The 51,099-nt window shown below is 46.6% G+C and overlaps 3 protein-coding genes across 3 annotated transcripts; 2 read left to right on the top strand and 1 right to left on the bottom strand.

The window, feature by feature from the left end:
• Positions 1-2,509: 2,509 nt before the first annotated feature.
• LOC127228758 (solute carrier family 22 member 20) lies at positions 2,510-15,963 on the top strand. Its single transcript, XM_051193775.1, has 10 exons — positions 2,510-2,909; positions 2,989-3,092; positions 3,762-3,916; positions 5,859-6,027; positions 6,797-6,920; positions 8,217-8,332; positions 13,385-13,599; positions 14,639-14,747; positions 14,846-15,052; positions 15,569-15,963. Exons 1-10 carry the CDS (start codon positions 2,529-2,531, stop codon positions 15,663-15,665), a joined length of 1,677 nt encoding a protein of 558 aa, XP_051049732.1. The 5' UTR covers positions 2,510-2,528; the 3' UTR covers positions 15,666-15,963.
• Positions 15,964-20,611: 4,648 nt separating this feature from the next.
• Positions 20,612-21,250, bottom strand: LOC127228727 (60S ribosomal protein L17). The gene has a single exon (XM_051193712.1). It carries the CDS (start codon positions 21,214-21,216, stop codon positions 20,662-20,664), a length of 555 nt encoding a protein of 184 aa, XP_051049669.1. The 5' UTR covers positions 21,217-21,250; the 3' UTR covers positions 20,612-20,661.
• Positions 21,251-22,396: 1,146 nt separating this feature from the next.
• Positions 22,397-46,993, top strand: Pola2 (DNA polymerase alpha 2, accessory subunit). Its single transcript, XM_051193710.1, has 18 exons — positions 22,397-22,770; positions 24,560-24,684; positions 26,053-26,144; positions 26,421-26,478; positions 29,532-29,638; positions 32,307-32,500; positions 33,020-33,108; positions 34,562-34,717; positions 35,169-35,231; positions 36,222-36,264; positions 39,061-39,185; positions 39,895-39,933; positions 40,804-40,877; positions 43,896-44,004; positions 44,220-44,326; positions 45,310-45,369; positions 45,570-45,696; positions 46,542-46,993. Exons 1-18 carry the CDS (start codon positions 22,692-22,694, stop codon positions 46,695-46,697), a joined length of 1,803 nt encoding a protein of 600 aa, XP_051049667.1. The 5' UTR covers positions 22,397-22,691; the 3' UTR covers positions 46,698-46,993.
• The last annotated feature ends 4,106 nt before the right edge of the window (positions 46,994-51,099 follow it).

The raw sequence follows: 51,099 nt of genomic DNA, 5'->3' as shown, positions 1-51,099 counted from the left end.
TGCACTGGTTACAGAGGACCAGGTACCGGGTGTGGGTAGGGAGATCCCATGTTTCATTGTAGTAGGGGAAAACAAAAACAAAAAAACAAAAAACAGCACATCTATCTCTGGTTATTATTCTCCCAATCCTTGACTGTACCAGCAAGCATGACCTGGAGACAGTCATAACCTCATGCCCACCCTAACCGAAGACTAGGCATCTGGTTGTGGCTACCCCTGCCCCTGAGATGTTGAGCCGGTCTGGGCACAGATGTGGGCTGGATGGCCCTGTTGACAGTCCAGCCCTGGAGGGTTTCCTGGTTTAAATGTCCCCCTCTTCTGCCAGTGTCAGCAAGGAAACACAAAACCCCTAATTAGCACAAATCTGACCCACCAGGAAGCTGAGAAAAGTGTACACGCTCCTGGCTGAGCCACACCGGAACACCCACAGCTTACATAAGCTGTTCTGCCTCTGGCTCTTCTTGTCAGGAATGAGAGTAGGTAGGACCGTTGGAGGATAAAAAAAAAAAAAAAAAAACGAGTCACCCACCAGGACAAAGGCTGCAGGCAGCCATATTTGGTTGGTGGAAGCCTTATTTAGATAGAGGTAGGAGGATTAGGTGTTCAAAGGTAATCCTCAACTACATGTATATAGATAGGGAGGCTATATGAGACCCTGTTAAGAAGAGAAGAGGAAGAAAGGAGAGAATAGGAGAGGAGATCTGAGGACAGGAAGGGGAGGGGAGGAGAGGGGAGGGGAGGAGAGGACAGGAGGGGAGGGAAGGGGAGGAGAGGAGGGAAGAGGAGAGGAGAACATGGACTGAAGTAAATAAATAAATAAATTGAAGTACCAGGAATTGAGGGGTGCCCACAAGGCTACCAAGCATAAATGGAACACAGACTCTCACTTTTTATCTTTTTAAGATTTATTCATTTTCTTGTGTATAAAGTGCTCTGTCTACATGTTAGAAGAGGGCACCAGATCTCATTGTAGATGGTTGTGAGGCACATGTGGCTGCTGAGAATTGAACACAAGTCCTCTGGAAGAGCTGCCAGTTCTCTTAACCTCTGAGCCATCTCTTCAGCCACAGAGACATTTCTGATAATGAAAGAGACAGTGTCCTGAGTTTGCCAGTCACCTGCTCACTGGAGCCCCCAGGAGCAGACTCTAATGGCCTCTTCTCCAACAGGGGACTGCTTTGTGAGGAAGGTCCCGAAGGGAGGGGTGGATGGTGGATTCTTCCCAACCCTCTGGCGGTCTCTAGAGTGAGTGGGGATAATCTGAGTGCACACTAATCCCAAACTGAGGCTGTGCCTAAAAGCTGCTTCTTGGTTGCCCTATTTGGATTAGTTTGGTTTGGTTTTGTTGTGTTGTGTTTGATTTGTTTTTTATTTAAAACACATTTGTTGTGCCAAAATTCTGCAACCCAAAATCACCAAGAGATCCATTCTGATGCAAAAGCAAAGAGTCTTTTATTGTTTAACAAGTTATTTGTCTTAACTCAAATGCCCAACACAGTCCAACACAGAGGTTGGCATGAGAAGGAGGGGGAAATGGAGGTACTGGGAAGCAGGGAATTTATTGCATAAGCAAGGGAGCTATCTAGGGGTACACAACAGTCTCAGGACTGGAGTGCTTGCAGGCTTGGGCATCCTGAGCTATGCTGCTTGGTCACCCGGTTGCTATGGCCTATAGGCCCTGCCAGGGCGGTTGCTGTGCTCTGCACATCACTGTTTCATCACTTTTACCATAAAGCACCTTAAAGAATGTCCAGAGGCTGCCAGCTAACTTCTGATTGTCCCTTGCCACATGGGGGTTGGAGGGTGGAGGGGAGGTGAGAGGTGGAGGGGGGATCTGACCTGGGGATCTGACCTTCTAGTGACTTGGGAAGGTCCAGCAAGGGCAGACGTGTAATGAGGCAGAGGCCTACATCTTGGTAGGTCACTTCTGCAGCCTGTGATGGCTGCTAAAACAGGGCCTGGCTGAGGGTTTGATCCTTTCAATATTAAAATTCAAGAGCCAGATGCACACCCTTTAATCCTAGTACTTGGGATCAGAGGCAGGCAGATCTCTAAGTTCCAGGCCAGCCTGGTCAACAGATGGAATTCTAGGACAACCAGGGCTATATGGAGAAACCCCATCTCAAAAAAAAAAAAAAAAAAAAAAAAAAAAAAGTAACAAACATACAAACAAACAGAAAAACAAGTGCATGACCCCATGGCCATCTTTTAAAAGTGGATTCTGAGTTTAAAAGCAAGGCTTTATGCTTGTAAGATAAGCAAGCAGTCCACTGACTCAGCCATCTCCCCAGTGCCCAGCCCTTGGCTTTCCTAACACAAGATGGAGAGAATTGTAGAAAGGGCCTGGAGGAGGGTCACCCTGCAGATGTGTGGACACTTAGGCCTCCTGTGTGGGGTAACTGGATCCCTCTGAGCTGCAGTGTAGAGGGCCTGTGTGGTCCTAACCCCTGACCTGATCCTCTAGCTCCCAGTCTCCTCCCCTACTTTTTTACATAAGGTCTGGGCACACAGGACCGTGGGTAGGGCCTATGGCCATGGCCTTCACAGACCTGCTAGATGCCCTGGGGGGTGTGGGTCGCTTCCAGTTTGTCTATACAGCTTTGCTGCTGCTGCCCTGTGGATTGCTGGCATGCCACACCTTCCTGCAGAACTTCACAGCTGCTGCACCCCCTCACCACTGCCGGCACCCTACCAACTACACAGGGGCTAGCACCAATGACTCAGGGGCCTGGCTGAGGGCCACCATTCCCCTGAACCAGCATGGGGTCCCCGAGGCATGCCAGCGTTACACAGAGCCTCAGTGGGCGCTTCTGAAATCCAACACCTCCCCCCATGGAGTGGCCACAGAGGACTGCAAGGATGGCTGGGTCTACGACAGAAGCATTTTCCCTTCTACCATCGTGATGGAGGTCAGAGGTGGGTGGGGGCTGGGGGCTAGGGGAGGCTGCTGCCTAAGGACAAGGCTTTTCATTCCTCTCTCCCTAATAGTGGGACCTGGTGTGTGAGGCCCGTACCCTCCGGGACCTGGCTCAGTCCATCTACATGTCTGGGGTGCTGGTAGGCGCTGCATTGTTTGGTAGCCTTGCGGACAGGTAAGTGTTTGGGGGAAAGCCTGAATCTACATTCCTTCTTTTCTTTTCCTCATTCCTGTCTTCCCTTTTCTTTTCCTGTGTATGTGTCTGTATGTGTATAAATGTAATGGGTTTGTGTATGTATCTCTGAGCATTTTTCTTTCCTTTTTTTTTTTTTTTTTTTTTTTTTTTTTTTTTTTTCAAGACAGGGTTTGTCTGTGTAGCCCTAGAACGCAATCTGTAGGCCAGGCTGGCCTTAAAATCACAGACATCGTCCTGTCTCTGCCTGCCAAGCGCTGGGATTAAAGGTGCACACTACCACAGCCCAGTGCATGTTTTTCTTTAATTTTTGGAATTTCTGATCTTTCTGCCTCCACTTCCCGATGATGGGATACAGGCATGAACCTCAGAGTGTTTTCAAAATCTCTACCTTTCCCCAGCCTGGACTAAATCTCAGTCTCTGATATTCTTCCCCTCATGCCCCTCTCTTCCTGACCAGCCTTGGCTGCCGGTAGTGGAGGCCCAGCAGTTGCATGTGCTATTTAGCGGGGTGGCTTTTACTGGACATCTCATCGTCCCCTTGATTGCGTTGGTGTCTTCACCAAGGCTGAAGTGTCAGACACAGGTTTTGTTTCCTTGGGGCTATCTAGCCACCTTGGGATTCCATAACTGCTCACTCTTTGGGTTCAGGTTGGGCCGCAAAGCCCCACTGGTCTGGTCTTACCTACAGCTGGCAGTTTCGGGGGCTGCCACAGCATACGTCAGCTCCTTCAGCGCCTACTGTGTGTTCCGGTTCTTGATGGGCATGACCTTCTCTGGCATCATCCTCAACTCCCTCTCCCTGGGTGAGTGCAGTTCAGGTGGGACCCACAGGGGCTAGGGTCATGAGAAGGGGAATCACAGACATTGTAGGACATCTTTTTAAATTTTGTGTGTGTGTGTGTGTGTGTGTGTGTGTGTGTGTGGTAATTCTCATCTAGAAACCTCCACTCAGAACCTCTTACCCTGTCATCTGCATTTGGAAGACCTGGGTTCACAGATTGGGACCCTGATAGCAGTGATAGAGAACCCTTGTGGCCTTTCTTGGGTCTGAGTTTCAGTTTACTAATCTGCAAGGGTCAGGTCGATTTCCTTTGAGAGTTACTCAACAATAGCCACCATTTGTCTACAATGTGCCAGGCTTAGGTGGGGTCACATAGGTGACTGGGACAAATGAGCATGAGATAGAATGATCTCCAAGGGAGTCAGGTGTGTGTGATGGCTCACAACTGTAATCCCAACACTTGGGAAGTGCAAGCAGGAAGATCAGGAGTTCAAGGTCATCCTCAGTTACATGGCAAGTTTGAGTCTTGCCTAAACCACATGAGTGTGTAAATAAGCAGAAGGGTGATGGTGGTGAAGTTCATACAATCAAGTGGTTCCAATCTAAACATCCAAACTCCAACACTTTAGTGCAGGGCACCATGGTGCATGAATATAGCCCCAGCTCTCAGGAGGTAGAGGCAGGAGACTCACATTTGAGGCCAGCCTGGTTCCAAAGGGAGTTTTGGGCTAGCCATAAACTACAGAGGGGTGAGACCTTGTCTATAATGAAGAAATAGCAGGGCAATGGTGACACACGCCTTTATTCCCAGCACTCAAGAGGCAGAGACAAGCATGTATCTTTGAGTTCCATGCCAGCCAGGTCTAAGGAGCAAGTTCCAGGATTGCCAGGGATACACAAGGAAACCCTGTCTCAAAGAAATAAGGTGGTTCCAAGGACTCCAGAGAGTCATGAGACTGTATGGCTTTAGGGAAAATTAAATCACTAAGATGCTAAAGCTGGTCATTTCTTAGTTTATGGTAGAGATCTGAATTCTTCGGTGTGAAGTGAATAGGAGTGTCATCCTTCAGTAATAAGTGATAAAGGAAAGCCTGTATGTGGCCCTGGTAGAAGGCATTATGAAGCAATAGACAGTCCAGTCTGGACATGGGGCTGCCACCTGTATGCTTCTATCTCTCTCTATTTATTTAAATAATTTTTCAAGACAGGGTTTTCCTGTGTAGCCTTGGCTGTCCTGGAACTCACTCTGTAGACCAGGCTGGCCTCAAACTCATAAAGATCTGCCTGTCTCAGCCCCTGAGTGCTGAGATTAACACCACTCACCTATGTATTTGCTTTAAGTCATGTAGTTTGCCTCTAAAGACAGCATCAGGCTCAGAAAGTGCCACCACCTTCTGCTCTCCTTAGATCGTTGTGCTTTCAAATTCAGGGTGGGAGACAGCTCCTGTGCCTACAGAACCAGAGTCCCTTTTCTGCATCTTTCTGTCCCAACATTTGGATATTAGTAGTTGCTAACCAAATATCAGGACCTCAGTAATCCAGTTCCACCCACCGCTTCTAGAAGGGCAGGTGTCCAGCCATGGCTCAAAGCATATGTCTGAAGTTCATCAGCCTTTCTCATTCTAGAATGACCTCTATATCACACAAATGTTTGCACACTCCAGTTCACATGCACACACACACACACACACACACACAGAGAGAGAGAGAGAGAGAGAGAGAGAGAGAGAGAGAGAGAGAGAGAGAGAGAGAAGCCCCATATTCTGTCTCAGGACTTTCAACCTTACAATGAAACCATTGTAGAGTCTGATGTCCTATAATGACCTGCCATAGGACCACATAAGATTATTGTCTAGGTAAATCTTGGTGGAGGTTTAAGTTGCCAAGGTCATGAGGAAGGGACAGGTGAACTCAACAGCTGTGTGGTGGATGAGTCACTCAAGCTGGCTTCCTTCCCTCCACAGTTGTAGAGTGGATGCCAACCAGGGGCCGGACAGTGGCGGGCATCTTGCTGGGCTTCTCCTTCACGCTGGGCCAGCTCATCCTGGCTGGTGTGGCACACCTGATCCGCCCCTGGAGGTGGCTGCAGTTTGCTGTCTCTGCTCCTTTCCTGGTCTTTTTCCTCTATTCTTGGTATGTCCAGCAGAGGGGGTTTGGGTGGGGCAAGCATCTGTGTGGCTGAGCTCTGACATGGATTCTTGATAGGCCAGAGTGTGTAGTGTATTCCCTGTGCTGAACACAGAGAACAGAAGGTATTATGAGGGTTACAGGGGCCCCGGTACTCATGAATAGCTTTAGGGAACCTTTGGCAAAACTCCCTCCCTGGCACAGAGCTCTGGAACACAATGATTTTGCCTGTGTCAATTCCACTGTACTTCACAACAACCCCATGCTGTTTGGTGAGAGGGAGCTGAAGTACAGCCCAGAGAAGGACCATGATATTTTCAATGTCACACAGCTAGAGCAGGAACCAGACTCAACACCAAGTGTGTCTTAGTTTTGAAGGACTCTTCAGTGATTCTATGTATGATAGGCTTAAAAAAAAAAAGGAAAATACATGAGCAAAATAGCTGAACAGGTAAAGGCACTTGCCTTCACATTCTGGGACCCACCCACATAGTGGAATTAAAAAACAATGAATGAGGTGATTGTGTTGGGTGTTGTGGTGCATACCTGTCTTTCCCATACTATGGAGGCAGAGTCTGAAAGACCAGGAGTTTGAGGCTAGCCTGGGCTATCTAGTGAGAATTTGTCTCAACAACAATACAAACAACAACAAAGGGATATTGGTGGCATGTCCCAGCTGTGAAGCAGGAGACCATGTCACCTGCTCTTAGGGTCTGGTAGAAGGCAATGAAAATGTGTTGGGGTTGCTGGTGGGGATGACCCTTCTGTGTCCCAGGTGGCTTCCAGAGTCATCCCGATGGCTCCTTCTTCATGGCAAGTCCCAGCAAGCTGTGCGGAACCTCCGGAAGGTGGCTATGATGAATGGCAAGAAGGAGGAAGGGGAAAGGCTGACTAGAGAGGTAAGCAGATGTGTGAGTGGAAAGCTGGGGTAGGTTTTTGTGGTATTAACAGATTCTGGTTATGCTGGAACTTGTCAGCTGGTCAGGACTTAGCTGCCTGCCATCCCAGTGCGGAGACTGGCGATGACACTCAGGGCAGGTACAGTATGGGAGTATGGGAGCTGGGGTGTGCCTTAGTGGATAAAGTATTTATTATACGAGCATGAGAACCCCAGTTGAATCCCTAGCATGCTGTGTGTGGAGGGGGAAAAGGTGTTCCCCCTGCAGGGTACAGAGTGGTGGACACCAGGGACTCATTTGCCACCCAGCCTAGCTGTAATGCTAAGTTCCAGGTTCAGTGACAAAACCTTGAACTTCAAAAACAATTTTTGGAGAAATACACACATAGCCAGGCCTGGTGGCACTTACCTTTAGTCCCAGCAATTGGGAGGCAGAGGCAGGCAGATCCCTGAGTTTGAGGCCAGCCTGGTGTACAGAGAGAGTTCCAGGACAGCCAGGGATACACAGAGAAACCCTGTCATTGGGGACAGAATAAGGAAAAGGAAAGAAGCATGCACACAAAACACACATGTGATTGATTATCAACATTTGCCTCCCACATGTGAGGGCACACATATGAACACACTCATACACCATACACATGAGGAGGAGAAGGAAAGAGGGAGAAGAAAAAGAAAACCAGATGGGCCAGTGAGAGGGCTCAGTGAGTTGAGCCCTAGCTGCCATGCCTGATGAGCCGAGTTCAGTCCTCAGGACCCACACGAAGGAAGAGGAGAACTGACTCTAAAAGTTGTGCTCTGACCTCTGCACACATGCAGTAGCACCTATGTGCTCACACACAAAATAAATAAGTGTAACAAAAAACTGTAGAACCCAGAAGGAAACAGAAGTTGAGGTTTGGCCAGGCCTGGTAGTTTGCCTGTGAGCACATGGCAGGGTTGTACTGGAGTCGGAAGCTAGGCCTTGCACATGCTAACCTAGTGCTCTAACAGCTAACTCCAGCCAGCTGCTTTTAACCACTATTTGACACTAGTGTGAAGTTACCAGGAGTTAGGTGAGTGTATCTCTGATGCCACAGAACCTCAGGATTTCTGGGGTACCTGTTGCAACCCTCCTATCTCAAAATCATGCAAGCAGTCTCTAAGGGCCACCGGTTCCTTTCTGAAGAAGAGGATAAGACAAGATACCATCCCAAGAAACACCACTGAAGCTCTGTTTTCTACTGAGAAGACAGTCCTCAGGCAGGAAATGGGTGCCTTAACTCTCAACCACCCTGATGAGACTTTCCTCATGCAGGTGGTGAGCTCCTACATCCAGTGTGAGTTTGCAAGTGTCCGCACCTCCAACTCCATCTTGGACCTCTTCCGAACCCCGGCCATCAGAAAGGTCACATGCTGCCTCATGTTTGTCTGGTAGGTGATGGGCTCATGCCCAACACATTGTCCTGAGATGGGGACATGCTTTCTACTCTCATTGGCAAACTTTGTCTTGACACAGTCCAAATATTGAGCAGGTGAGTGTGTGAATTCAATCTCATGACACACCCTTTCACCACCTGGTCCTTAGGGCTGGGGAGATGGCCCAGTGACTAAGAGCACTTGCTCTGTAAGTATGAGAATCATAGTTCAAATCTCCAGTACCTGAGTAAAAAGTTGAACATGTCCTGGTGTGCCCGTAACATTGAGTACAAGTAGATCCTGAGGACTTGCTGAGCGGTCAGCCTGGCCAAACTGATCTTCAGGTTCAGGTTTGCGGGAATAAGCATCAGATGATAGAGGAGTGTGCCCCATGTCCTCTGATCGTTTTAGTGTAAACATGGGGAGCACACTGGAACAGACAGGTGAATATATAAGCATAAGACACACACACAACAAAAAAGGTCACCCCCAGTGGCTGGAGAAATGGCCCAGTAGTTTAGAGTACTTGCTGCTCTTGCAGAGGACTGTGGTTCAATTGCCAGCACCTACATGGTGGCTCAAAACCACCTGTAAATCCAATCCCAGGGAATCTCCTGCCAAGGAGCCTCTGTGTCGGTTATTTGGGAACTGGGAGGCAGGAAAGAAAAATCCGCCAACACCTGCCAGTAGACACATGCATGTGGTATACATGCATACAAGCCAACAAAACAATCATACATAAAATTATCTTTTTAATTAAGGCTACAGCTGGGTGGTGGTGACATACACCTTTAATCCCAGCACTCAGGAAGCAAAGGCAGGTGGATTTCTGTGAGTGCAAGGCCAGCCTTATCTACAAAGAGAGTTGCAGGACAGCTACACAGAGAAACCCTATCTCAAAAAACAAAAGAAAAAAATGAAGATTACATCCAGCACCTGGTACTCTGTGGATGCATTGACATAGATGAGACATTATGTAATCTAGAGTGTCCCCATGTGAGCAGAATTTTACTTGCACATGTGCACATAAACTCACACAGATGTACACATACATACACAAATTTAATAAAAGTAAGCAAAACTTTTAAAACTTGATAAAATAGCAAATAAAAATAAATAATTTAACAAATAAATTTATAATTAATTAATAGTGCAGAGGCAGGTGGATCTTTGTGAGTATGAGACCAGCCTCGTCTACAAGAGCTAGTTCCAGGACAGGCTCCAGAGCTACACAAGGAAACCCTGTCTTGAAAAGAAAATTAATAGTTTATAATTTAACAAATAAATAAAAAAGGGGGGCTCAAATGTAGCCCAGTCCTAGAGCACTTGGCCAGCATATACAAGGTGCTAGGGTCAATCCCTGAACAAAACAAGAAAAAAAAAAAAGAAAAATCAGCTGTCTCATTTACTACAAACTGCGGGTGGGGGGAGCAAGCAGAAAAAAGATGAACATCTTTGCCCTCTATCCTCTACATTTCCTGGACATTAAATATTTGAGGCTGACATTTTTGAGGCAGAGAGGCAGGCAGTGATTTAGTTCCTATTGCAGTATGGTCCTTGTGAGTTTCAAAGCCAAGATACACAAAGGACTTTCAGTATTTGTGACCCCTGACCCCTGACATTCTGTTACCTGATTTGGGGATGTGTCCCCTAGGCTCTGGGAATGCAGAGGCGTCTCCCATTCTAGGTATGGAGAGAACTTGATGATCTGGCTCTGGACAGCAAGAGAGCATTGGTGGCCCCAAGACCTCACTGAGATAACAGCCCCCATACACACCCCTCCAGCTGAGTTTGCCCTCTGGTGTTCATCCATTTCCTCACCTTCCTCTTCCTGCTGGAAAGACACAAACCACCAACTGCAAACTCAGAGGTTGAAAGACCTCTTTTGGATCTTTCTAGAAAGAATTAGCAATGACCCATTTTTAAGAGCAGCAATCCACGGCTCAGGCACAGATGGTGCCTTGTGTCTTGCTGCAGGATTCTCTAATCATCCCGACACACTTGAAGCCTCCTGACTGTGTAATTTTGGTTTATATAGAAAATCGTGGCTATTTCAGGCGTCCCCTGAGGCCCTGGAGCCTCACCAGGCCACATCTGGGTCCAATTGTACCATTGCTGGAGTGTGGAGAGAGGTCCTCTAGGCTGTTCGGGTGGGGGCAGGGACTCCTAGAATCCCTAGAGGACTACAACGATGAAAAGGAAGTTGAGAACTCATCATCTTGCACAAATGTCTACAAATCCTGTTGTTTTCTGCCATGGCCAATTTACAAATTACAAAAGCAATGCATAGTTAATGTGTAAAAAAAAAAAAAGGCAAGACTTTGAGGAACTGAAGGCTGGAGTTTGAATCTCAGCACCACCATTTACTGTTTGATCCTGAACATGTTGACCTCTGGGTTCCTCAGTTTCCCCATCACTCATGTGGCTTTTACAATAACACCCATCACATAGTGCCATTGTGAAGATTAGAAGAGTGAATTACATAAAAGGGTTACCTGAGACGGAAGTGAATGTTCTCAGCTGGCTGTGGTGGTGCATGCCTTTGATCCCAGTGCTGCAATCACAGGCAAGCGGATCCCTGAGGTTTCAAGGTTAGTCTGGTCTACACAGCGAGTGCCTGCCAGGCAAGTCAGGGCTACATTGTAAGGCCCTATCTTTAAAACAAAAGCAACAAACAAACACACAGGGATTGCGCTCTCACTCTTGCCCTTGCCTGGAGATTGACCCCAGGGCCAACATGCACACACATATGCACATACACATGTGTCTAAAAAATAAGTCAGTCCTCTGTTCTGCTACATGCACACACATATGCACATACACATGTGTCTATAAAAATAAGTCAGTCCTCTGTTCTGCTACATGCACACACATATGCACATACACATGTGTCTATAAAAATAAGTCAGTCCTCTGTTCTGCTACATGCACACACATATGCACATACACATGTGTCTATAAAAATAAGTCAGTCCTCTGTTCTGCTACATGCACACACATATGCACATACACATGTGTCTATAAAAATAAGTCAGTCCTCTGTTCTGCTACTTGTTTTCTAATGAGTGAATAAAGGAAGGAATTTGAGAGCGTTGTCAGGTACAGGGATGTCAGACAGAAAGGAATCATGGGAAACATCTATCCAGTCTCCTCTCCCTGTGCTGGAATCTGGTTTGGCAAAACTGAAGCCATCTTAAATGTGACCCCCATTTGCAGCCACCCCTACGGTCCCCCAGCATGCACCCAAACTTAGTAGGGCAAACAAACTTGATTGGGTAGTCAGCCACACATTTAGGGCCAAGCACTAAACCAAGGACTGCTTCTTAACTGACATTTGATATGTATATGTTTTTCTAGAGACCGAGAAAGTACATCCCAATTGACCCTAATCCATCTTGGCATAGCTTAGCATAAAAAATCCTTCCTCCTGCCCCTGGGTACCAAGATATGCTTCCATCTGCAGGTCCAAAATAACCTGAAGCCTGCCAATCCTGACTAGTCTGCCTCTTGGCACCTTCTATTCTTGGTATCCAATTCTCATACACCAGGTCTTTCCAGAGCACTGCCTATACCAGCCCCACCTGGACGGTGCTACAGGTTGGCTATGGTCCAGTCTCTGGGAAGACCATTTCAAGAACAAAGCCATCCCTTATCTTCCCTGCTAACTGTGCCATCAACATGCCCTCAGGGCTATGGATATGAACCCAGTGGCCCTCTCCTGTTTGTTCCTTGTTTCTCAAAGGTCACAATGAAGCTGGGCATTAGTGGCACATGCCTTTAGTCCCAGCACTAGGGAGACAGAGGCAGGCGGATCTCTGTGAGTTCCAGGCCAACCTGGTCTACAGAGCTAGTTGCAGGACAAGCTCCAAAGCTACACAGAGAAACCCTGTCTTGAAATAACCAAAAAAAAAAAAAAAAAAAAAAAAAAAAAAGGCTAAGTCTCTGAATTTCTAGCTCCCTGCCTTTGACCTCTAGACCCAGGTTTAAGGGACTTGAGTGACTGGATCAGCTTCCCTCACCCCCTGCCCCACCCTACACCTATCTTCAAGTCACCTGGCAGAAGACCTTCATTACACAAGCAAAATCCTTTTAAAACATACAGAAATGTACATCACTCAGCTTGACAGATTTCCGTGTCTGATCCAGGAACAGGACACAACTAGATACTCAACTCTTGCCTATAATCCCAGAACTTGTGAGGTCAAGGCAGGAAGATTGCTGTGATATTTAAGCCAGCTTGGGCTATAAAGTGAGTTCCAGGCCATCTTGAGCTATGATGCAAGAAGACCCTGTCAGAGAGGGAATGGGGAGAGTTGAGGGTTCCATCAGTTTGGAGATCCTGTCTCAGAAAATAAGGAAGCAGTACTGAATGATGGTTCAACAGGTAAAAGCATCCCTGGAACCCAAAGTAGAAGGAAAGAACTGACTCCCCAGAGCTATCCCTTGACCTCCACATGTGTACAAATGCACAGACTAAAACAAAATTAATGAATAAAATGAATATAACATGGAGAGTTATTGAGTTATTGAGTAAGATACCTGGTGTCAACATCTGGCCTCTACATGCATGTGTACACACACATAAGTGCATTCATACTCAGGAATACACATGTACACATAGACCATACAGTTGCACAAGAAAATAAATAAATGTACGCTTTTGAGACAGGGTCTCACTATGTGGCCCATGCTAGCCTCAGTTTTCTGACCGTCCTCCTTAGTCTTCTGAGTGTTAGGACTGCAGGCACAGACTGGTATGAAATATGGTTCCTGTGTTCTTTAACTTCTGTCTTCTTGTGCTTTTACTCTTTAGCACTGTTTTAATTCCTTCACTGAAGTTGTACCGACAAAGAAAATCAAACATATCCCAGAGCTCAGAGCCTGAGCTCAGGAGTGTGGGTGGTGAGTTGTAGTGGGAAAGTGCTCCAAAGTCAGAGGCTTAGGGGACCAGAAGATGTGCTGGAGGTCAGGGGATTTGAACTCCCCAAGGGGAGAACCTCCAGACACATATCCTGTATCCCTTGCCTTGAGCATCAGAATGATGGGCCGTTCTGCTGTCTTTCCCAGGTTCTCCAACTCCGTGGCTTACTATGGCCTGGCCATGGATCTGCAGAAGTTTGGACTCAGTATCTACCTGGTACAGGCTCTGTTTGGAATCATCGACATCCCAGCCATGCTGGTCGCCACTACCACCATGATTTATGTTGGACGACGGGCCACAGTGGCCTCCTTCCTCATCCTAGCTGGGCTCATGGTCATTGCCAACATGTTTGTGCCTGAGGGTGAGTCATCATTGCTGCCCTGTGGTAGCCACACAGACACTAGCTCCAGAAGCAATGGGAGCCCCTCTGGAGCTTGACCAGCATCACACCTATTTTTCTTGCCCTTGGGAGGCTAAGGCAGAAGGATCATCAGTTCTAGACAGCCAGCCTGAACTACAAAATGAGACCCTGTCTCAAAATGAATAAAAAGGAAACCTAAGCCACCATACCAAAGAAGAATTTGTATAATTGATGCAGATCTGGTTTGGGTGTGGATAATTCAGGGACTTTGCCCACACGATCTCAGGGTGCACTCTAGCTAACACCAATCTAAAGCTGGTACCACAATTTCTTTGAGCACTCAGTGTGGGACATTTGAGTCAGGGTTTGTAATTTATACAAGCAGCAGGACAAACTTGTTAATGACATAATAGGAACTGCTTAGTGAGCACCAAACACTTTGCACTAGTGACTTAAGTCCATCTTATAACACCTTTGAATAACTATGCAAAGTTATTCTTTAATAACTTTAATAACTGGCAAATCAGAAAGGCTCTGAGATGGGAGGTCACTGTGGCTAAGTTACCTACCTGGGTCAGAGCTAGGGTTTAAACCGAAACCTGACTCCAATTTTGTCTTGTCTCCACTGCAGGGCCATGCTGACAGATGCAAATAAGTGAGGAAGTAGAAGTCAGATAGGGCAAATTTGGACTTCTGAATCCCACACAGGAATGGAGAGTGGATACCCTTTCACCCGTCTCTGGTTCTGTGACTCTCTCTCTCTCTTTCTGAGTCAGGGTCTTTCTATGTAGTACTGGCTGGCCTGAGACCTCTTTGCAGACCAGGCTGACCTCAGACAGAGATCTACCCATCTTTGCCTCCCAAGGACTGGGATTAAACACGTTTGCCATCAGCTCATGGGCTTTCTCTTGTACCTCCTCCTCTGCCCCAAGTTTTATCCTCTGGTCCTCTTCCCAATCCCCAGGTCTCCCAGCCTTCCATCATACCCTTATTCCAGCCTCTGTGCCCCACAGCTCCACCTCCCTCTTTGCCTCTTTAGACCTGCAGACCCTGCGGACAGTGCAGGCAGCACTGGGCAAAGGCTGCCTAGCCAGCTCCTTCATCTGTGTGTACCTGTTCACAGGAGAACTCTATCCCACAGAGATCAGGTGGGTGTGAGGAGTGGCACCCAGGCAGGCAGGGGTCCACAGAGTCTGACACTTTGGGGGCCCCGACCCAGATGCTGACAGCTCTGTACTTCCCACAGGCAGATGGGAATGGGTTTTGCCTCTGTCAACGCCCGCCTCGGAGGCTTGGCAGCACCCTTGGTCACCACACTCGGTGAAATCAGCCCTGTCCTTCCACCTGTGTCCTTTGGTGCCACTTCAGTCTTGGCTGGAATGGTTGTTGCCTGCTTTCTGACTGAGACCAGAAATGTGCCACTGGTGGAAACCATTGCTGCAATGGAGAGAAGGTGAGTGTCCTTTGGCACTGTGGAGCGTGGGGCCAAATGACTAGAGATGCCTGGAAGTCAGAGGGATCTTCCATGGCTGTGCACTTCTGCCTCTCTCTATGATGGATTCCTCTCAACCAGACAGGTCCAACAATGAAGAAAAAGAGAAATGATAGAGACAGACCAGCAGACACAGGAAGGGAGGTTGTAGGGGCTCAGGAGGCAACACAATGGTAAAGTGCTTTCCAGAATGACGTAAACCAGGTATAGTCACACACACCATTAATTACAGAGTTCAGAACCGCAGAAACAGGCAGATCTCTCTGGGTTCAAGGCCAGCCTGGTCTACATAGTGAATTACAAGTCAACCACAGATACCTAATTAGACCCTGTTTCAAACAAACAAAACAAAAATTGAAAAAATGGTTTGAACATTGGGATTTTTCTAAAAATGAAACCTGTTAAGAGTGGACAAGTAGGCAAATTGGAAATGACTAAATGGGAAAATGACAGAAGTTTATATTTGCCTTTGAGCAGAGTCAAAGAAGGCCTGTCCAAAAGAGACACAGAATTTAAGAGTGAAGAAATTTCTCTTCAGCAGCTTGGGGCTTCTCCCCTCAAAGAAACCATTTAAACTGCCAAGAGCCTGTGCAGGGAATGAGAATGACTGTCCAAGTTCTCCCTAGAGGACCCTGGTGCAGAACTCCACACAAAGCCAAAGGACATCATGGACTTTCCTGCAGAACCACACCCAAGCCCAAACAAAAAGAGGAAGCAACCTGCAGGGACCAAAGGAAAACCTGCTGTCTGCTGCAATAAAAGTGCCAACCTTCAGGTCCACCAGAAATGCTGGGTCTTTTCAGGGTCACAGTAACATCGGCATGCTATGGTTTCCCTGGTCAATTTTCTGAAGCCCCTCCTCCCCCCCAAAATTCCAGAACTCTCTGTGCTTCACTTTTTAGAAAGCATGACTGTTCCTTCAGACCCTATAGAAGAAAGCTCATTTTTCCTGGGAGTGGGGTGGAGGGATGGTCTCCACAGCGTGGGTTTTCATGCCTACAGTGGGCCTTTCAGTTGGTGAAATAGCTGATGAGAAGTGCGGCAAGAGTTACAAATGCATGGACATCTGCCTGTTGTTTGCATTCCCAGCAATAGCACTTTGCAGAAGGGGGACCTGACACAGGTTCCCAGAAGTCTTAAACGAGGCTTGGAATGTCCCTGCCATTCACAGCTTCTCTCTGACCTCAGGTCTGCACACAGTCCAGACTTTGGACATATTCCCATATCCTTAATGTGAAATTTGCTATGTAGATCAGGCTGGCCTTGTACTCGCAGAGCTCTGCATGCCTCTGCCTCCCAAATGCTGAGGTTAAAGGTATGTGCCATCTCACCTGGCCATATTTAAATTTTTATTGTATTTTTAAAGATTCTGTAGCTCTGAAAATATAGCAGCCATCCAGACATGGAGAACATGAATTCAGGAGACCGTCCTGCCTAAAGCAGTCTCAAGAAATCTAACCCATGATTGCATAGCAAATCTTCCCAGGGTTTGGTAGATTAGACCAGCAAAGATGATTCGCTTCAATGACACTCAAAATTAGGATGTCCATGTAAGATTTGTCTTTCAAACGCTTAGTTGTTTTTTTTTGCAAGACATTTTTTATAATATCATGTGAATATAAAAGTTAAGCAGACGTCCCACCACGCAGAGAACAGTTGTTTGGGCAGAAAGGCTGCTGCAGGGTTACACTGATGGAGCAGTAAAGTGCTTCCTTAGGGAGTAAGGATGCTTCGCTTCGGAAGCTTGCAGGCTTGACCCACGTCCACCTTAAAGTCCTTCCGCTGTGGTAGTCTGACAGGATGGCATTGATGGAGGTCCAGGAGATCTTTGGGAGTGTAGGCCAATGCTCGCAATGGGCCAGTGCCAGTGCCAGAAGTTCAACATCATTAAGACCATGGCCACACATACAGTCTCAAGTTCTCCTGCCAATGGGTATCAGCACAGAGGCTAGAGAAGTCATGTTTCGGCAGTTTAGACAATCTCAATGTCATTTAATTGGGGGGGGGGTAGCTTTGCCCTATCAGGGCTCACAGCTTGGGGCTGACTCACTAGCATATCAACACCACCTTGGGGTTAGTTCATTAGCTTATCAAGGCCTGTCCTGGGTTAGGCTCCTAACTGAGCCTGTCAGGGGCTTGCTTCTGAGGCCTAGCTCTTATCAGAGCTGCCTGATGGCAAACTCAGTCATCTTATTCCAAATCACATAAAATGGCTTTTTTGTTTGTTTTTCGAGATAGGGTTTCACAGGGAAACCCTGGCTGTCATGGAACTCACTCTGTAGATCAGACTAGCCTAGAACTCAGAGATCCACCTGCCTCTGCCTCCTGAGCACTGGCTGGAATTAAAGGCATAAACTACTACTGCCTGGCATCAAATGGCTTTTGAGTTGCACCAAATGATTTTTAAGTTATAGTCCTTATAAATGTGAACCAGCTTGCCTGGTTCAGTACAAACATTATTCTGAATTGTTTGACATGCTCTTATTATTGTTCTTTTGTTACACTCACAGTGGAACTTAGACATTATTTTGTTTTGATGGAGGAGGCTCAGGTGTTCGTGTAGCTTTATCTTTGACTCATTGGTTCATTTAGTTTTTGTGGGTATTCTGAGGTCTGCCAACGGCCCTTACCCTCAATTTCATACTTGCCTGGTGAGCTAGGATACTGATATACCTGGGCCAGTGACCTGTTCTGTGAGTTCAGGGAGTGCAATCATATTGTGCCTAGGCTGGAGAGACTCTCCATTGGCTAGAGGACCCTAAGTCAACGCCCCTAACAATCGGCTTCCTCGGTCAATGTGCATCTTCTGAGAGTATGGCAGGAGCCAGGCAGGCATCAGGACAGAACAGGGAGTGTTCTGATGGAAAGTACCAGTCCAAACGTGAGCTGTGTTCAGTCCCAGCAGGGATGAGGGTAAGAAAGAAGAGGCCCCAGAGGCCAGGTGAGATGATGACCAGGTGGGAAGTGTTGCCGAGATGACACAAGGAAAGAGGTGGTGGAGTTAGCTCTAGGAGCCATGAACATTCCAGCAGGGTGTGGGGAAGAACATCCATGTGGCAGATGCTCTCCTGGATCAAGTTGAGAGGAAGAATTGGAGAGAAGGGGTTGTGAGACGTCACAGTGACCTCAATAGGGAGTGAGGGTGTAGGGCTGGGGAAGTGGCTCAGCAGTAGAGTGAAGACTACTGGGAGAGGCACCTAGCTGAGTAGGTGCTTGACCTCAACTGCTGCTCCACTCCCCTGCGTTCCTACTCCTCCCTACTCAGGACTCAGATCCACCTCAGGGCCTCAGACGTGGCTTCCCTCCCTCCCTCCCTCCCTCCCTCCCTCCCTCCCTCCCTCCCTCCCTTTCCTTTCCTCTTTCCCTCATTTCCCTTCCTTTCCTTCCTTCCTTGTTTTGGTTTTGACCTTTTGGGGGTTGCCTTAAGAAACACTACTTTTTGTGGGGAGTTGGTGATGAACACATTCAGTCCCAGCACTCAGGAGGTAGAGGCAGGCAGATCTCTATGAGTTCAAGACTAGCCTGGTCTATAAGAGCTAGTTCCAGGACAGGCTCCAAAGCAATACAGAGAACCCCTGGCTCAGAAAAAAAAAGCAAAGGAAAAGGAAAGAAAGACTACTTTTGCCAGGCAGTGGTTTGTAGGCCGTTAATTCCAGCACCCAAGAGGCAGAGACAGGCAAGTTCTATGAGTTTGAGTCCAGCTTAATCTATAGACCTAGTTCTAGAACAGCCAAAGCTACCAAGGAACCCTATCTCCAAAAACAAAACAAAACAAAAACAACAACACTACTTTCACCAGGCATGGTGGTGCACAACTTTAATCCCAGCACTCAGGAGGCAGAGGCAGGATCTCTGAGTTCAAGACCAGCCTAGTCTATAGAGTGAGTTCCAGGACAGTCAGGGCTATACAGAGAAACCCTGTCTCAAAACAAAACATTACTTTGGGAGCTACAAAGATGGTTCAATATTTATTTGTTTATTTATTTATTATTTGTTGTTTTGTTTTTGAAACAGGGTTTCTCTGTAGCTTTGGAGGCTGTTCTGGAACTCCCTCAGTAGACCAGACTGGCCTCGAACTCACAGAGATCCACCTGCCTCTGCCTCCTGAGTGCTTGGATTAAAGGTGTATGCCACCACCACCTGCTGGTTCAACATTTTAAGAGACTTGCTGCTCTTGTAAGGACCCAGGTTCAATTCCCAGCATCCATATGATGGCTGACAAGTGTCTGTAACTCCAGTTCTAGTGGTATAAATATCCTCTTCTGGCCTCCTCAGCATCATGAATGAAAGCAGTACACAGACATACATGAAGGCAAAACACTAATATGCATAAAATAATTAAAAAATGAGTCAAAAGAAACATGACTTTGCTTTATTCATTTATCCATTAATTTTTGAGACAGGGTCTCCTGTAGCCCCGGCTGATTTTGAACTCCTTATGTAGCTAAGGATAACTTCTGGTCCTCCTTCCTGCCTTTATATCCAAGTGCTAGGGTAACGAATGTGCCAACAGCCCCACTCATCAGATGCTAGGGGTCAAACACAAGGCTTGCCAAGCGAGCACTCTATCAATTGAGCTACACCCCTAATCTCTATAAACAACTGTTAATTGGTTCAGAGTTCCTGGCCTCTCATTGTCAATAAAGTTGTAAGCCTCAGTTATCAGGTGTTTAACAGCCCTGAGACAGAACTCGGGCATTGTGAAGCTCTGCTGCCACCTGGTGGCCAATTTCTTGTGGCCCTGCCCAGTGCTTTGGCTACTATTGTGAAAAATCGATAAGACTTTGTTTTGTTTTTCTTAGAATGTGGCCCAGGTTGGCTGAAAACTCAATCCTCCTGCCTCAGCCTCTCAAATGTTGGGATTGCAAATATGAGCCACCATGGCCAGTTCAATAAGACTCTTAAAAAAGTTTATTTGCTTTTTTTGTTTTGGGACAGGGTTTCACTCCCTCTGTAGACCAAGCTGGCCTCAAACTCAGAGATCCACCTGCCTTTGCCACCCAAGTGCTGGGGATAAAGGTGTGCTCTTTATGGGTTTGTGAGTACTTGAGTGTATCTATGTGTATCACCTTTGTGCAGGAGCCTGTGGAGGTCAGGTGTCAGATCCCCTGAAACTGGAGTTAGAGGTAGTTGTGAGCCACCACATGAGTGCTGGAATCAAACCCAGGTCCTTTTCAAAAGCAGTAAGCACAACTGCTAAGCTATCTCTGCAGCTCCTGATTGGTGTTTTTGTTGTTGTTTTGAGACAGAGTCTCTCTGTATAGTCTGGGCTGGAACTTGCAGAGATCTCCCATCTGGGTCTCCAAGTGCTGGGATTATAGATGTGTCCTTCCTTTTTGTTTTGTTTTTCAAGACAAGGTTTCTCTGTGTAGTCCTTGCTTTCCTGGACTTGCTCTATAGACCATGCTGGCTTCAAACTCAGAGATCTTCTTGCCTCTGCTTCCTGAATGCTGGAACTAAAGGTGTGGCCACCACGCTGGGCTCACAGTTTTCTTAAAAGGTTGTCAGTGCTCCATTCCATTCTTTTTTTTTTTTTTTTTTCTTTCATCTGCATTTATTTTACGCTGAGTTTATTCCCGTGCCATAAGCTTTTGTTTCTTCAGTTTCTTCTGGGATATCTTCTTCTTCTGTGCAACCTCCTCTTCTAGCTTTGGAACAATCTGCTCCTTTTCCATGAGGATCATCTCGATGTGGCAGGGGGAGCTCATGTATGGGTTAATCCGGCCGTGTGCTCTGTAGGTTCGTAGGCGCATCTTAGGTGCTTTGTTCACCTGGATGTGTTCAATGACCAGAGAATCGACGTCTAGACCCTTAAGCTCAGCGTTACTCTCTGCATTTTTAAGCATGTGCAGCAAAAATTCAGCACTCTTTTTTGGCCACCGACCCTGTGTCCAGCCCCACTGTTTGGCCTGGGCACACCTGCCTACTCCACCATTGTACCACAGGAATGGCACACATTGCTTCTTCAAAGTGACATCTTTCAGGTATTTGGTGGCTTTTCGGATATGCATGCCCTTGATGGCCTGGACAGTTTCACGGGTGTTCTTAAAGTGAACCCGAAGATTCGATCCTCTTGACTTGCATGATTTCGTGGGGTTTTCTGGGTCGAGGGAGTAGCGAACCATCTGCACAGGTCACCTAAGGCCGCCTACAGGAAGAGGAAGTCACTCCATTCCATTCTTAATACATGGTGTCACAGGTCACTTGACTGAGCCAAACCAATATAGATTTTGGTTCCAAAAACTAGGAAATAAAATGGGCGATGGTGGCACATGCCTTTAATTCCAGCACTCGGAAGGCAGAGGCAGGCAGATCTTTGTGAGTTCAAGGCCAGTCTGGTCTACAGCGTGAGTTACTGCCAGAGCTGTTACACAGAGAAACCCTATCTCAAAAAAAAAAAAAAGTTAGGAAATATATCAGGGGGAGAATTCACTCATTTTAATTTTATTGCCCAAGCCCAGTGGTTCTCAAACCATGGGTCAGGACCCCTTTGGGGAGTCCAACGACCTTTTCACAAGTGTCATGCCATGTATCACACAGTTTACAAGCCAGGCATGTGTTTAATCCCAGCATTCGGGAGGCAGAGGCAGGAGGATCTCTGTGAGTTTGAGGCCAAACTGGTCTACAAGAGCCAGTTCCAGGACAGCTTCCAAAGCCACAAAGAAACCCTGTCTCAAAAAGTAAAAAAAAAAAAAAAAAAACAAAAAACAAAAAACAAATCACACACACACCAAAAACCAAAATAAAAACAAACAAAAAAAAAACCCAGACAGCTTACAACTTATAACAGTGGAAAAATTACAGTTATGACGTAGTAACGAAATAACTTTATGGTTGTGGGTCACTACAACATGAGGAACTGCATTAGATAGAGGGTTGCAGCATTAAAAAGGTTGAGAATGGGCCAGGAGGTGGTGGTATATGCCTTTAGCCCCAGCACTCTCCGATCTCTGTGAGTTCGAGACTAGCCTGGTCTACAAAGCGAGTTCCAGAACAGGCTCCAAGGCTACACTGGGTGTGTGGTGGTGGTGGGGAGTTGAGAATCACTGCCACTGCCCTAAGCGCTCCCCTTCAGTGATCTGTCCTGTTGCAAGTTTCAGCCACGGACGAACAGCGCCTCCTGCCAGTAAAAAAGGGACAAACAGGCATTGCAAAGCTTCTCAGAGCAGGCGAGCCCTGGAACACGGCCGCAGTGAGAGGCCGGAACTCAATTTCCGCGCCGACTGAAGCGCAGCGGGCGCGTTCTGCGCAGTCGCAATGGACGGACCGGCGCGTGCGCGGGGAGGGCCGTATTGACGGGTCCTCCCCGCGCACGCGCGCGCCCGGCAAAGCGTTTGGCGGGTTTTTCCTGGCTGTGCTCCTCACTGAGAAACTAAGCCGAGCTTCGGGAGCAAGTTTTCTCTCCGAAACGAGACCTTTCGAGTTTTTGTTGTTGTTGACATATCTTTCTGTGACCTGGTGGTTAGGGTCTTCTGAGGGCTTAGGTCTTTCGTGGTTCGTCCCTGTCACTTTCCCCCAAAGCGAAAGGATAAGCCTCTGCTGAGCAGACTTGAGCTGAGGTAGGAGCTCGGCGGCAGGCGCCCGGCCCCTCCGGGTCATCATGGCTGTGTCCACCCAGCAGCTAGCGGAGGAGCTACAGATATTCGGCCTGGACTGCGAGCACGCCCTGATGGAAAAACGTGAGTCCCGAACCGAGGGGGTCCCTTCCAACTTCCATATGCTCGTGGGCTATCTCTTGGGTCCTGATCAAACAACGGGTGACATTGCCAAAAGGAGACATTGGAACAACAAATGATTAGGTATGAGCTACAAATGGTTCCAATGTCTCCTTTTGGATACCTAATCATTTGTTGTTCTATGACTTTTCTCATCAGAGTTGTTCTTTTAAAGATAGGGTCTTGCTAGGTATCCCTGGCTGTCATACAACTCACTGTGGTCTCAAATTCACAGAGATCGCCTGCTGCGATATTAAAGGTATGCACCACCATGCCTGGATCATTATACTTTTAATGGTCTGTGCAAATAGGAATTCCTCGAGGTGATTCCTAATAATTTGTTTTTGCTTTGGAAGAAACTTCAGGGAGCTTATTGGCTCCTCTCTTTATAGATGGAGAATTAATTGTCTAAGCTGTGTGCCAACCCCAGTCTCTTGCTCTGGAGTCCAGTGCCTCATCATATGGTCCATAGAGTCCAATGATGAAGACTTAAATCACACATCTCTTGGAAAGTGTATGTCAGGTTCAGAATAGCACTGCGTGTACGCTTGCCTTAAACACTTATCAACACTTTAAACTTCTATTTTAGGAGCTAAAACCATAGTGTAAGTGGGTTTACCTTTTATCCCAGCACGTGGGAGACTCAGGCTGGGACGATCACAGAGACTTCAAAGCCAGCTAAGGCTAAACAGTGAGATCTGCCGCTTTGCTTTTAAAAGTTTAAAAAAAAAAAAAAAAAGAAGCAGAGTGTAAACACGTTTATAATTTGTAATGCAGTTCTTCATGGAGACTGAAATACTCCAAGTCCTTGTGAAGACTTCAAATAATCTATTCTTTCTTTTTAAAACTTTAAAACTTTTTTGTAGCCCAGGCTGGGCTCAAACTAGCAGAGATCACCTACTTCTGCTTCCTGAGTGCTGGGATTATTTACTTTTATGTGAATGAGTGTTGTGTGCATACAACTGCACCACATGCGTGCAGAGCTCACGCAGGCCAGAAGAGGGAGCCAGCCTCTGGAACTGGAGTTCTTGCCGCTTTGTGCCCTCAGGAGCACATTCTCCCTGTAGCTTCACTGGCACCGATCCTGGTTTCGTTTGGATTTTCTCACCACCACTTCTCAGCCTTTGAAGATTCATTTTCATCTTCATGTGCATGGCCAGGACTCAGAATCAGAATCACTTCCTGCTAGATACATTCACTTCTGTAGTGGCTCACTGAGTCCTCCTTGATCACTTTCAGCCTGGCTGGTTAGCTTGCTCCAGGCATTCCGTCTCTGCCTTCCCCACACTGGGTGTACAGACATTCCACCATGCCCCTCTGCTTGTGTAGCAAGCACTTTACCTGCTGAGGTCTCTCCCCAGCCCCTTATATTTAAATTGCCAGGCTATGATCCCTTTCCCCCAACTTCATTTTTCTACATCTCATCTTTGAGCTTCTACAGTACCATATACTTTCCTGTCCTGTCTTCCCCTCAGTAGTGAACTTACTGGTTTTGTTCACTGCTGTGTTCCCAGGGCCACTGAATAAGCTTTGCCTCAACATGAAAGCAAAAAGAAGTGAACTCAAGGGGCTGGAGAGATGGCTTGGAGGATACAAACACTGGCTGCTCTTTCAAAAGTCCAATTCCCAGCAACCACATGATGGTTCACAACCACCTGTAATGAGAGCATGCAGGCAGAACACTGTACATAATTAAATCTTAAAAAGAAAGGAAGGAACTAAGTTCTTCCTTGCCTGGTTTCTCTCCCTACAGTGGCAGAACTGTGTGTTCTGTACAGACAGACTGAAGAGGGAATGGTAAGTGAGCTTATTGCCTTTTGCACCAGCACTGGGAAAGTGTGCGTTACTGCAGAGATCCTGAACTCTTTTGAACATGAGGTAAGAGCAAACGTGAGTTAACTAGTGTCACTCTGCTGCATGGACGTGTGCAATATATGGAAAGATGCAGGCTCTGGAGTCTGACCTCGATTCTGGTCCCAGTGTGAGCTTGATCTTCTACTTCCTTTCTTCCCTTCTTCATTTCTTTCTATCATAGTGTCTTTCCATTTCTGTACATTCATTTATGGTGTGTGTGTGTGTGTACATGTGTATGCACACCTGTGCTATAGTGCTTAGAGGACAGCCATGAAAAATGGTTGTTGGTTGTGAGATGGTGGGCACATACCTTTAAGAGAGGCAAAGGCAGTTGGATCTCTGAGCTTGAGGCCAGCCTAGTCTATATAGCGAGTTCCAGGACAGCCAGAGCTACATAGTGAGACCCTGTCTTGAAAAGTAAAGAAAAGTTGATTATTTCCTTCTACTAAGTGGATTCTGGGGTTCAAATTGAGGCCATTAGGTTTAGCAGAAAGTGTCTTTGCCCATTGAGTCATGTCACTGGGCCCCTCCTACTATTTCTGAACTTTGGGTTTTTTTTTTTTTTTCTTCTCTCAAGTTCTGATAAGCTGTGTTTTTAATGATTGTTGTAAAAATTAAATGAGGTTGTATGTGAAGCACCTGAAACTTCCTGGTAGATGGCAGGTGTGAAAGAGAATTATTATCAGAATTATATGTTGTCAGCAGACAGTTACTGGAGAAGCTTTTTATTTTATTTATTTTTATTATTCTAATTATGGGGGGGTTGTGTGTGACTGCAGGTGCCTGTAGAAGCAAGAGGTGTCAGATCCCCTAGCCTGGAGTTACAATCTGTTGTGAGCTGCCTGATGTGGTTGCTGGGAATCGAACTTAGATCTTCTGGAAGAGTGCTATGTCTTCTTAACCTCTGAGCCATGTGGGAGAAGCTTTTATTTTCAGTGTGTGTGTGTGTATGAGAGAGAGAGAGAGAGACAAGTTGATGCTTCAGTCTACCAAATGCTAGGATGGTGATAGACATGATCATCCACCATGCCTAGCCTGTCATGTTTTTGTTTATTTTAGAGACATTGTCTCACTATAGATCAGGCTGGCCTTGAAACCACAGACCCACCTGCTTTTGCCTCCCAGTGTTGGGATTAAAGATGTGTACTAATAATGCGACTTAACAGTTTTGGAGTAGTTTCTTATCTTTGATTCTGTGGGGACGGGAGTAATGCTGAAATTGAACCCTAACCCTCTTGCATACCTGATAAGTGATCTACCACCTGAACTATATCCCTAACTCCTCTTTGCTTATATTTTGAATACTGTTATTACTTCCAATGGGAAATGCCCTCCCTATTATCAGACTATGGAATAATATATTAAACATCTGCTTCTATTTCCATTCTCCAGGTTCTAAACAAAAAATTATCCAAAGCCTGGTACAATGCCTCCAAAGACAGCGGGCATGCTGGAGCCAGAGACATTGTTTCTATACAAGAGCTGTATCCTTTTATGCAGAAGGTCTATGCAGTAAGCCACATATACATATTTTGTAATTTCTCAACAGTTGTATATGTAATTTAAAAACAATTTAAAAAAATACCTAATATTCGGCCAGGCAGTGGTGCTGCACACCTTTAGTCACAACACTTATTGAGGTAGAGGCAGGTGTATCTCTGTAAGTTTGAGGACAGCCAAGGCTACAAAAAAAACCCTGTCTCAAAACACCAGTTCTCAATTAATCTCATGTAATTGCTCTCCTTGATCAGTGTTTTCAGGATTGAAGCTGAGGAAGAAGAGGAGACCCTTTTGAACTCTTATACCACACCCTCTAAGGTGAACATGGGGTATCTAGAAATTGTATTCTATAAGTAACATTCTTAAAAATGTGTCACAAAGCTGGGCTTGGTGGTGTACACTTTTAAACCTAACACTTGGAAAGTAGAGGTAGGTATCTGTGAGTTCTAGGTCATCCCGGTCTACTCTGTAAGTTCTAAGACAGCCTGGTCTCACCAAAGAAAGTAAGTTCACAACTCCCTGTGATTGCAGTAGCTCACACCTTTAGTCCCAGCACTCAGGAAGCAGAGGCAGGCAGATGTCTGTGAGTTTGAAGTCAGGCTGGTCTACAGAGCAAGTTCCAGGACAGGCTCCAGAACAATACAGAGAAACCCTGTCTTGAAAATCTCCCTGCTAAGGTTCACAGTCTGAACAGTATGTGTGACTCCACCTCCATCCTGTCTCCCACTCCTCTCTCACTGGTTTTCTTGCATGCCAAACATACACTTGCCTCGTGACCCCCTGTGGGAGAACTAACCTGTCTAAAGTAGCAGCTTCCTCCTTCCCCTCCTGTATCTATTCTCTTGCTTTATCTTTTATCATTGGCCTTAATTTTGTTGCATTTCACTCCATTATAGAAGCTCTCAGATCATGGACACTGCTTTATTCACTGTTCTTTCCCTGGGGCCTGGCCTATGACAGCTGCAGAATTATGTATTAGAGGAATCTATTTGGAAAATAGCTGGAGAAAATGTGTCAGAACCCCAAAATCATGTCTACCCTTTGTCTTACTTATTCTTTGTAGTGAAACATCTCCTGAGAACTAGGAGTATAGCCCCAGGATACATATTTATTGTGTACAAGGCCCTGGAGTCCATCCCCAGCAATCCCCCTAAGAATATCTAAGGAAATGCTCCAAATCATGGAAAACGCTATATGCATGATGAGGTACCTCATAACATTATTTATAACCAGAAGAATTTAAAAATAACCTATAATCTAGCAGTAGAGGAGGAGATAGAAAGTATTCATGAATTCAATCAGATAATAGGACTAAGGATAAAAGATTGTACTGGTGTAGGAAAATGCATATAGAATTTGAAAATCAGTATATAAAATTCTATAAGCTTTATTTTTAAATTAGGATAACTTTTTTTTTTTTTTTTTTTTTTTTTTTTTTTTGGTTTTTCAAGACAGGGTTTTGCTGTGTAGCCCTACCTGGCTAAAATAACCATTCTTGAATATTCCTTAATTGTATCTTAATATTTTTCCAACTAAATATATAAATTAAAAGTTACTCTAGCTGGGCAGCGGTGGTGCCCACCTTTAATTCCACGACTCAGGAGGCAGAGGTAGGAGGATCTGTGAATTCAAGGCCAGCCTGGTCTACATAAGTTCCAGGACAGTCAGAACTCTACAGAGAGACAGAATTTAAAAACAAAAAACAAAACAAAAAAAAAAAACATGCTATTTTAGAGGAGCATACAATATATGTAGTAAGGCAATATATGAGTAAGGCAACGTTCAGTGCAAGCCTGGTGACCTAACTGTGGTCCCCAGAACCCACATAAAGGTGGATGGAGAGAAACAATCTCATAGTGTTGTCCTCTGACTCTACACTTGCAGGGGGTGCCCATGCCCACACATGTTATGCACATACTCAAATAATCAGAATAGAAATAAAATAGAATAAATAAATAGAATAGAATAGAATAAAAATAGAAAAATAATCAGTAAAAAAAAAATCAGTAAAATTTTAAAATCTAGTTTGTACACCAGGTATTGTGGCTCATACCTGTAAATCCTAGTACTTGTGAGAAGGAGGCAGGCAGTTCAGGAGTCAAAAGATAGCCTCAGCTACACTGGGGTCAAGGCCACTGTGGACTTTAATACCTGAGACTATCTCAAAGGAAAACCAACACAGGCTGGAGAGCTGTCTCATTAGTTACAAGATCTTGCTGCTCTTGCAGAGGACTCGCATCAGACAGTTCACAGCTGTGTGTAACTCTAGCTCCAGGGATTCTGATGCCTCTTCCAACCTCCCCATGCACTTCACCTGCATGCACAGGCTTACATACAAGTATATAAATAAAATCTTTAAATAAATAAATAAAACCACAAATATTTGGAAGTCTGATTTCTGATGCAGCTTCTTAGTTGGTTGGGGTTTTTTGTTTTGTTTCTTTTGAGTCGGGATCTCACTCTGTGTCCCAGGCTGAACTGGAAGTTGGGTAACCTTTGCACTGCAGCTTTCCAATGGCTAGGATTTCAAGTATCATGCCTGTCTTAGTAAATGGTTCTGAGTGTTCTCACCTTGGGTCCCACAGACTCTACCAATTGATAGCTTGGTGGTATTTCCTCCAATGACCAGCAGGGGGAGCCCTTGAGTCAGAAAAGTTTCTGCTTGTGAGCTTAAGAGCCCTTGCTTCGGCTGGGCAAGACATTTGTCTTTCAAGTTAACCCATTATCCGAGGCTTTAGAGAATATTAGGTCCTGTGATTGGGTTTCATCCTTTATTCTGCATTTTGACTTATTGATGAGCACATACACAAAAAGAAAGAGAAGAAATGAAAAACTAAAAAAGGAAAACAAAACAAAAAAAGCCAGCTATGACCGTGACCATTAGTAAGGTGTGTGCTGACTATTCTCTCCAAGTATGAGCTCAACTACCTTATCTGCCTGGAGTTATTCCAGGCTTTAATTTGGAAAATGTGTGGTAGACTTGGCCAAAAGAAGTGTAACATGGTCCCATCCCTTCTCTAGAGAATGTGTGACCACGGGTCAAAGCTATGCATTGCCAAACTTGGGTCTTTTCTAAAAGCAGAAAGCGGTGGGGATGGAGACATGCTTGTGGGTTGATAGGTTAGTTAGGTGGCAGGGCTGGCCATCTCCTTTGGAAAATGTTTGCATTCTTTTCATGACAACCTTCAGAATGCAGATAGTGTCCTGTAGCTATGGGTTACTATTGAAGGTTTATGTGGTCACTGCTAGAGATGGCTCCTGAGGATCCTCAGCCAGGCCTGTGTCCTTTCTACGGAACTGCATCGGCTCTACACTTATTTAGCAACTTGATAACACAGTGACTGGGATTTTGTTTTTCATCTTGTTTCTAGGGTCCCCATAAGCGAGCTAGTAGCACCCCAGAAACCCCACTAACAAAAAGGAGTGTCTCTACTCGTAGCCCACATCAGCTTCTCTCGCCATCAAGTTTCTCCCCAAGGTATGTATCATAATTGATCCAAGGGCCAAGAAAGCCAAGCCTCTTTCTTTGCTGACAGGTGAACTGCAAGTAACTTATTAACTGACAGGAGTGGGCCGTCTACTGAGAGCTGGCTGGAAAGCCTTTGGTTCTCTGCCTTGTGGAAAATTACTGTTTTGTATAGTACTTAAGGAAACTTGCTTTCCACCCACTTCTCTAGGGCTCATTTCCTAGATCGGGAACTGATATCTCCTATTGAAAACAGCCTGGCTATTCAGAAGCCCAGGCGTCTGGAATGTCTGGTCAGTCAAGGCTCTCACCTGCTCCTACTAGTTTATGTTTACTTGGGTTTCTTTTTGTAATCTGAAGTATTTTTAAAGGAAAGGTGTGCACCTTTGTTCACAGTATTGCATAACCTATCCATCCCATGCTCAGTGACAGCTGGTTTCTGAGTGTTTTCTCATCACTGAATCTTCTCCTGCAGGAGCTTAATTGATACTTCCTCATGGCTCCCACCACTATACATAAATGTGCAGAGATCATGTGTGACGCTGAAATCCGTAAATGATGGGTCTCTGTTAGAGAGATGTGTTTATAGACTGTCACAGGGGCTCAGGAACAGCATTTCAGCCATTTAAGGAACTACCAACCTCTGGATCCTTCTAAGCCAACCAGAGTGTAGGTTTCTCAGTTCTGTCACTTTAGAGAGTCATTGACGGACCAGAAGGATGGCTCAGCAGTTAAAAGCACTGGCTGCTCTTGCACAGGGTACAAGTTTGGTTCTCAGCATCCACGGCTGTGTCTCCACAACCATACCATTTGTAACTCCAGTTCCATGGGATCCATGAGCTCTCTGCCTCTGCGGGTACCAGGTACATAGATGGTGTGCATCTGTACATCCACGCAGACAAAATACTCAATGCACATAGGATATGGTTCTTTTGGAGGTGAGGAGGAGGATTCAAGAGGGTTTGTTTCTGTATCTTTGGAGCCTGTCCTGGAACTCACTCTGTAGACCAGCTGGCCTCCAACTCACAGAGATCCACCTGCCTCTGCCTCCAGAGTGCTGAGACAAAAGGTGTGCGTCACCACTGCCCAGCTAGAATACAGATCTCAAAAACAGAGAGGCAGTAACTGAAGGCTCTGTGGCTATTGACTGTGGGTTATTTTGGATCCTGAAGGACAGTTTGGTTTTACTGTGGTCCACCTGGTTTGGAGATATTTCAAAACTGCTTTCCAAAGTCAACATTCTAGATTCTAGACTTAAAGGGGCATCTCTGAAACCTGTGAGGGTTCAAATAGTTGTTGCCGAGCCATGTGGGGGTAAGCAGGAAGCTCCTTAAGTCTGTTTCTGTGGCCATGTTTATAACTGTTCCCTTTGAGCATCTGATGGCACTAGAGGGCTGCTTGTGACACATGCCCTTTCATGGGTGGGGCCCAAAGAAGCTGGTGATCGTTTTGTTGTTGTTGTTGTTGTTGTTTCGAGACAGGGTTTCTTTGTAGCTTTGAAGGCTGACATGGAACTCAGTAGACCAGCCTGGCCTCCAACTCACAGAGATCCTCCTGCCTCTGCCTCCCAAGTGCTGGGATTAAAGGCGTGAGCCACCATCACCCAGCAACCTGATCATTTTTTTAATGTCCACTAAGAAAGCTGACATCAGAAACTCGTTCTGTAATTTATGAAAAGTAGCCTGTAAATTACTTAGGTAGAAGCAGTCCTGGAGATAAAGATAATTAGTTGAGCTCATTTTCTGTAGCTTGTCTGAAAAGAACAGATGTTGTCAACAATTTCAACCATGCCCCTTATAAAATGAGTTTCTACAGAGTTTTAGTGTGCTAAGTGTAGTGTTTCTCTAGACCTCTCTGTAAACAGTGTTCACAGCAGGAAGATTAGAAGCTTCCAAGCAGATGAGCAATATCTAGGTATTCTTGAATTTACTGCTCCGGTTTACCAGTCAGAGTGGACAGCCAGTGCAGCCTTGGGGTGGGGGTAAGGGTGCTTGCTCCCTTTAACTGTTCATTCATTGCATCGCCCCCTACAGAGGCAAGGGAAAGGTTCGTTCATTTTGTTGGACTTTTAATGTTATTCATTCTTTGAACTAGCTGTACTTTTTTATTTGTTTGCTTTGGTGGGGGCATGTTTGTTTGTTTTTGAGATAGGATCTTATTTACCATAGGCAGTCCTCAAAATTGGCTGAGGATGGCCTTGTGGTTCCGATTTTGCCTTTGCTTCCTGAGTGCTAGGGTTGCAGACGTGTGCCACCATGCCTGGCTTCAACTCTATTGTAGGTTTCTATATTTGCTCAGCAATCTCTGACCCAGTCACTGTTTCAGGATCAAATGACGGGCTGGTAACTGTGGATGACTCACAAGAAAAGAAAGTAGCTGAAACTTGCTGTCCAGTCAATTCAGAGTACATTTTGTTTTGCTTCATTTAGTTTTGAGGGAGAAAAATAACAATTTTTTTTATATGTTTTTGTCTTTAAATTTCTAAACTTTTGTATTCTGGTGTTCCTCGGTGCCTCATTCCCGAAATTCCTGAAAGGTCATAGTACTCCGGCCCCACCATGTTGATTAGATCTGTAAGACAGTTTGCTTTTTCTGTAGGCCTTCCAAGCCTGGCCTCATCATGTTCCTTTCTCAGGCAGCCACAGACACAGTGATACTGATCTGTTCTGCTTCCTATCAGTGCTGCCCCCTCCCAGAAATACAGCTCCAGAACCAACCGAGGAGAAGTGGTCACCACCTTTGGCTCAGCACAGGGCGTGTCCTGGTCCGGGAGAGGAGGTTCTGCAAGTGTCAGCCTGAAGGTCATAGGGTACCCAGAGCCACTCACAAGCAGCTATAAGTCCATGTTTCAGCAGCTCTCAGATGTTCGTGAAGGTAACTGCTTTCCTCTTGGGAAGTCAGTGAGTTTAACACCCCATGGAAGGACTGTGAGAAGTAAAGTAACAAAGTTACCTGGCCTCTGAATGCAGAAGCTAGTTGATGTCATTAGGAGTGCTTTCTCAGTGAGGGGGAAGGATGCTGGGTGATGCTGTAATTTCCCAAGTTATTCACTTCACCTAACAATGGAACATGAGTTGTAAAGGCTTTCAGCTCTTGAGTTATGAACACTCACAACTGCTTCCTTGAAAACTGTCGCAGGTTGTCCTTGAGTTCCCTGCAATCTAGTGAGGATGGGTTTCTTGGTGATGCTCTGGGACTATGCCATGCGAGCTCCTGAGGCCCAGTAGAAAACCAGACTAGTCATTGTGTCAGAAGATGAACTAAGGCCTGAGGTTCAGACTGGGGGATGTCCATGTTCCTCAGTCCTGTAGAACGGCAGTGATGCTGGACAGTGTGCTCTGTCTTTCCTTGCCAAGTGAATTGTTTTACTGACAGCACCCTGTCACCTTGCAGTTCTGACCTGTAAGATAGAAGAGCTTGGCAGTGAACTGAAGGAGCATTACAAGATTGAGGCTTTTACTCCTCTTCTAGAACCAGCACAAGTAAGAGTCATTTGAAGAGTTCTCACTAATTGCCACTACTGAACTGAGAAACCTGCCAGCCTCTGCCTCCCTCCTGAGTGCTGGGATTAAAGGTGTGCACCACCACTCCAAGCTTAAATTATTGCTACTCACTGAAGTCAGTGAAGAAACCCTTTTCCACTCAACCAGTGTTCTAGTTCAACATCAGTCTTGGTTAGCTGTGATAAAATGGGTCCCTCTAAAAAAAAGACAAGTGCTCCCTGCCTGTGTCCCAGACTTTCTTTCCTCCCTTGTGGACAGGGTCTTATACATAAGCCAAGGTTGAAACCTTGTTTTCTCTGTGGTGGAGGAGATTGCCTCTGGAGAGCCCCTGCAGGTAGAAGTGTCTGGGTTTGCAAGGTGAGAGCTGCAGGCTGGGAATTCTTACATCGTCTGGAGAATTCCTCTGATTTGAGCACTAACACAGATGAGTTACATCTAGAGTTACATCATACTTTAATGCTGATGTGGGTACTTTCTCTGGATCATTGCTAATCTAACAGATGTGTCCTATATAAATAATTTTTGATTGAATGTGCCTTTGTCCTCTGTTTGCTTCCAGGGAAAAGCTATTGTTCGTAAAATTTTGTCCTTAGTGGGGTGGTGGTAGTGCATGCCTTTAATCCCAAGCAGGTGGACCTGTGTGAGTTCAAGGCCAGCCTGCTCTACAAAGCAAGTTCTAGGACAGCCAAGACTGTTACAGAGAAACCCTGTCGAAAAGAAAACGAAAAAAAAAACTTTGTCACGCAGGAAGTTTTTATGAAATTGAAAGGAAGTGTGGGGGCAGGGCCTCGCGTGAGGGAGAGAGTAGATATACTCCATTTTCTCCCAAGAGTGGAAGCCTAACAGGAAGCCACCAGAAAAGATTTCAGTTTTGTCTATGAAGGACTTCCTGTGGAAGTGGTAATGTGATGTCCCACATGGTATCTGGGCACTTGGGAGCCCGAGGCAGAAGGATTGGGAGTTCAAGGATAGACTGTGTTACATAGCAAAACCCTGTGGGGAGGCAGGAGGATTTGGCTCTAGAGCCAACTTCTGGCCTTTGGGTCCAGGTTTCACTATTGTTTGACCTTAATGAAATTATCATATGGCTCTGACACTTGTTGATGGGTGTAGCCATATCTATTTTACAGTGGTCATGAGGTTTAAATGAGTTAATACATGTCAGCTGTGAATAGTGTGTGGTAGACTCAGTGAATGTGATCTTTATCAGTCATGGTTTTCCAGAAGTGCTCTAGGCTGCAGGACTTAGGGGCATTCCCCCTGGTTGAGAATGCTCACACTCAGGCAGCCTCTCAGAGCACACCTGGTAGGCAGGAGGTAGACTAGACACCCCTGAAGGGCCCTCCCTTTCAGGATGCTGTGGTCACCTCCCAAAGCAGATGCTATTTGGGGTTTTGCTGTGCTGTCGTTCTTATGTTGCACTCTTTGGTAGGAGCCTGTCATCCTGCTGGGCCAGATTGGCTGTGACAGCAATGGGAAGCTCAACAGCAAGTCAGTGATTCTCGAGGGAGACCGGGAACACTCCTCAGGCACTCAGATTCCAGTGGATTTATCCGACCTCAAGGAATATTCTCTCTTTCCTGGACAGGTGAGACCATGCTGGAGCCTTCTGGGATGCAGACCTGAAGAAGAAATGCAGTGGGCTGCTATTTCTTGGTTTCTATCTCGGGTGCCATAAGATTAGGTTATATAGGTCCACTGTTTTAGGAACTGTTTTGTCTCTCCTTGCTCCAACCTTAGCTCTCGGTCCAACTGCCCAGGTTCAGAGCCTAGCTCCACCTCATGAGGTGTGTGGCTGTAGACAAGGTACTTGACCTTCGAGGCCAGCGTGTCTTCATCCACAAGATGAAATAAAAATTCTTAGCTCGTGGGATTGTTGTGAGAATTAGGTCATTTGTATAGAGCATAATTGTAACTGATCTAGCCCCTCTCATTTGTTTTCTGGAGAATGCCCTAAGTTTATAATTACCAAAGGTAGTTTATATCAGGCTTCTCACTTATCCCTCCTATTTAGCAGTCTTGCGTTTCTTGTCTTTCAGGTTGTAATTATGGAAGGATTCAACACCACTGGTAGGAGACTTACTGCCACCAAACTCTATGAGGTACAGGATGGGCCCCCCTGCCACCCCATGTTTGCTGCAACCTCAATATGTGCAGTTCTGGTGCAAGAAACTGCTCTTTTTCAGTCTCTGTATGTTTCTTAGTAGTTTCTGTTTCTAGGGTTGGAACCCACCTCCAAGCTGTAAGTTAGCAAAGCAGCAGATGTTTTATAAAAGGCTGTAAGGCCACACATATCTTAGCGTTATAGTGCCTGTGCAGCCATCGGCCACTCATAAACAAATGACTGTAGGGAAGTCCCATTAAAACTTCATTTACAAAAATGGCTGTAGTCAAGTTTGGCCTCAAGTTGTAGTTTATAGTTATCTCTCCACGGTGGTCCTCTAGAGATTTCCACGGGATGCCAAGAAAAGTAGGTGGACTCCCATCTCTTCCATCCTTGCCCAGCATGGCAATGATTTAGGCACCCACTTTGCTTGAGATGTTCAAGTATTTTTTGTTTTCCCATTGCCTGGTCTACTTAGTCACATTTTCTAAATAGTAAGCTGTTTAGAAAGATGGCAGAATCTGTGGCTCCTCCTGTAACTCCCAATAGCAAGGCAGAGACATGGCCTCTCTCATCACTTCTGACAGTCCTCCAACTTGCAAACAATCAGAGCTGTCCATTACCAAAGCAGTGGTGGACAGGAACACTCAGAGCTGTCCATTACCAAAGCAGTGGTGGACAGGGACACTCAGAGCTGTCCATTACCAAAGCAGTGGTGGACAGGAACACGCAGAGCTGTCCATTACCAAAGCAGTGGTGGACAGGGACACTCAGAGCTGTCCATTACCAAAGCAGTGGTGGACAGGGACACTCAGAGCTGTCCATTACCAAAGCAGTGGTGGACAGGAACACTCAGAGCTGTCCATTACCAAAACAGTGGTGGACAGGGACACTCAGAGCTGTCCATTACCAAAGCAATGGTGGACAGGAACACTCAGAGCTGTCCATTACCAAAGCAATGGTGGACAGAGCTTTCTTTGTGTTTCAGGGTGTGCCACTCCCATTCTATCAGCCCACTGAAGAGGATGGAGGTAAGTTTTATTTAGTTCAAATTTTTCTTGTCAATAATGGAGGTGGTAGACAAAGTCCTAGACTGTAGTTGCCCAGGTTTCAAGGAAGCAACAAAAACTGTGTGGGAGTTACACTCAGAACAGTAGAGACACCACTAATCACTGGCCTTATAGGCCCTTTCTTCAAGATCCACTAGTGAATCTAGACCTCCTGAGCACTGGTAGTGGTTTATCTGGGCTCTGATGGTAACAAAGTGAACACCTGTAATCCAGGCTACTGTTTAACAGACATGTGAAGGGAACCTGAAAAAGGGAAATGATGTGTACATTATAACTCAGTTATAACTGGGTGTCCTCGTATGGAATCCTGGAGGAGAAAGGGACACTGTTGGGAAAACCTAGTTTAGTCAGCAGTAACATACCGTCATTAATTCCAGCAAATGTGATGTGTTGTAGGAAATGTTAATATTAGAGGGCTCCTGGAAAATACAGAATTCTGTGCTCTCTTTGTAAGTTTGTATAATTCTATAGTCATTCCACAATAAGGGTATAACTTAAAAAAACAGTTTTTGGCCAAGCATGCTAGTGCATGCCTTTAATCCCAGTACCTGAAAGGCAGAAGCAGATGGATTTCTGCATTCAAGTCCAGCCTGATCTACATAGGGAGTTGAAAGCCAGCCAAGGCTACATAGTAACGACTCTGTCTTTTTAAAAAAGAAGAGCTAGGCAGTGGTAGCACATACCTTTAATCCTCCACTCGGGAGAAAGGGGCAGGCAGATCTCTGTGAATTCAAGGCTAGCCTGGCCTACAGAGTGAGTTCTAGGACAGCCAGGGCTACATAGAGAAACCCTCTCTTGAAAAAAAAGAAAGAGAAAAAAGAAAAAGGAGAAGGAAGAAGAATTGGAGGACAAGTGACCTGGAGAGGGGAAAGCAAGATAATTTAAAAAAAATTATTTTTTAAGTTAACAAACTTTGTTTCAAAGCAGGGGTGGTGGTGTTGCTGAGTAGATAACACTTGTATAGCATATGTGAGGCTCTGGGTTCGGTCCCCTGCGTCCACAAATGAAAAGGGGTGGGGGGGCTGGAGAGATGACTTAATAGTCTTCCAGAGGACCCAAGTTCAATTCCCAGCAACCACATGGTGGCTCACAACCATCTATAGTGGGATCTGATACCCTGTTCTATCTAATACCATCTTTTGTTGTGCAAAGCATATATACAAATAGAATAAATAAATCTTTTTTGAAAGAAAAAGAGGAGAGGAAGGGAAAGCATTTTTGTAAGCAAAGTAGAACAAACACCAGTAAAGATTTTCAATAAATGTCAACGCTGGCTTATTGCCAGTACTCCACACACATTGATGGTGTGTGAAGTCATTCTTGGAGATGACCTGGAATCAGCTCAGGACATTACACATAGTCTCAGAAACTGTCTGTGTGGGGGCAAAGATAGCTTCAACCTGGTCTCAGTACTGTGAATATGTTACTTTGTATGGTCTGTGTGGCGTGGTAGTATGCATAATTAGTATTTAGGAGACATAGACTGTCAGATCTTTGTAAGTTCAAGTCAAGCCTGGTCTGCATAATGAGTCTTTTATATGGAATTATACAGGTGGGCTGAGTGCAACCACATGGGTCCTTATGAACATGGGTGGCAGAAGAATCAGAGTCAGGGGACAGAAACTAGGCTGTTGACTTCAAAGAGGGAACACAGGCAGCCTCCAGATATGTCCCAGCCCTGCTGACACCTTGACTTCTAGACTTAAGGTCCACAACTGTAAGACAGTAAATTGTTTTACCTACCAAGTTTCAAGTAATTCATTATTTTATTTTTTTTTTAAGATTTTTTGTTTGGTTTTTATGTGTGTTATGTATGGGTATGTTCACTGGAGGCCAGAAGAAGGTGTCAGATGCCTGGGGCCACAATTACAGGCAGTTGTAAGCTGCGTGATGTGGGTGCTGTGATCCAAACTTGGGTCCCCATAAACAGCAGCAAACACTCTTAACTGCTGAGCCATCTCTCCAATCTCTAAAATACAGAACCAATAGGAAAAGTAATGCTACACATTAGAAAATTTGGGGGATTTTGGAGGTTTGTTTTGTAAGCCACAGAAACTAGCTCAGACTGACTTTAAAAGCTCAAATCCAGGGAGCTAGAGAGATGGCTCAGCAGTTAAAAGCTACTGGCTGCTCTTCCAGAGGACCCAGGTTCAATTCCCAGCACCCACATGGCAGCTGACACCCTCCCATAGACAAATATGCAGGCAAAACTCCAATGTGCATAAAATAAAAATAAATAAATTATTGGCCAGGTGGTGGTGCACACACTTTAAAAACAAAATGAAAAGAACCTCAAATCCAGATAGTTCTCAGGTTGGACAGGGGATATAAACTCAAGTTTGGGGTAGGGATAAGCCTTTTAGCTTTGGTATCCAGGTAACATGAGAACCAGCAGGCATATCCAGTGTCTGGCTCTCCAACAGAGCCTGTCCTTCTAGGCCTCAATTACCCCACTACACTGAACCCCCAGATGATCCCTAACTTCTACACAGTATGAGCATATGTCACTTTGCTTAATTATTTCCTTACTGTCACTCTGCTCACATTGCCCAGTTGCACTCCATGGCTCAAGTTCCTCCTTGCCTGTGTTTTTCCTTGGTTCAGTGTTCTTGGGGGAGGGATGAAGTTCTCACCTGGAATCCCCAGACTTGCACTCATGGGACTTGATGTGGCAAATCCTGTGGCATGGCCCTTCATTCTCCCTCCACTCAATATCAGTTCTTTCTTCTCATGACCTTGCAATGCCTTCTGTCTCAGATTTTGAGCAAACTATGGTTTTAGTTGCCTGTGGGCCTTATACCACTTCTGACAGCATCACATACGACCCCCTGCTTGATCTGATAACCATCATCAACCATGACCGGCCAGATGTCTGCATCCTGGTAGGTCCCCTGGATAGTAGTGTGCAGGGAGGCTATAGGGGTGGGAATGAAATCAGCCTTAGAATGGGGTTCTGATGGTATTTTAAGTTTATAGGAAACATCAATTTGTCTCCTTTTACAAAGATTTTGTTTTTTATTCTTCCCTTGTTTTGTTTTGTTTTTTGGAGACAGTGTCTCACTGTGTAGCCCTAGCTGGCCTGGAACTCACTCTGTAGACCAGGCTGGCCTCAAACTCACAGAAATTGGTCTGCCTCTACCTCCTAAGTGCTGTTTTTTTGTTTTTTGTTTTTGTTTTTTTGTTTTTGTTTTTTTTTTTTTTTTTTTTTTTTTTTTTAATTCTCAGTCTGCACCTCTGGAGGTATATACATACTCCATAGCCACCACTAAGTCCAGAGGCCAGCAGTATTGTCTTCCTATCCTGATTTTACAGCATTCTTGCTCCGTCTTGATACTAGGTATAAAAAAAAGAAAAAGAGCCTAGTGTTGTTTGGGGCAACCATGGGGGGGTTATAGGGCCCTGGGAAGCCCCCTGAGGGAACAGGACTCAGATGCTCCTCGACCCATCTGCTACCTCCCCAAGTTCTCCAGGCAACCTTGGAGGGACAGGTGAACCCAGGCAGGGACAATTTGTCCAAAAGCCTTTGTAAACATGGAGGATTCTGATTTGTTCTTTGGGTGCTTTTGCTTCCCCATCTCTGCTCATTTGCAGTTTGGACCTTTCCTGGATGCTAAACATGAACAGGTGGAGGTAAGTGCCTGGGGAGAGGGGAGGGACTGGGCACTAGCACTCAACCTAGACTCTTTTAGTCTCTTCTTTTGGAGTTTATCTGTGTCTACAGCAGGTTTAGATCTACCCTGTGGCCAATGATGAAGACATTGTTACTGGTCGTGTTCAGTAACCTTGAACTTGAGGGCTCCATTCTTCCAGTACCCAAGACCATCTGGAATCCAGGGAGGGTATTGGAAATAGGTGATTCCTTTGTCTACACCAACTTACTACTCAGGCACCAAAACAGTAATGAAGGCAGATGGGCTTCAGCACTGAGTCTGGCTGTCTGTTCTCAAAGTCTCCTATGAGACAGACATACTAACTACTCCACTAAAGAGGCAGGTACTATGAAATCGTTTATGTGGCCACTGCCCTAAGCTGGCAGCTCATGTCATAAGGTCCTTTAGTACATAAATCATGGTTCCTCCTAGGATCTTGGTGGAGGCCCTGAGCCTCCTGTGCTTTGTTGCCAGGTGTTTTACCTCCATAAACAAGATTTCAAAGGCTGTCTTCATCCTAGACTTTCAGTGTGCATGCAAGAAGATTAATTCTTCCCTCATCTAGACAAAGCTCCTTGCAGATGGACAGACAGGCCACCGCACCCTCAGGTTTTGTTTGTTTGCTACAGGGTCTTAACACTAGAACTGGGCTGGCTTAGAATTCAGTGTGTATCCTAGGCTGGTCTGGAGCTCATGGCAATTTCACCCTCCTGAGTACTGGGATTACAAAGCACAAGCCTGTGTGCCTGGCTTCCATCTTTTTCATGGCCACGTCTCTGTCCACTCCCAGCCCCTCGGGGTCATCCCTCAGGCCTTGGCACGTCTCTGAGTGCAGCTCCTTTTTTTGCAGAACTGTCAGCTAACAAGCCCATTTGAAGATGTTTTCAAGCAGTGCCTGAGAACAGTTATTGAAGGAACAAGAAGGTCAGTGTTCCAGATGCAGGTCTGCCAGGACATGTCAGTAGGAAAGTGAAGCTGCTTAAAGCCATGGTGGTTCCTTTGGACTTAGAGGTCAGATAGAGCCATTGAACTTCAGTGCTCAGTGGGTAAACAGGCATCCTTGTAAGCCCGATAAACAAACTTGAAAGGACAAACTTCACAAACTCTGCTCCTTCGTTCTTTCTCTTGACCTCCTTTTCTCACTTTCCCTTGTATAAACTGTTACTCCATGGGAATATTCCCAGGGTGGTTTGGGGAAGCATTTGATTGGCAATGAAATTCTGAGAGGCCCCAAGCCTCTTGTTACATGAAGGGACTGTTTTGGGGTAAGCCCAACTTCCTTCCCTGAGTCAGTGCTTCCCGGTGGTGGTGGATGGCTGCCAAGGGCGGGGAGAGGGGGGGACGACTCCAGTGAGGGTGGATCCTAAATCCTCCACATAGCTTGGAAGACAGGGCTGAAAGGCCACAGCACTGACATAAGCGCTGTGATTCTAGTGTATGAGGGCCTCGAGGTTTCAGGAAGAGTTTAAAGCTAGACGCAGAGAGGCATGAGGAAGCTGGCCCCTCTGCTCCGGCCTTTTCATTGGGACAGGTCAGAAAGAAAATGTTGTAGTGAGTGGTCTCCTGGGATTTGCTGCCTGTTGCTAAACTCATGATAAACAAATATTCCTGAGGCTGAGATTTAAAAACAAAACTGTAACAAAGGTGGTTTTTAAAGGTCTTCCTTCCGCCCTCCATCCTGAGAACAGCTCTCGGGTTGATTAGTTGTAATACAACCTTGTGCTGGCATCAGCCTGGAGCTGGGAGACTTGAGCCTTCAGCTGCTTCCATTACCCTCCCTTCTCCAGTGGAGGGTTACATAGACCTTTCTTTCCTCTTCCCCCAGATCTGTTAGGGCCCCAGGTGAATTCAGGAAACCCAGGGAATGCTGAGGTCCTCAGGAAATGAATCCCCTAACTTCCCAAAGCAGGAGCACGCAGTGGAGTGACACCCAGCACTGGCTGGTGCTTCCAACATGAGGTTGGGTTCTGATTTTGGTTCCTCATCCCATGTGCTATTGATAGCAGTGACACAAACAAAGAATAGACCAAGCATTGTTACTCTGGGAGCCAGTGCCCAGCGCCACCAGGCACTTTCATCTATTGCTAGTGTGAGCTGCAAAGCACAGCCCCACCCTGCCAAAGTTGTATATAAATGAGAAGAAGCACTAAGCTCTCAGCAGAACTCAGCAGATGTGAGCCAGCTCCCTTATAGCAGCAGAATGCCCTGATGCACCTCTCTGCTCAAAAGACAGCAGTGGGACCCTCCCACCACATGATGTATGAAGTTGTGCAACGCTGCACATAGTTGGAATTTTCTCCCTGGCCCCTCCCCCTATAGCCAGCCCAAGATGTAAAAGCTGTTTCCTCCTTAACCATTGCTCTCCTGAAGCTGGTCCAGAACAACAGCCTAGTCCCATGAGGACAAACAGCTTTACCTCAGTCCTTTGTACTTTCATTCCTGGAGACCTGGAGCATAGGTTGTTCCTTTCAGCTCACTCCCTGGCTTGTTCACTAGACTCTAGCACCCACATGGTGTATTTGGACAATGGCAGTCAACTTGGTGTCAGAGAGATTGTGGATAATATCCAAAGTACCTTTCCCCAAGACTATGATGATCTATTACAGTGAACCAGGCCCCCAGTATCTGATCATATGTCCAAAGTCCTTGTGCAGAGCTATTACTGCAGCCAGGCAGTGGTGGAGCATGCCTTTAATCCCAGCACTCAGGTGGCAGAGGCAGACAGATCTCTATGAGTTCAAGGCCAGCCTTGTCTACATTGGGAGTTCCAGGACTGCTAGGGATGTTACACAGAGAAACCCTGTCTCAAATAAACAAACGGGGGGGGGGGGGTAAACAAACTATTGGCTGCTCCTACAGAGGGCTGGAGTTTGGCTCCCAGCACCTGCATCAAGCTGCTTGCAACTGTCTGTAACTCCGGCTCCAGGAATCTATACCTGTTCCACAGTTTAAGCACAAGAAGTAAAGGACTGCAAGTGAGAGCTATTGGCTGGCTCCAGGCATGCCCTCACAGCAACAATTTACACCTGTTTGGTCTATAGTGGGCCCCTCTGCCAAGGATAGAGAAGGGAACCAAAGAAACAGGGTCCCCTTTTCTCTTTTGTGTGGTTGTGGAAACAGTTAGCCCTGGGAGCCACAGCTTTTTTTTCTCTACTGAATGTTGTAGCCCTAGAGACTCCTGTCTCCATCAAAGGAGCAGCTGCCTCTGCTGCTGCTGCTGCTGTGGAGTATTTCTTTCACATTAGTTTGCTGAGAAGTAGAAACAGTGTCGCTTCCTGATGTGAGTGGTGAGGCGAATGTCCCTCAGACAGTCTCTGTTTTCAATGTTCAGTAGACCTTGCCCAGCCCTTTGCTGCCTGAAAGGTTTGGTTTGATCTTCAAAAGTATGAGGGGCAGCCTCGGGATCTGACCAATTTGCCTCACTCCTGCCTTCACCTGTGCCCAGAGAACTTTGTTGTCCACAAACTACCTACACCCTTTAGAGTGGAGTAAAACTTAAGCTCCAATTCCAGTCCTGAGACTTCCCCCTTAAGTGTGGTCTCACTCTAGTTCAAGCTACTCTCAAACTCATAACATCTCTCTGATCTCTCTGGCCTCCCAAGGGCTAGGGTTGCCTGAGTGTGCCTTCCATGCCCAGCTGTAGATCTCAGCTTCCTCCCTTTTCCCACCAGATAAGAGTTCCCCTCTGTAGTGGGATACTAGACAAAGCAAGGGACCTTGTGTCCTGAACAACATGCATCAGATCCAGTTGGATATGTGTATATGACAGCAGGTTGGTTGCCTTCCCCTGGAAGGGTACTGGGAGAGTGTCTGGTCATAGTGGAATGTCTTCCAAGTCTCCCTGGGGACTGCTGGATGAAGGACATGCTTACACCTTGAGCCTCTGCCCAGTTCTGCTGACTCACCTCTTGTCCCTCTTGTGCTTGTGTTTTGACAAAGCAGCTCCGGCTCCCACCTTGTCTTTGTCCCATCTCTAAGGGACGTGCAACATGAACTGGTATATCCACAGCCACCTTTTACCTTCTCTGAGCTGCCTCGGGAGGACAAAAAGGTACCAGTGCCCCCTCTGGTCAGTGAACAGTGGGCGGGATGAAGACAGCCCTGTGGGTGAGGGCAGAGCATCCCTTTCAGGAGCCTGACTTCTAAATTGCCAACAGATCATAGGTTGCTGCACATGGGTTGGTCCTTCTCAGTGGTCTCTGACCCTTAACCCCACCCCCAGAACTGTTCTATGCACATGTTCATGTCAGTGCCTCCTCATTTCAGCGAGTGCAGTTTGTGTCAGAGCCCTGCAGCCTCTCCATAAATGGAGCGATATTTGGCTTGACATCCACAGACCTACTGTTCCACATCGGCGCTGAGGAGATCTGTAGGTAAGAAACATTCCATGTCAGCAGAGAGCTGGCTCCTTGCATCCTGACCCCCACCACATCATGCTACTTGACAGTTTTGGTTGGTTGGTTGGTTGGTTGGTTGGTTGGTTGGTTGGTTGGTTGGTTGGTTGGTTTTTCCAGACAGGGTTTCTCTGTGTAGCCCTGGCAGTCCTGGGACCCACTCTGTAGACCAGGCTGGCCTCAAACCCACAGAGATCCACCTGCCTCTGCCTCCTGAGTGCTGGGATTAAAGGTGTGCGCCACCACCTTGCAGCTACTTGACAGCCTTGACAAGGAGTCATAAGAGCCACACTTTTGATAAAAAACTTAGGCCTTTCCTTGTCTGCTAAAGGCATTAGATAGATACATGTATTTGTTGCTGTGTCTGTCATGTCTGAGACTCCCACAGAGCCAAGTCTGTTATGTCTACATGAGACACCAGGCAATGAAATTCATATTTTTGGCTCTAATCCCTTTTTCTTTACCTTCCCAATTTGTGACCTGAGTGTTGGAGTATCCTTCTCTGTAGAAGTACCAGGGATTTATCAGATAGTGAATGTGGCGCCCTCAGAGAACCGGACACTGTTGGACCCAGCTGGCATCTAGGCTAGGCAGCTGGTTCTTCCTCAAACCTTCCTTACCAGGAGGATGAGCCAGGAGTTCAGTTGGGTGTGTGCTTTGGCTGGGGTGTGATACTTGGGGTTGCTTGGCTGTGTGTGGCTTCATGGTGCAGAGAATGTGTCCTCTTGTGCAAGATGGTGCCAGCTCCGGCGCCGAGGCCTCCTATGTCCTGATTCCTAGGATTTTTCTTTCCTTCTGAGCCCTGTGCCCTGCTGCCCTGTCCTGGGAAAGAGCCAGCTGCTTGCATTGTTGTCCCCAAGCACCCCCATAGTTGTGTCCTTGCTGCTTAGCTTCTCTCTAGTTGGTGTGAGTCCTTGGTCCTCCCTGCAGAGGACCACTGAGAAACTGCCCTTCCTTTCTAGCTCTTCTGGGACTTCAGACAGATTCAGCCGAATCCTGAGGCATATCCTGACACAGAGAAGGTAAGCATGCCAGCCAAACCCAAAGAGTCACTGAATCAGCTGCTTCACAGGGCACCCTATGGTGACAAAACTGGGTTCTGTCCCCTCAAATGGAAGAGAGAAGGCCAGCCCATAAATCCTAGACAGTGTGGAGACTGAGAGTGGGAGTCTCCCCTGGGTTCCTGAATTGGCTGCTACTAGAGCTTTTTTTGTCTCTGCAGCTACTACCCACTCTACCCGCCCCACGAGGACATGGCCATAGACTATGAGAACTTCTATACCTATGCCCAGTTGCCAGTCACCCCTGATGTCTTCATAGTGCCGTCAGAGCTGAGGTACTTTGTCAAGGTAGGTTTAAACTGGCTTTTTTCCAGAGACATCAGAACCTGACTTTTCCTTCCAGATTCCCTGGCATTCGCTCTACCTGGGTCTACTGAATGGGACAGTGTCTGCTTGGGGCCAGCACAAGGGCTGATTGTTGGGGGCTTGGGTGTCACAAATAGTACATTGGTGGAATGAAGCATGAAAAGCATCATGTGCCCACCTCCGTAGAGCCTAGGTGTCGAAGAGTGGGGACTTCAGGCAATGTCAGAGTGTCCTGGGAACATGTTGCCTGCCTGTCCTCCCCTGAATTCTGATCTGACTTCCCCTTGGGCTCAGCCAGCAGTGCCTTGAAGGAGCTCTTGATCTGATCTGCAGGCTTGCAGGCTCAGCTGCCTCAGGTTTTGAGTCCCTTGCAGGGAGCCTACCACACCAGTTTTTTTTTTCTTTTTTTTTTTTTTTTTTGTTGTTGTTGTTGTTGTTGTTTGTTTTGTTTTGCTTTTTTATAAAACTGGATCCAGTCTAGTCTTAAACAGGGTTTTTCTGCTTTTCAAGGGAGGGAGCATTTGAGGTAGGGTCTCTACAGCCCAGCATGTCCTGGAGCTCTCACTGTCCTGCCTCAGCCTCATGATTGCTCAGATTACAGTGTGTGACACCTACTCAACTCCTAAGTATTTTCTTCATGTGGAAAAACAAGAAATTGTTGGGATCAGTTTTGTCCCCAGCATAGGAGCCCCTCCCACCAGGCCACTGCATTCTGTATTCTGCCCTAGGGAGCCTCTAGTTACACATGGGCATATTTGCTGAGTGCTTGCTTTGTTTCTGTCACACCCAGTTGAGAGCCACTAAACCCTGTGTTCTTTCTTTCCCAGGATGTCCTTGGCTGTGTCTGTATGAATCCTGGGCGGCTCACCAAAGGACAGGTGGGTGGCACCTTCGGCCGCCTCTACCTTAGGAGGCAGCCCAGGGCCATGGACAGTAAGAGCAGGCAGGGCCTGAGTGTGGCTGCGCAGGTGGTCAGGATCTGAGTCTTCAGCCTAGGTCATGCGGCCTCACAGGCACCAAAAGCCCAGGTGTGACCCTCTAGTGACCAAACTGTTGAAACACCTGATAAGGATCTGGCCATAGGGACAAGGCTGCAGGGCTGGGGCCCCTGGCTGTTGAGCCTCTTGCCTCTCTTCTTGCTTCACAAGGGACATAGGGTGTCCAAAAGTGAACCCTCTATGGAGCAGCCTGCCCAGAAAGGCAGGAAAACTTTGATTTTCTTCTATATGAATCAAACATGGCGTTTAGAGAAATAAATATAAATTTTTAGTATAACTGATTTTAATCTTTCTTACACTTCTCCCCACCCCCAGTAGTGTCCTAGGAATGTTGTCTACTTGACCTATGTCCAGAGAAGGCAGAGTTTTGGTCACATTAGGCTCAGTCCCGCCCCCTTGGAACTCTCCCAGCCCTACCCTGCATCCTCCCAAAGTCCCCAGACTACAGTTGCTGAGGAAGAAACTGGGCTGCAGAGCAAGCAGCCAGCAGCCTGCCTGGCCCTCCTGGTGCTGTCTCACACATGCTGTGCTGACTGTCAGCCCCACCTCTCCATCTGGAGGAGGCAGCCTTGACGAGCCCTTCTATAGCTGTACTCTCCAGTCAGTCAGTCAGTCAGTCAGTCACTGCCAGGTTCAGTAATAGCTCAGACTTGTCTGTAGATCTCAGATAAGGTCAGGGTTCCCAGGACATCCCCATACCCGTATGTTCTGGCATCTGAGGAAAGAGTACAGAGAGCTAAATTGTCATAGGTTTCTGCCCATATAAGCAGGCTGTCTATCTTGCATGCCAAAGACAAGGTTAGAAAGCCCAAGCTCTTTTCCTAGGGAGTGTGAGGAGTAGCATCTTTGACAGAAATAGGGGCCTTCACAGAGCCAGCCAGTGCTCCTCACCTCTGATGGAGGAGCAGATTGCCTACCATGAGAACTGATTCCTTTCATGAAAGTGTTTGGGAGGCTGTCTTTAATCTCAGCATGAGAAAGGTACAGGCAAGTGGATCTCTCAGAGTTTGAGGCCAGCTTGGTCTACATAGTAAATTCAAAAAAATTATCTTCAAGGAAAAAATTAGAAACAATCCCCAACTTTGGGGAACTGATAACCCTTGTCCCCAGGCTTCTAAACACAGGAAACTTGTTTGTTTGCTTTTTGGGTTTTTTTTTTTTTTTTTTTTTTTTTTTGAGACAGGGTTTCTCTGTGTAGCCCTGGCTGCACTAGAATTCACACTGTAGACCAGGCTGGCTTCAAACTCAGAGATCCATCAGCTTCTGCCTCCCAAGTGCTAAGATTAAAGGTGTGCACTGCCACACCTGGCCACAGGAAACATTTAATAGTCTACATTGGGACGTGACTTGTCAGCCTCAGAAGTGGCATGCATGGCACTAGAGCTTTTGTGTTTTAACCAAGCCAAACATCAGCTCCCAGCCTGCCCCTCCCTTGCCTTAGAAACAGCCTGGGAAGATTAAACTGCCAGGCCTGATAAACAAGCTCTAGCTACATCCTGCGGCCCGCCCACCCTTACCCGTTATCATGGGAGTCCATGAGATTCCTCTGGGGAGCTGTAGCACTTAGCAATTGTCATTTGCTTCTAATGGCTCGTGGGGAATAGTAATGCCCTGCCCCTGCCTCACGGGGGCAGAACCCCTGTCTTTCCAGACTCAGGAAGATTTGGAGGCTTAGGTAGAAGTGGGGACATGTCAGTGGGACGTTGCAAGGGCTCCCTGTCATTAGGCATGAATGGGAGCCTGGGACTGTTGCCTGTATACAAATCAAACAAGGCGAAGATCATCCGGGAGGGTATTTAAGACCCAGAGAGCAGACAGGTCTGGTCTCTCTGCCACCAGAAGGCTCCTTTTCACTCTTGTCAGGAAGTTGGTGCCAAGCAACTGCCCACTCACTTTCCTGGTCCTCACTTGAACTGTGTTGCCAGTCTCCTGCAGCACCTGTCATCCACAGAGCTGGCCTGTGTGGCTGCACATGGGTGCATCATCTTGAAACTGAAATACTGGCAATGGAGGGTATGGGCTGGCAGGGCCCCATCTGCCTTCCAACTTCCTTTAGTGGCGTCTAAGCCAGGTCTGGTCTCCAGTGTGCCTTTGACCCGAGCCCTCAGGGCGAACTGAAGAAACAGTTCTGCCTCCTACCCAGGGCATTTTCTTCTCCCTGAGGGAAACTGCCACCCTCTCTCCTTTTAGGCATAGCTGCCTTTAGGAGTCAAGCCCCTTGTCTGGGAGGGTGGGGCAGAGCTGCTGAGGGGAGCAAAAGCCCCTCATAGCTCCCACTCTTGGGAGCGCAATTGAGTACCAGGAGCAACGCTAGGGAATTGGAGCCATGAGGGGCACCAGGGCTGGGCCAACGCCAGGGCGCTGGTCCTCAGATCCTCTATCCTGCTTTCTGGACTCACCCTGAGTGTAGATGTCCTTCCCTTGACTTCAGGTTCCTTGGCCCTGCACCTGGCAGAACCACTTGATAGTCCTGCACAGGGCACATCAGCTCCTCCCTTCATCCCAGAACTTGATTCTACCAGACCCAGACGTGGAAGTGGTGTTTTAACACTTCTACAAAATTGTAATTTCTTATATCCCAAATAACTTTTTTTTTTTCACATGGTAGCATATAGCTGTAATCCTAGCTGAGCACATTAACTACACAGCACAGAAAGACCTTCTAAGGACCTGTGAGTTTTTCTTTAATGTATAAGGCTCCAGAGGGCTGGAATCTGAGTCATGAATCTGTCTCTTAGCTGTATCCACCCCACTAGGATGGCAAGAGGAGTTCTGGGAACCAGCCTAGCCCTGTGGGAGAGGAGCAGGAAGAAGCATTGGCATACCAGGAGCTCATTTGGTGAGACCTGGGCTTGAAAGAGCAACATAGTAGTCACCATTCTAAATTCAGTTCTGGGAGCTTGGCAAGGGTTGGAGGTCATGTAGATCCAACCATAAAGGAAGTTGTGGACAACCTTTGAACTAAAAGTCACAGGGCAAAAGTCAGGGTTGGATGGGTATGGTAGGGATAGGATAGGCAGATGCAAAGTTCTGACTGGGAAGTCTCCAAAGATGTCCAAGAGGACAGGCAGACACCAAAGAGGACAGACACCAAGGTGGGCTCAGGCAACTGGTCACCTCTCATTCCCTCAGTGGTTCTGCATGCTGTGAATGCCCTGGAAATGCCTAGGGTCCTAGAGTAGGCTGCCCTCAGACCAGCCACAGGCTCCTCTCAGCCCAGAGCCTCCCTGACAGCTGAGGGCCTGCAGCTGCCCTGGCTCAGAGGTCTCAAGAACAGCTGCTGTCCATGACCCCACTGACCCTGACTCCTGGACACTACTCTCTGACAGCCTAGCCAGCCCTGTCCCCTCTGCTCAGGGACCCAGGGCTGTCCCAGCACACAACAGGAGCACAGACATGGATGGAGAGAGCAGCAAGAGCAGTCCCCAGCCCTGGCTATCAGCAGGTGACCTCTCATAGAACAAGCAGAGATGGAGAGCAAGGTCACTCCTGACTCCAGGCAGGTTTCTCCTAAAGTCTGCTGTTTCCATGAGTGCCTGAGGCTCCCTAGAACATTTCCAGTAACAGAAGTTGCCCCTAGGGACATGTGTCACAGGTCACCCCCATATCCTGTTCAAACTCAATATATAACTGAAGCTGGCCTTTACTCCTGGTCCTCCTACCTCCCGAGTGCTGGGATTTTATGGGTATTTATTTAGTGCTGGAAATGGAACCCAGCTGGGGAAACACTCTGACAAATGAGTATATCACCAGCCTTAATTTTTTTTACCATTTATTTATTTGGGTGGGGCATATGTGCCGATGGTTGTTGGTGGTGCCGATGGTTGTTGGTGGTACATGCCTTTAGTCCCAGCATTCAGTGAGTTTGAGGCCAGTTTGGTCTACAGAGTGAATTCTAGGACAATCTCCAAAAACTATACAGAGAAATCCTGTCTCAAAAAAACAAATAGAAAGAAAGGAAGAGAAAGGAAGGAAGAAAGAAAATGCCCTACAGCGGAATCTTATGGAGGCATTTTCCCAATTAAGATTTCCTCCTTAGGTTCAGATACTCTAGTTTGTGTCAAGTTGATGACATAAAACTAGCCAGCAGCCAGCACAGTGAGTTTGAAGCCAGCCAGAGCTACGTAGTGAGACTGTCTCTAAAAAAAAACAAAAAGATTATTCTGATTGTGTCTGGCACACCATGACTACAGCAACTCTTATAAAGGAAAACATTTAATTGGGTCTGGCCTACAGTTTTAGATGTTTAGTCCATTATCGTCATGACAGAAAGCATGTCAGCATGCAGGCAGACATGGCGCTGGAGAAGGAGCTGAGAGTTCTTTCTGCATCTGGGTCTGCAGCCGACAGGAAGAGGCTGAGACGCTTCCTCCAACAAGGGTACACC

Source organism: Phodopus roborovskii, unplaced genomic scaffold (assembly GCF_943737965.1).
Source record: "Phodopus roborovskii unplaced genomic scaffold, PHOROB, whole genome shotgun sequence".
Lineage (NCBI taxonomy): Eukaryota > Metazoa > Chordata > Mammalia > Rodentia > Cricetidae > Phodopus > Phodopus roborovskii.
The sequence above is the reverse complement of the archived record's forward strand: the minus strand, read 5'-3'. Positions and strand labels throughout refer to the sequence as shown.

What these genes read in the sequence shown, in the direction of transcription:
- LOC127228758 (XM_051193775.1), top strand. Translation starts at nt 2,529, where the DNA reads ATGGCCATGGCCTTCACAGACCTGCTAGATGCCCTGGGGGGTGTGGGT. An exon ending in CCTCAACTCCCTCTCCCTGG is followed by an intron (nt 3,917 to 5,858) that starts GTGAGTGCAGTT and finishes TTCCCTCCACAG; the next exon opens with TTGTAGAGTGGATGCCAACC. An exon ending in GTCTTTTTCCTCTATTCTTG is followed by an intron (nt 6,028 to 6,796) that starts GTATGTCCAGCA and finishes TCTGTGTCCCAG; the next exon opens with GTGGCTTCCAGAGTCATCCC.
- LOC127228727 (XM_051193712.1), bottom strand. Translation starts at nt 21,216, where the DNA reads ATGGTTCGCTACTCCCTCGACCCAGAAAACCCCACGAAATCATGCAAG.
- Pola2 (XM_051193710.1), top strand. Translation starts at nt 22,692, where the DNA reads ATGGCTGTGTCCACCCAGCAGCTAGCGGAGGAGCTACAGATATTCGGC. An exon ending in TGAACTCTTTTGAACATGAG is followed by an intron (nt 24,685 to 26,052) that starts GTAAGAGCAAAC and finishes TCCATTCTCCAG; the next exon opens with GTTCTAAACAAAAAATTATC. An exon ending in GGCGCTGAGGAGATCTGTAG is followed by an intron (nt 44,327 to 45,309) that starts GTAAGAAACATT and finishes CTTCCTTTCTAG; the next exon opens with CTCTTCTGGGACTTCAGACA.